Source organism: Mytilus edulis, chromosome 5, assembly GCF_963676685.1.
Source record: "Mytilus edulis chromosome 5, xbMytEdul2.2, whole genome shotgun sequence".
NCBI classification, from domain to species: Eukaryota; Metazoa; Mollusca; class Bivalvia; order Mytilida; family Mytilidae; genus Mytilus; species Mytilus edulis.
Window position 1 is genome coordinate 24,425,715 of NC_092348.1, and position 72,089 is coordinate 24,497,803.

A 72,089-nucleotide genomic window follows, 5' to 3' on the forward strand; every position below is an offset into this window, starting at 1 on the left:
AATACTTTTCATTATGAGTTTTGAATTACTAATTACACAAATTGATAGATTAACGATTCGATGTATTTATACTTGTACAGATAATATAGCCTTTTGTGGTGCCTAACTGCACATAACTGAAGTTTGAAATCTGCTGAAAGGACTACATGCAGTGTAGCATTTTTCACTTACTACTTAACCAATCATTGTTATACAATGCTTATTGCTTTTTCCGTTTTAGGTGAAGACGAAGAAACCGACGAAATAACTGTATCAAAGGGTCTTTGCGGTGTTACTATTCCTCGACCAATTGTATCTTCAGGACGTGACGTCGCAATAAAGTTTAAAAGTCGGTATATGAGTATTGGGACTGGATTCCAGGCAGTAGTAACACCTATGCAAGGTTTGTCTAAAACCGGTAGCGTAGCCATACACCGGGGAGGCCCTATATGAATATAACGAATGGCCTCAATTTTAGTAATGAATGATTTTGAGCAAATATGGAAGTTCTGGTTGGCATATAAAGATACATACAATATCTAGACTACTGCAAATGTTTGCAGTAACAAGACATCTTAAAAGTTCTTGATATATAAATTGACTGGGTTAGAATAGGTGAACGTTTCTCTACAATCATTACATCGTACTTATTATAGACATTTAAACTCGGGGGTCGCAAACCTAAATCAAACAATACGAACAACTAGCAGAGGACTAAACCTTTTGTGTTGATTTTAATATTAAATTCTTAAACATACTTTTTTTGAGTGAGCGTAACATCATTGTGATTTCATTACCAACATACGTTTTTCTGTTAGTCTCACCTTTACTGGAATACCTATACGTAATCCAACAGAGTTACTTAGCCTGGGAAACATCATTTACTTATTAATTGTTATTGGCTTTGAATTAACTATAAGCAACTGCAAGTACTCTTAGAACGGTACTTTTTGTTTTCAATCTTTTTGTACATTCTTTTTTACCTTTGTATTGCTCTGATGTGTCTATAAAGGCAACAGTAGTATACTTCTGTTTAATAATCATAAATCGATTATTAATAAGCAAAGATAAATCCGAGTCACAAAACAAACCCGAGGTTTATCCTTATTCAACTGATTTTTACAGTCTGTTCTTATGTTGTGCTAGTACACCACTGTCCGAGGTTAGGGAAGGGTTGAGTGCTCACAAACATATTGAACCCACCGCCATATTCTTTATGTGACCATTCCGAATCTTGGGCATAATTATTTCAGGGGTTGTTGCTGTCAGTCATAAATGTTGTTCGTGTAATAATTTGTCATACATTATGCCATTGTTTTTCTCGTTGGAATTGTTTTTTGTATTTTAATAAATTTTTAAAATCTTGTCATATTTGGGGATTTCCTAACTGACTATGCGATATTGGGCCTACCCATGCATTGTTGAAAGCCATACGAATACCTATTACTACTGCTATCTACTCATTTTATTCTCGTGGCTCTGTCATGGACAATCGCATCACTTTTTCCAATTTCTATAAAATACCATTTATCATTTTTTCTTTGAGTATGAACATGTGGTTAATTTTACCTATCTCTAAGAAACGTTTGTATATATATATATATTAATTATCAAAGGAAATTAAGTTGTTTGTGAGAACGCATCTAAAACTAAGCAAAATGAAAGAATGGATTTCATACGGAATTCAAAGAATTTAGCACCAAAAGCGGAGTTCAAAGTAAAAATTTAAATGAATTAAATTCGATCGAAATAAGAATTCCTGGATATAGGAAAACCTCAATCTCAAACCGGAATAGCTTACAGGATACAAAAAACATAATGCATTTAATTCTAGTGAAAACAAATTCAGGAGTTGATTTGAGTCGTGATAAACTGTTTTAGGTCACTTTGATCTTTTTCAGAAGCAAGCTAGTCATATTACAATCCAAGAAATGCATTGTATTGTGTAAAGGTATACAACTTTGTTTCCACGTGATTATGACAACAGCCAAAGATTACCAATAAAGATAGATTTTTTTAACATAAAATTAGCATACAAGCTTGGCGTTAAACGGGAGTAGGAACCTTTTAAGTTGTAATAGACCACAGTAGAAACTACGCCTCTCCGAAATAAAACTACTAACATCTCAAGCACTGTTATAAGGGTCAATGATGGTGTGGTTTAATACAGGTTAGAATGTATAAAAAAACTAAAATAACAAAAATACTGAACTCCGAGGAAAATTCAAAACGGAAAGTTCCTATAATCAAATGGTAAAACCAAAAGCTCAAACACATCAAACGAATGGATAACAAATTTCATATTCATAACTTGGTACAGGCATTTATATAGCAACAGGGGCGGATGCAGGAATTTTCGAAAGGGGGGGGGGGGTGCTAACCCAGGGAACCCAGGGCAAAGGGGGGGTGCAAAACATATGTCCCGATACAAATGCATTGATCGGCAAAAATAAAGGGGGGGGGTGCGCACCCCCGGAGCCCCCCCCCCCCCCCCCCTGGATCCGCCACTGAGCAAATAGTGAACATATTAAACATTTAAAATGTACTATTGTTTGTCTGTTTGTCTTTTTCATTTTTAGCCATGACGTTGTCAGTTTATTTTCGATTTATGAGTTTGACCGTCCCTTTGGTATCTTTCGTCCCTCTTTTAAAACATATGTGTTGCAAATAGTTGTTACTGGCTTTTAAATAAATTTAAGTATTGCGAGAAGATTAGTACTTTTGTCTTTTTTTGTTAGTTTTTTAAGTTTACTTTGTTGTCGATCTGATGAGTCTAGCATTTTTCATCTGATTTATAAAATTTGTTTTAACATTGCACTTAGACATTATGTCACATGTTAGGGGATGAATGCCCTTTCGCAAACAAATTTAACACCGCCATATTATTTATTTGTCTCTCATAATAGTTATCAAAAGTACCAGGATTATAATTAAATACGCCAGACGCTCGTTTCGTCTACATAATACTCATCAGTGACACTCAAATCAAAATAGTTATAAAGCCAAACAAGTATATTCTATTCCTGGGATAATAAAGTCTTATTTTTTTCGAAAAATTCTTAGTTTTGTAACTTGAAATTTATAAAAATGACCATAATTGATATTCATGTCAACACCGAAGTGCTGACTACTGGGCTGGTGATACCCTTGGGAACGAAACGTCCACCAGCAGTGTCATCGACCCAATGGTGTAAATGGTTATCAAAAGTAAAATCAGTAACCTGTTATTTAGTGGTTGTCGTGTGTTGTTGGCTGTCATACATGATATTCGATTATTGTTTCGTCAAAATTAAGGCTGTTGGTTTAAATCGATCGAACTGTTAAAACTTAGTCATATAATTTATAGCAGCATTTATAGGTGATTATTTAGTACATGTATTATACAAATAACTATAGTTGCGTAAATATTGCTGATAAAATTAAATGTCATAGTTTATCAAAATAATGAATTTTTTTTTTTTATCACATTTGAATCTTTTCGTAACGAATGGGCCAAATTAAAATTATTCAAATTGAATTTTAACATATTGTAGTGTCTCTACGTACTTTGAACACTTAATCATAATTAGTCTATTAATATCAACGACAAAAAATGACTGCAACTAAATACTTCTTTTAAAGGTCCAATTCTAAATATGATAATAGCTGATGAAAGAAACGTTAAAAAGCAGTTGGAACCTGTAGTTAATTAATCAATGCAGAAAAATGCCTTTTATTAAAAGGTATTCTACCGCAGCACTGACTACAGTGCGACAGGTACTTCGGAGAAAATATGTGTTGGTGGTTCTATAATTACAATAACCTAGTAAGTAAATGAAACATAAGGTCTATTGTAAAATATATATATATATATGTACCGCGTAGGAAGCTGATTTTAAACTATTCAAATTTCATAAAATAGGTTTGATTTTTTAGATTTTATTTATCAAACGATAGGTATTATTATTTCAAGTGTGTTCTATCCATCCAGGGGACGTAACGAGTTGGAATCGTTCGAATGTCATTTGCACGAATCAAATCCATTCGACAGATGTTATAACTACCCATTCGTTTTATGTGTTTGAGCTTTTGAATTTGCCATTTGAATAGGGACATTTTGAATTATTTTCGGAGTTCGGTATTTTGTTATTTTACTTTTTCCTATAAATTTCCTATAAGTATGCATTATTTTTTGGTAGCTGATGAGATGATCAAATGTGACAAATCATTATTCCAATGCGGAGATGGTTACTGTATTAATAAGACGTTTGTTTGTGACGGGTACTATAACTGTATGAATGAAAGAGACGAATCAGCTAACTTTGCTCATTGTCCAGGTTTGTAAGATATTGAATCACTGTATGTATGTATATATTCAACATTAAATCCTACTCATTTTGGTGACATGCCATGTATTCTATGTCATTTCTATTAAGGAGTCCTGTTTACAAAACTTTCAATTTTTCGAAAAAACTTAGGATTTTCTTATCCCAGGTATAGATTACCTTAGCTGTATTTGGCACAACTTTTTTGAATTTTGGATCCTCTATGCTCTCCAACTTTGTACTTGTTTGGCTTTATAACTATTTTGACATGAGCGTCACTGATGAATCTTATGTAGACGAAACGCGTGTCTGGCGAACCAAATTATAATCTGGTACTTTTTGACAACTATTATCACGGTGTACGTATCATGTAGTGTTTTTATTCGTTTTCCGTCCGTCTGTCTGTCTGTCTGTCTGTCGTCTTTTCATGACATGTTGAACTATGTATTGAACATTAGAACACTCATTCAGGTGATATGGAATGTATACTGTCCCCCTTTCAAAGTGCTAATTCCTCAGTATAATTTAATACAGTCATTTATCTCTGAACAAAATACCTATATATACCTTAATATAACACGTTTGCATTTGTTTTTTTTCGTGACAAGTATCTGTGAAAATGCACATACTAATTTGGTGTGTGCACATATCATATTATACTTTCATTTTTCATAGGTTTAGTCTGAATTGTTTATTTCGTGACTTAACAAACGGTATCAATGTTGAAATCTGGTACTGTAATACATATCTCGAAAGCTTGGTTATGACTAAAGAAATACGTTTTGATTATCTAAAAATTATCCTCGGTTGTTTAGTAAATGTTGTCAGGAGTAATGATATAATGCAAAATGAGGGACATCATTTTTTCAATAAAATACAGACAAAACCTAACTGCACATTACATGCCACTTTTGTATCTTCTGTTTCTATTTTCTCAAAACCCAAACTTCATTTGTATATATTGGCGTCCGTTATAATAAATGCTTGTCAGTGACACACCATTTTAGTTTTAACATAATTATTTATTTATAGTGGATTGGGAAACACGTTATTACAACTTATACTAATTCCTTTCACTTTGTGGGTGCGAGTGTTGCCTTGTAGCGGCAAACGCCTGCTCTTTTTCGAAATCTACTAGGTGTCATTTACGTGCAAAAGATAGTGCTCTTTTATCAACTCGTGTCATGCGTACACAATTCTCATACTGGTATCTATAATGAGTCAATTATGAACGAAAACAAATATGAAAAAGAAAGAAAAAACTGTGCGTTCACCAACAAGTAATAAACTGGACTTAAGCACACAATATTTCAACGTAGGAATGTCGACCCCGACATTAGGTTTTTCTATTGTAAGTAACGACAACTACAATGTTTACGGGTGGTTTAAATTATCAACTGAAATTCATATTACTCAAAGAATTCGATGAGAATTTAAATTCCTACAGCTGAGATTGGATACACATCCACCTTTTTCATGTTTAATAATTTATTTATAATTCTACAAACATCTTAACTAATGTCATTTAATTTCAGGTGTTAAAGCAGTATGGACTGATTTCTCTCTGTTCATGAAGATTTCATTTGGGGTTTTACTTGCACTGAGTGTTTTGTCGATTGCTGGTCTGGCTGTATTTTTTACTAATCGAAAAGAACAAAAACGATTCAAACTCAAACTGGATCACAAGAATTAGCTTCAACAGAAATCTTATAAATGTGTGTATGTCCGTTACATGTTTGTTGGTTAAGGAAATCGATAGCTACCTGTGGACATTCAGGCTCCACCCAAATAGTAGTATAAGACATAAAACAAGACTTGCATTTACTATACGAATAAAATGATGAAAGAGGATTATGCTTAATTATATAACATCACGGAAATATCATTTTTAAAGAATTTTCGAAATTCTATTCTTATGTAACTTCACTAATTTTAATCACTTACTCCTTCTGGGAAATAACTCTAGGGAGCGTGCTCCATTATAGTGAAAATTTTAATAGATTCGTTTTATTATCCACAAAGACTGAAAATTGGTATTTGCCGCTTTTTCTAAAACATTTGGCAATTTATATGAGAGCAAAGACTAGTCAGATCGAATTCTGATTAGGATTCCCGGATAAGGTGACATTCATTTTTCTTTGCGGATGGAAACCTTGTGAACTCAAAACGGAATGAACAAGTGATATTTTTGACTCAGCGTGTCCATCTAATACAAAACATGACTAATATTTATACCATATCGTGTTCTCGTCCTAGCAAGTTATATTTTTGACTCAGCGTGTCCATCTTATATAAAACATGACGACTATTTATACCACATCATGTTCTCGTCCTGAATCTATACATGTGATTATAGCCTCCGCCTCCTACTCCTACACCACATACTTGGCTCTCCAAAAGAACGATAATATCTTTATATTTCTGTTCATGTGTGGTGTTTGGTTGCATAACTCAATACTCCTTTTTCAACATCATTATGTTTACTAATAATCGTTTTCTCCTGTTTTCTGTGTCTTTTCAATTAGACGAATCTAATATAATCTCCAATGAAGTAGGAACATTAGTAGTAAGATAAATGCACTAGAGAAATAGATCAATAGTTGATATAAAAACACCTGTTTTACTTTATTGCCAATGTAACAAACCAATTTAATGACTATTATTGAAGTCACGTCATCAGCAAATGCGGAAGTAATTACAGGAGAAAACTAAAGTGCTGATAAATATCTTGTTGACAAAAGTGATTCTGTTACTGTTTGTATAAAAACCATTAAGTTTTTGACTTAAGAAATAACATAGAAATATGTGACATAAGGTGCTTAAGGATCAGCATTTCAGTGCACTAAGGTGTTTCATAACTGACTTATTCAGAACATGCACGTGTTCAATGATCAATGCCTATAAATCATGGGTCAATGTAGTTGCTTAATCTCATTATTACAAGTGCATGTGAGTAAATAAAAATTGATCTTGTAGCTTATATATGACATTTGGAACGAAAATAAACATAGGTTTCAGCAGTTACATATATAAGAGATACACTATCCTCATTGATTTGGTTGAACTTAACTTGATTCATCAATTTAGAATTGACCTTTTTGCACTTCGTATTACTGCGTCTTCAATCTTTTCAACGGACGTGAGAATAACAAATATTGATATTGTACTAGTAGATGATTGCATAAATATGAATAGTTATCAAAGGTACCAGGATTATAATTTTGTACGCCAGACGCGCGTTTCGTCTACATAAGACTCATCAGTGACGCTCATATCAAAATATTTATAAAGCCAAACAAGTACAAAGTTGAAGAGCATTGAGGATCCAAAATTCCAAAACGTTGTGCCAAATACGGCTAAGGTAATCTAATATATCTTTAAACAAAATCATGAATATTTAAAACATGTAGAGCATGATCTGCTTACCCTTTCGGAATACATGAAATAACCGCCAGTTTTTGGTGGGGTTCGTGTTGCTAAGTCTTTAGTTTTCTATGTTGTTTCTTATGTACTATTATTTGTCTATTTGTCTTTTTCATTTTTAGCCATGGCTTTTATTATGAGTTTGACTGTTCCTCAGGTATCTTTCGTCACTCTTTTAAGTGTTGGTTTAAAAGTAGAAATTTAATAAATGACACTTTCCACATTAAACATGTAACAAATAATATGTGTGTCTAGCAGACATTTAATGGGTTGTTTTATTCTTAATCATTACTTTTAAAATGTATTCGATTTGCAAAGTCAATTACAATTGCACATAAATTCAAATGTAATAGATCACCGTTTTCTACATAAGAAAATGCATGTACCTAGTCAGAAATATAACAGTAACTGAGTTGTTATCCATTCGCTTGATGTGGTTCAGTTTTTGACATGCCATTTGATTAGAGACTTTCCTTTAAGAGTTTTCCTCAGATCAATATTTTTTTATTTTACTTTTTACATGGGATTACTTTTCTTAACTGAATTTATCAAATTATAAATCAACTTGTTTACACTCCGTATTACTTCATCAATGATTTTATCGTAAGCCTAGGGAATAACAAATTTGTATATCATAAGGCTAATGCGTAAATATTGATGAATATTTTTCTAAGTAGGTTTTTAATTGCACGAGGTTCCCAATAATTTTTACGTGTGGTAATGAAACAATCATCAACGATATCTGAATTTTAATCTAACCGCAAGACGCGCATTTCGTCTACACTAGACTCATCAGTGACGTTGGAATAAAAAAAAGTTAAAAGAGAAAATTAAAGACGAAAATGAGGAACCTTAATGTACAAAAATTCTGATCGTTTTTGTCAAAAACAGCGGAGCTATGTAAATTTTCTCTAAAGTAGAAAAATTCTTTATAGTATCGAACACTGTAAGTTTTGTACGTTACAGTCAATATTTACATACGACAGTACCAATTATTATTCATTTCAAAACCGAAATGTTGACTACTGGTCTAGTGATACATGTTTCCGCGAGAAGGAAATGTCCATCAGCTGTGGCATTGTGATTTGTGATTGTTAAAAACTCATCATAGATACCAAGATTAAACTTGTGTACGCCAGACGAATAATAAATGTTAAAAGGGCCATATAAGTACGAAGTTTTTACGAACAAAAAATCAGAACGGTATTGTCAAATACATCTAGGTAATCTTTTCCTTGGATAGAAAATTCTTAATACATCGAATAATTTGTACATACAATTATATCAATGCTTATAATGTTAATAAATGAAGGTGGTTTTTAACGACCATGACTACCCTTGATCATGATGATGGTCTTGCACGGCCGTTTATTCATCGTAACACAGAAATGCTGACTACTTGCTGGTGATGCCATCTAGGAGGAAACCTCCATGAGCGATTATTGTACATATATTGAGGAATTTAGTCCCAATCAGCAATGACTAAACGAGCTTGTGAGAGCAGGAGAGATAGAATGCCAGGGATAATCCCAAACATTAACGTAAAAATACTTTACAATATATAACCACATATTTCAGCATTATTGACGATACTTCCTCGAATTGCAAAGACAAAATTTTAATATAACATTGATCTTATATACTTGCATGCGAATATCGGTTAAGGCATACTGTACCCTCTCTTATGCTCACCAACTTTAAAGGTGAAAGTATAGAATGCAATATTAGTAAAGATTCAATATTGTTACTTTCATCAGAAAAGCTCTTCCTAAAAAACAAATTGTGGTGTAAATTCTGATAAGATTGAAATAAACTTGATACCAATAGAAGGAAAATTGTGACAGGGTATTAGTTTAGAGACGGTTCTCCTTTTCTGATATATTACAAAAACACAAGTATTGTTTTTGTCTGGAAATGTGCTATACAACTCAACCGATTGAATTACAAAGAGTTATGATACAAGTTAGGAGAAAAGAAACACATCTGAACAAAAACATATATACTTTAAATCATTCTGATTTTATCTACACATGTTTTGTTAATATCCTTGAAAAAACAAATCCGTTATTGTTTTAGTTTCTATACATATATATTTTACCTGCACTATTAATTTGTTGAGTTTTTTTCCTTGACCTACTTTGCCTTTGCATCTTTACTTGATATGTTGGGTTTCAATTTTCTTGATTTCTTGCTTATCTTAGATAAAGCCATAAAACTGGGTTAACACATATTTTTTTCTTATAATGTCCTGAACCAAGCCAGGAATATGTCAGTTGTTATCAATTGTACGCAATCCGTTTCTATGTTTGGTGGCGTTTGTTTTTATAGCAGTTACGTGTTTTTGTTTTCCGTTGTTTTTCCTCTTATAGTTTATGTGGTTCCCTTCGTGTTGATTAAAAACCTGTTTTTGATTTAGTAAAATAGATTGCTTACTATTGAACAGCGGTATACTGCTATTGCCTCTATTTATTTTAAAAATAGTGACTAAAATATTTTGCTGATTATTTGCTGTGTCCAGTAGCAACATGGTCTTGCATATTCACCAACAAATTGGCAGAGACAGGTCCAACAAAGCGCTGAACGACTAGGTGGTAGAATTACGGACAAGTTGCTAGTGGTCAATAGAGCTTGTAAGAGAGGGACACAAAATTTTCATAGCAAAGGTTACCCCATTAAATTGTGGTTGAAAGGATTCTTTAAAAACATCTGAGATTGTTGTTCTCATACTACATGTGGCATCGGACTCCACGTCCGATTCTGACAAAACATGCTAGTATATTTATATTTCCAGCTTGGTTCAACGGACGACACTTTTGTAGCATTTGTTTAAATTTCTCTGCTGGAATCACAGCCTCAGGAAAAGAGATAGTTAACCTACATCGATATATTTGTATAATACATATGGTAGAAAACTGTTTTTGGTATTTGTCTAAATACGTTTGACAATATCTCAACGGTTTGGCAGTTTGAAGACCGTTGTGCAAATATGTGACATAAAATTTGAAAAAAGAGATACTGTCGAGCTTACGAGCATTTGTAGGATACTGATTGATAGATTTATACCACTTATTTTAACATATCAAAACAATATACCTTTACATACATTTTCATTTGCATAATCATTTTTTACAATGTCAACCAAAATGCAAACAAAAGCAATTAAACTATAACAACAAAAAACATTGTTTATTTTAATTAAACATTCATTCGACAACAATGTTGAAGGAATCATTCGTATATTACATAAACTTAAAAACAAACAAACAAAAGCAAACACACACAGGTGTTTATGTTATCTAACTTTGAATCATATCTTTCAAATAATTCATTGTCCATTCATCAACACCAGCACATGTAAGAACGTCCCACAGAAGTCTAAAATGATCATAATTATAAAAATTTAGTCCATTATGATGTAAATCAATAGCTGTGTCTCCAGCCAGATCATACAAACAATTACCAATGTTGGCCAGCTGCTTATACAGACATTTAATGATATACATGGAACATTTTACGTTTCGATCAGGGTCATCATAGTTACTGTAAAAACAGTATGTTTCTGTAATACAGGCTGTGATCACTTTAACACCTGGAACATTCATCATAGCGCCACCAAAAAATTGTCCTGCGTTGGAAATAAACTTTAGGAAAGCTTTCACGTCGAATTCCCTTGCTATAGCATACGTCTAAAACAAACATATCATATACTAGGAAATCTATTTTTGTTTTTTTATTTAGAACCCTGTACGATAGTTTTCAATGTCGCTGAATGAAATAAATGAATGAAATTGATCAAATTCGCAGGAAAACGTCAGGTTTAGTAATGTAAAACTGTTTATAAACCGACCTGATACTGTTGTTGAGTATGAACTTTTTATAGCTATATATTTATCTTGTGTTGATCTTAATCTTGTAAATATTACCGAAATTTGGCAATCGTCTTACTTCTTCTTAAATACTTTGAAATAAGGTATGACTCCCAATGAGAAAACTATCTTACAAAGTCAAATTATCGTGGATTTAAGCAATTAATCAAATATATAACTATTTAAGCGAATTATTTATGTTATATTTGAGTGTTGGTCAGACTACCAGACGAATATATTTGTGTAATGGTTTAATGTTAATCGTTTAATTAAAATGGTTATAATCTTCATATATGGAAGAAAAAAGATAATCTAGCAATCAATCAATCAATCAATTAAATAATTATAAGACAGGTGCACTTTACTTTTTCAGCCATATGCAATGGAGTAATTTTGAAGGGTTGTAGGGTATGACGTCCATTTAAAAAAAAAACCGAAAGAAGACCTGAATATCAGTTAAAGAATAAAGACGTTCTTTTTATATGAAAGAAATTACACTTATTGTTGAAGATGTCTTGCTATTAAAAGGGGAGTGAAACTTAGTGCCCTTTAACCATCTGCGTTCTGATTTCTAATGACAAGGAGGTATATTTATATACATTTTTATTTCGATGAGCGGAATTATTACTGGGATGGAGAGTTGTCCCATTGGCACTCATAGTACATCTTCCTATGTCGATATATTCAGTTTAAACATTCAGTTTTCACCGACTAGCTCAATATAGATATTATATTTACTTTCGTTATTTAATATTCCTTAACTGTTACTAGTTGTATTTGTAAATCAAAGATTATAAATTTCTTTCAAAATATGTTTCATTTAATTGTAAATATTTACCTTCCGTTCTCCTACACAAACTCCTCCCGACACAAACATTGTTAGTATTAACAGAAGAAAAATAAGATGTTTCATGGCGAGTGATGGCATCATAAATGTGTTGGTATGAACAACCAACTGTTCAAATATCGTGAAAAACCAGTCTATTTTATACTTTCGTTTTGAATTGACTTTTAGTTTTACTTTCGTTTTGAATTGACTTTTAGATTTACTTTCGATATCATTTGATCTGTTTATTCTATTCTGGATATTGCATAATATTGTATACAAATTATGTCATCTTGTTTGTTTTTCCAAAACATTTCATCAAGTTGTATTGAACATTATAGATTAATTTCCTGTGCCTGAGGGAAATATGTGGATTTGTTCACCCAATAATATTCATATTTCCCGAGGGTTTTGCCCGAGGGAAATATGATTTTTCGAGGGTGAGAAAATCTTCATATTTCTCGATGCCAAGGGAAATGCATGTTTTATTCCACTGCCTATACCTTTTTTTTTACTTCTAAACAAAAGATATTGGTTTACATAATTGTTTTCCTGTCCGTTTGTTTTTCATAACTAAACACAACATACAGAATGATAATAAGAACCGATTAAAAGTTAACTATTCATTTATTTCTGATTTTAGATCTGAAATAGCTTTTAAAAACGAAATTACTATGATCTTAAAACAAAGTCATCAAAAAGTTTTAAAATATTAACGTCACTCAAAGCAATCCCGACATTCAGAGGAGGCAATCCCGACGTTCAGACGGGAATATGATACTCAGAAAGAAATATGAAGTTTTGTTCGACGTCACGTGGTATAGTTTAAACCAATAAGATGTTGCTTTCGCTATTAAAATCAACATGCAGTGGAATATAATCAATTATTTATCAGTATTGTTTTGTTGTTGTTAATCGTACATACATAGAAGTCAGACAAATTCTTTTTATTTTATGTTTTTTTAGTTTACGGATTGTTTAAGGCATACGATACAGTTACGGGGAGGCAATGACGTTGATAACGAAAATTGTCATTTTCACGGGGTCAAACGGTGACTTATCGGGAAAAGATGCAGTTTCGACTGATTTTTATCATTCAAATTAATTTTACATGAAAACGAGTTCATGGGCACCTCCTGTTTAAAATGACATTTGGTTTGATTACTTGTGAAGATTATGTGTACCAATGTCATGAAAAAGTCAATAGTGCATTTTTTTTTAATTTTGATTAATATAGAGAAAAAATACGGTTTTTTATCCTACAATCACGAACATTTGATAAATAAGAGTTATTTTTAAAAATAAAATGAACATTTATATAAAAACAGAAATTACAAAAAAAATTAGAAAAACAGCCTGTGTTACCAGTAAATAAACACGTGCATATTGTTTACATTGAAATCTGTGGTAACCTTTCATTCGAGGTAGGGGTAGTTAAGAAAATTAGTGTTAGTTTAAACTCTGAGAAGTTCAGGGCATATAAACGTTGAAAATATGCTGCACAGCCCTATATTTTGACCTTTGAAAAAATTGTGGTGCATATGAACTTTCAATTCTAGGATAAGATTTTTTTCAAAACCTCATAGTAAAAGTGGTACAGTTTTAGCCGTAAAAGGAGTTCCTATGGGAAATTGCATTGTCAATATTTACAGAAATGCAACCTATATAGGGTGAAAAAGGGGATCATTCAGAATTTAACCAAATTTGCTTTATTTCACAGATTTTAAAGAAATTAACTCAAATAAGAAGTTTTATAAATATTCAATGAAGATTGATAGAATCCTTGGCCTTAAATATGATGACTCAGCATAAATTCACAGTTTACAGTATGCATAGTTTACTTAAAGTCCTGGATACAAAATTAAATCATAATATTTGCATATTTGTAAGTTAAATTGTTAAGAAGTGCTTATATTTACTCTTCGCAGTCATTGAAACTCATAGATCCTTCCTGAATATTATTTATGGGGTATTTGTGTCCTTTCGATAACCCAAAAGTAAGCCGCAACACCTAAATCTGCTTTTTTGTCACCACGGCATAATAAATACAAGCTAGAAAAACAAAAATATCTCAAGAAAACTTACAATAGTGTGTTCTATCCTGAATATATGTACTAAATATTCCAAATTGCTAGAAACAGCAGAATGAGTTAAGAAACTTGAGGCCCCAGGGGCAAAAAACATAGAAAATTGCCTACCCCCTGGGTCATAAAACAAATAATCTAACTTGTAAATGCTATGATTTTATTATTTTAAAGTTCTTGATATAGAAAACAATAACTATGCTTGGAAGTTATGCAAAAATCAGATGTTAGCAGTCATCTCAACAACATTTTAAGTGAATTTATATCTCAGACTGGTATCTGCATACATACAACTATTGCAAATATGGCTTTGTTTGAACACTTCTAGTATATATAGTAGCTAAATTGTGTCAGATATATGGTTACAGATGATACTGTTGTGACAAGAATTCTAAATTGACCATTTGAGGCAGAAAATGTGTTCTTTAGTTGACAAATAGGCATACAGTAAGATGTGGACTGGAGATAGAGGCTGGATTGGATACTTTATATAATCTTGAATGTTGTAAGGCTTGACTGCTAAACATTACATTAATGATATTCTGATATGCTTTCAATATGTTATCAAAACAGTTTTTAACAGGTTCTAGGCATTTTTTATCAGAAAATATGCAAATAGGGTAAGCTGGCAATAATTAAAGTCTTGTTTTCAAATTCTTTAAAAAATTGAAACAGGGGAGGGGGTATAAAATGTATAGTAAAGAAAAACTTAGAGTATACACAGTGATTTCTTTAAGACTTTAATTCTGATAAATGAGTATTAATGTGAGAAAAACTGATTTTAGAGAGTTTTCTATTTGAATAAATGTCTGTATAGGTTGCACTTTGTAAATACAGCTAGTTCTCAAAACACGCCTCTTTTGGGGAGTAATTGAATATTCATAGAAAATAAATTTTGTTTACATACTGGTTCCCAGTTATGCTCTCTGTGTTCCATATCGCAGAGACAGAATTTGGGAATGTTACCAGTAAGTAAACACGTGCATATTGTTTACATTGAAATCTGTGGTAACCTTTCATTCGAGGTAGGGGTAGTTAAGAAAATTAGTGTAAGTTTTAAACTCTGAGAAGTTCAGGGCATATAAACGTTGAAAATATGCCGCACAGCCCTATATTTTGACCTTTGAAAAAAATTGTGGTGCATATGAACTTTCAATTCTAGGATAAGATTTTTTTCAAAACCTCATAGTAAAAGTGGTACAGTTTTAGCCGTAAAAGGAGTTCCTATGGGAAATTGCATTGTCAATATTTACAGAAATGCAACCTCTAACCAATGTAGAAAAGTAAACGCATAACAATACGCACATTAAAATTCAGTTCAAGAGAAGTCCGAGTCTGATGTCAGAAGATGTAACCAAAGAAAATAAACAAAATGACAATAATACATAAATAACAACAGACTACTAGCAGTTAACTGACATGCCAGCTCCAGACTTCAATTAAATTGACTGAAAGATTATGATTTCATCATATGAACATCAGGCACAATCCTTTCCGTTAGGGGTTTAGTATCATACCATCATAACATATATGAGAAGAACATTACCCGTATCATGCCAACAACTGTTTTTAGAATAAATGTGTTTAATTCCGATGCAAAGACCTTATCAGTGACTCAATATTAACGCCAAAATATGCAATCTTTAATGACTTGACAACAGTATCGTAATTATATCCCTTCTTAATAAGTGTATTCAAAGGTTTTGTAAGTTTCTGTATCGTATGCCCTTGATAAGTTGTCTACATTAATTAGCGGAGTGACAAAAACTGACCGTTCTTACTTTACGACTTTAATGGACCGGCATAATTGCAGGCTAGGACGGATTTGTTTGCAAAGCCAATACCATAATTCTTATTTTGTTGATCGGTCGTAGCAATATACTACGGTGCAGTTTTTTTTTAATAAGATATTGCAATCCGATAAAATATTTTACTTCTGTTTTTGTTTTTTAAAACTTTGATTTGGCACCTTAGAATGTTTAGGAAGATTTTAAGTGCTAATGCATATTGTAAACTATATTTCACAGTATCAAGTCCAATTTTCGTCGTTTTCACTCAGACTTTCGAATGTTTATCCGGTGTAATTTCCAAGGAGTGGTTAAAACAATTGAAAATTTACGTTACATCGATATATTCCAAATGTTTCGAGATAACAGGTACTTAAACCACTCTGGCTCGGCTTTTTCTAATACATTCGCGTCTTTGTGTTTCATCTTTTTGTAAGGTATAGTGACTTTACTGATTTATTTTTTCACCGAAACGAAGTTGATCTACTTTTCGTTAACGGATGACTTCAGGGGGAAAATATTATAACATTTCACTGGCTTTTTGCTGACTTTTGTGAACCAAAGGCAGGTGAAAGAGTTCAGTATTTTTTTTATTTTACTTTTTGACCCAAACAACCGAATAAAAAACACGAAATACGAAAAAAATATATTTTAAAGGAAGCATATATTTGGCAAAAATACAACATAAGTTTAGGTATATTTGATCATATTTGGTTTTTGATATTATGTACTAGTATTGAGAAGCTTAACATTATGTCAGTTTAATGATAGAGACAGTCAAGGAAGTAAACCGACATAAAAAAAAATCTGAAAACTTATAATTTACTTTAATTGTATCAAGTGCGTTTTCGCAGATATTCAAATTCCAAGAAACCTAAAAAAAAAAAAAAAACAATTTGTGTTCTTTTTTTATCAGGTTTTAATAAACGTTTTAAAACACCAGTACACTACTGTTGCCTATTTTTGGTTGAACTATCACTATGACGTCATTAACCTACAAATTTAACGTAAATAACTTTAAGTGACCATTTTAAGCATAGTTTTTGGCAACATAAAACATAAACCTTAACCTAGCCAGGAACGATCTATGAGTTTGACTGTCCTTCTGGTATCTTTCAACCCTCTTTTAAACTTCATCTAAATGTTTTGTAAATTTAAATTGTAGCAAAATGTCTTCAAGATTATAATTTGACTCATGTGTTTATAAGAATAACAAGATCCCAGCATTTTGGCAGTAACTACACTTGCCATTGAATTATAGAAGTTGGAAGCCGTTTAGCAAATAGGCAAGACCAAAAGAGGAAAATACTCTATCTAATAGACTCAGATGTTATAACTATCTGTATGGTTTTTTTTCAGAATTATAAGGTCAAGAGTAGTATACCGCTGTTCAACATTCATACGCCGATTGAGAGAAAAAAAAATCCGGATTACAAGCTAAAACTGAACACATCAACTATAAATAGAAACAATAAAATAACTACACACAGAAGATCAACAAAAACAAACAAAAATGCAACATTCATAGAAACGAACTATTTGATAACAACTGGAATATTCCTGACTTTGTACAGGACATTTTTAGAAAAAAATGGCGAGTTGAACCTAGTTTGTGGCTAGCCAAACCTCCGTGCTTTGTGGCAATGTTAAATATACCGCTAACATGACATCATTACACGACGGGAACAGAGAACATATAAATTTTGATACTTTGTGGTTTTCAATTAAAAGTGGCAAAACAATTAACATTTCATAATTCTCTTTTTTTAGCAAGATATTTACTATTCATCGATATTCTGTTATGTTCTTCGTCCCAATCTTAAATGTAATCTTTTAATTTTTTGGGGCCCTTAATAGCTTGCTGTTGGGTGTGAGCCAATGCTCCGTGTTGAAGACTGTACCTTGACCAATAATGAATTACTTTGTGACTTGGATGGAAAATTGTCCTATTGGCACTCATACCACATCTTCCTATATCGTTTTACAATTATAACTTTAAAGTCTGAAGATGTCCTCCTACTGCTTTAACCATATGTTATGATAAGGGGAAAGGGAGAACAGTAGTATTAAAAAAAAATCAAAAACAAACAAAACAAAGAACAACAATAACACACTGAACATTAATTATTACAGTGAAACATTGACAAGATTAAGTCGGCAACATTATCCGGGATATCATTTACACATTACATAAGAAATGAAAAAACAAAGTAGCACTAACATATTATGTGGTATCTAGTATTTCATCTTATCTTTCAAATAATTCATTGCCCATTCATTCAAACCAGCACATACAAGAACGTCCCCAAGAATTGTAACATAATCATAATTATAAAAATTAAGTCTATTCATAAAAATATTGATAGCTATGTCTACAGCCAAATCATACAAACACGTTCTTATACCAGCCAGCTGCTTAATACCACATTTAATGATATACATGGAACATTTTATGTTTCGATCAGGTTCATCATAGTCACTGTAAAAACACCATGCTTCTGGAATACATGCTATTGCTATTTTTACACCGGGTATATTCATCACAAAGCTAACGAAAATTTTTAATACCGCAATGATGAACCTGAAGAAGGCTTTCACGTCAAATTCATCTGCACTGGTAAATGTGTAGAACAAACATATATACTATAAAATTTGCATGGTTTATATTTACACCTCAAAAAAATATTCGAATTAGCTCTCGCCGCGATATAGCCTTTTTGTGCTAATGCGGCGTAAAGCAACCAACAATCAATCAAAACATACATTTACACTTTTAGACGACCCAAGATTTAATTGCTACCTATAAGTAAATTATTCATCCTAGTCCTAGGTGTGTGACAGTTTACCCATATAGAAAAAATCGATGCGTATGCTCACGCCTTTGCTATAGACTAAAGGTAACATTTTAAGTAGGGTCCTTTGAATTATAGTATGTTATCGTTGTAGTTGCTAGGTTGAGACAATTTAAAAATAAAATTTCCGCTAACTTAGTGTTTAAAGGGATAATCAACTAAGGGCATGTTGAACTTATTTAATGATTATGCTGAGAATGCGAGACATATACATCTCCTCAATTCATTTTACGTAATATAAATAAATACACAAATAAAAAGAAACATAAACACATGTAAGAAAAAAATAAAAAAATATCATATATGCACTTTATTCTAAATAAGCTGTAAGGGCATGCGGTACAGTGAAAATCCAATGATGAAATTTTCCTCAAATTATACTACAGATTGAACTTATGACGGTCCTCATGTCAACACATAGTCTTTGTGCAAAATTATTCCGTTGATTAAAAGGGTTAAAAGGTGCAAAAGTATATCAGACGAGGAAATTGTTGAAAATATTGCATAACGATATAAATATATGTATATGTATCTAAGAAGGCTAGATCAATTCCTTTTTATTTCTTTTAAGTTTACAGTTTGTTTTCATTTAAGTCTCTATACATGAATAAAGCCCACCTAAAAATAAATGTATTAATAATTAAAAGTCATCATTTACTAGTTGACATACACTATTCATGGTGACCTCAGATGAAGGTTTACAGTCCCTCAGGCAATGGTGACCTCAGATGAAGGTTTACTGTCCCTCAGGCAATAGTGACCTCAGATAAAGGTTTACAGTCCCTCAGGCAATGGTGACCTCAGATGAAGGTTTACAGTCCCTCAGGCAATGGTGACCTCAGATGAAGGTTTACTGTCCCTCAGGCAATGGTGACCTCAGATGAAGGTTTACAGTCCTTCAGGCATTGGTGACCTCAGATGAAGGTTTACAGTCCCTCAGGCAATGGTGACCTCAGATGAAGATTTACAGTGCCTCAGGCAATGGTGACCTCAGATGAAAATTTACAGTCCCTCAGGCAATGGTGACCTCAGATGAAGGTTTACAGTCCCTCAGGCAATGGTGACCTCAGATGAATGTTTAATGTCCCTCAGGTAATGGTTACCTCAGATGAATGTTTAATGTCCCTCAGGCAATGGTGACCTCAGATGAAGGTTTACAGTCCGTCAGGCAATGGTGACCTCAGATGAATGTTTAATGTCCCTCAGGCAATGGTGACCTCAGATGAAGGTTTACAGTCCGTCAGGCAATGGTGACCTCAGATAAATGTTTAATTTCCCTCAGTCAATGGTGACCTCAGATGAATGTTTAATGTCCCTCAGGCAATGGTGACCTCAGATGAAGGTTTACAGTCCGTCAGGCAATGGCGACCTCAGATGAATTTTTAATGTCCCTCAGGCAATGGTGACCTCAGATGAATGTTTAATGTCCCTGAGGCAATGGTGACCTCAAATGAAGGTTAACAGTCCCTCAGGCAATGGTGACCTCAGATGAAGGTTTACAGTCCTTCAGGCAATGGTGACCTCAGATGAAGATTTATAGTCCCTGAGGCAATGGTGACCTCAGATGTAGATTTACAGTCCCTCAGGCAATGGTGACCTCAGATAAAGGGTTACAGTCCCTCAGGCAATGGTGACCTCAGATGAAGGTTTATAGTCCCTCAGGCAATGGTGACCTCAGATGAAGGTTTACTGTCCCTCAGGCAATGGTGACCTCAGATAAAGGTTTAAAGTCCCTCAGGCAATGGTGACCTCAGATGAAGGTTAACAGTCCCTCAGGCAATGGTGACCTCAGATGAAGATTTACAGTGCCTCAGGCAATGGTGACCTCAGATGAAAATTTACAGTCCCTCAGGCAATGGTGACCTCAGATGAATGTTTCATGTCCCTTTTCGTCATATTTAACTCTTTAACTGTTTATTTCTAATACATCATAGGCTCCAAATTAAAGCGTGTTTTTGTACTTCGGACGAACATAAATCGTAGTGTGTTTTAATTTAATAAATCATCATTAAAGGCAAATCCTAATTGCATTTTTGTGTTGAAATTAAATAGCTATAAAGATAAAGTGGACATACTATGTGACATAGGTTATTTGTTTAATATATCTTTTTGTATGTACAAGATTTATTTGTAGACAAATGATGTTTATATGTTAATTTTTTTCTTCCACAAATATACTGGGCATAAGAAATGTTTTTTTTTATGTTAAAAATTATGCATGTAAACTTTTCATACAATAATATTGTTCTAATGATAGAACAAATACTGATTTAAAAGTACAAATGGAATATAAATCAGCTTATTTAAACTTTTTCCCATCATCTTGAAGACTCGTATTGTCCCGTAGATAACATTGAAAGACGACTTCACTTCCTTTACATTTCATATTTAAGTGTAATAGAATTCTCACTATGTGATTGTCGTAATATTCATCATTCCAAATCCAAAGTGAGTGTTTAATTTCCTGCATACATATCTGACCTCGATTTGTCAGTAGATATTTTTAAAGTACAGATCTCAAATCAGTACACACCCACCAGATTTTATATAAAGACATCATAGATAGTCCGCTACAAGGTATTCAAATACTGTTTTAGAACTACCCGCACTAAAAAAAATGTAATGTGCCAATAGATATACTTTTGTAATTACCATTGTGAATTTTAAGTAGGAAGATTGATACCTTGTTTCTTAGAATCTGTTTTGGTGTGTTAAAACATCTTTTTTGGAAGATTGTATAACATTCAAGATTCATTCATGTTTTAACTTGAATGCACGTCATATTTTCCAAAGCAAAAATGAAAAGCATAAAAATACTGCACTCCGAGGAAAATTCAAGACGGAAAGTCCCTCATCAAAAGGCCAAATCAAAAGATAAAACAAATCAAACGAATGGACAACAACTATCATATTTCTGAGTTAGTACAGGAATTTTCAAATGTATAAAATGGTGAATTGAACCTGGTTTCATTTTCCAAAGCAAATTATTGGAATGAACCTGTGTGTGTTAGTAGGGTGTATGGATACATGAATTTCTAATGTTCAAAAGTATTAATTATTGCTTAAAACATTTTTTTGCTGTTCTTCCTGCAAGCATTTGCAGTTGTCAGCTTTAATTGAAATGTTATAGATTTTGTTTACGTTTTTAATGATGTTAACATGTCTCATTGATGTAACACAGACTTTTCTTTTTAAATTGCAATGTTTCAAATAGGATGATTCGACAAATTATATCAATCGAAACAAGAAAATTCCATTGATTTTGTTTTTGTTAAATCAAAACATATTAACTAAATGTGTGTTGCTAAATAAGTTAGTAACTACTGTCTTACATCCTGTCGATGCGTACTGTTCACGTCTAGTGTTGCATTGCACAAGGCCATATGATTCTGAACCTAGTCAAAGATATTCTACATCATATTTGATTTGGATTGTTTTAGCGCATTTCGTGAGTCGTATTTAAACGCCCAAATCAAAAGTCTGACACCGATCTTGAGTTTTTCTTAGTCTATTTCTGTACACTGAATCTGCTAAATGTGTTCTGTTTGTCTGAGAGAATATAATTTAGTGTTTTATACTAGACGCTTATATAATCATATTCTCGTTGTTTCTGTTCCACTTTACCGATGAAAACTAAGAAGAATTATGTTCATTAATTGTAACTAGACAGTATCACATTGCTTCCTTTATCTGACGGTTTTATGGGAATTAACCAGTAAATATGCTCTTGTTTTGTTCTCATCCAAGAATAAGTTCAGTCTTTATACACGTAAATCGTTAATCATGTCTGCAAACTACGGATGGGTTGAACCAGGTACTAATCTCTGCTTCAAATCAGCTACGTGTATGTATAAAGTGGTGTTTTATAGTGGTATAGTGCATAGAGATTCTAAATTTACGGCAATATGTCTACGTTCCTATTTTGAAAAGGGAAATTTCAGTTCTAGAATTGTTTTTAAAGCAACGGTATTGTAGTAATGTTCGAATATCAAACTTTCAAAATTTAATGATTTTACAAACAGATACAGAATTGCACGAACGCACGTGTCTGTCGCATTGTATATACATGTCTTTATTTCAGCAATTCAAATTGAAAAAAATAAAAGCATTCATTAGAATGAAAGAGATATAGGGTATACGTCATAATCACATATGAAGTGTTTCCTCTAGAGGGACACTAGCTACGAGATGTATATAAAAATTAAATCGGATTTGTTCATTCATTAATGAAATTGAAATAGTGAAATAAGAACTAACTTTTGTCAGCCAATTTGGTTCAGAATTCAAAATAAGCAAAGAAACATCGCTAATGAGTTATTTACTTGGTATGAAATTCTATTGAACCTCTAAGCTTGAGATTGATTACACATGAACAAGACGTATTTAGCTAGTTAAAGGAAATGAATGTTAACATTAAAATGAAACAAAGGTACACAATTTGGGTGACTGATTCGATGCTCATCCTTATTAACTCGAACATTAATCAGAAGCCGTATACATTAAAGTACACACGAAATGCTGATACGTAATTTCAAGTTTATGCATCGTAAACTGTTTTATTTCATATATCTTTTATTTGGAAATACGTTTAAGTTTGTTATATGTCGAAAATGAGAATTTGAGTCAATCGGTGAACATGAATTTGACAGCTACATTGTACAGCCCCTTTAAGTAACTATGATTAAAGCCAAGGGGGCACTACAATATTAACTATCAGTAGTCAATAGTTAGTTACCAATGGAATAACATTGTCATCTCACAAACCTATATTCTAGTAGGCCAATATTTGGGGTATTATTAAGCAGAGTAGGTAAACCCTTTTCTCGTACGCCTTTTATGAATGTGATACATTTTCAGCAGATGAAACATGTATTCAATCATTTTTATAAAATTTTGAGAAATGTTTCAGCAATTATGTTTAAATTAGCTCTTGTAATGCGATCTCAGTAGGATCTGACCATTCTTTTGGATCATACAGCTCTTCAAGTATTCAAATAAATCGACTGGTTCCTGATTGCACATATCCCAATATGACTACTAGCTAATACCTGGAACAAAGTACCGGGAACCAGGATATCAAATATTTGCCTCTCCTTGGTTATTAAACTGTTGGATTAGGATGTCCTGATCAAAACAACACAAACACACCGGCTGTAACTATTTATTTTAGTTTATTACCTTAAATACATTTGATTTAATTTGTAAATTAAAAAAAGGTATTCATTTTTATATAAAAAAAAAAATTGTTTCTTTTCCTTAGCGGGTGTTTCGGATCAATGTCTCATTAAATTATAACCGATATCTCTTTATTCGTTTGCTATTATGTTAATATAAAATAAAGATATGTGGCATGATTGCCTGTTAGAGAACTATTCACCAGAGTTCAGTTTATTTTCAATTTATGAGTTTGACTGTCCCTCTGGTATCTTTCGTCCCTCTTTTATTGTGTTCAACAATTAGAAAAAGGCCCCAACATGATTTTGTTTAAAGAAATGAAGATTTTTTAAGATATTTTAAGTTGACAAACATTTTCTATAGCAACAAGAAAAATCTAAAAATCTTGATAATTTCTCCTTACCTCATGACCATAGAGTTAAAAGAAAATAGATACATTTTGCATACTACGGTATTACTTCCTTAATCCCACAGACTTAAGGGATACGGCATATATCTGAAATAATTGGTTGTCTCTGTCCAATAGCCTAAGCAGTCTTTCTACACGTACAACAAATCATTACTCCTGTCTGTAAGAATAAAACGAAGGTGTCTAAGTACATATGTTTTGAATGAAGAATATCTAAAAAATAAAAAAGGGCACACATACAGACATTGAAATTTTTATTTAGGGCCTTTATCGCTTGCTATGCGGTATAGGTTTTGATAATTACTGGAGGCATAACTGTGATCTAGATTGCTGACATATACAACATTTGGTCTTCGGTGGAGAGTTGTCTCTTAGCATTCATACCACAACTTCTTATTTTTATATTAAGGGCTATTTGATGATGACATGTGGTAGTTGTGAATCGATTGGTGTTGATTGTCTAGTAGAAACTGTACCAGGCTTTTCATTGCAATTTCCTTTATAAGGAAAAAACGCCTTTTAAAAAAAAATATTGGTGTATAAACTGTACCAAGTCACGTACAAGCATATCATTTGTTTGTTCAAAGTGAATTTGTCGAGTTTATACACCAATAAATTCCTTTAAAAAGGCGTTTCCTATAATAACCGATAGCGGTACGGTACGCTATAACATGTGAAGATGTTACACTGTCGTTAGTTAAAATATCGAAAGTTCAGATATTAGCAAACAGTAACAGGGAAAACAGAGACTATAACTTTATTTACTCTTAACGTCCGAGACTATGAGTGTAGATAGAATATCTATAATATGTTCTCACGAATACAGTCTTAAAACATCGAATAACTTGTGTTTTTTTCCCTGACCGATGGCACAAAATTTTTCAAACGCTCACCAAACGCCTTCGGGCACCGAATCGACCGTGCGAGGGCTGTATAGCCAGTTAAGGTCGTTAAATACTTCCATTTGTTGTTGTTTTTTTTTCAGTCATTTTAAACTTTTAGTACTATAATATCTTTTATTTTTTTCGCTGTATTATGTTTTAGTTTGTTAAAAGTTGTGATAGAACAGGAAAAATGCAAATGTACCTATCTATGATGCATTAATCGTGATTTCTCTTTAAGTTCAACAATATTGTTTCGATATTGTGAATCAATATTATAAATAAAAAATGCCAAATTGTAAAGCAATTAAAAGAAAAACTTTTTAGCGACATTCCTGGAAAAATTAATTAACTCATTTTTTTTCTCTCATTTGTTTCTCTTATTTCTGAATATAATTATTACTAATTAATGCTTGCTATCTAACAAACAATAGAAGGTAAACACTTTGCAAATATTAGTGATTTGTTTCTTTTAGTTAATATTAAAAACTGACGCACATTACCACTGGTATATGTGTGTAACTGATATATACCAAAACTAAAGTTAATGTGCAAATACAAACACTTCCGGAACCCTTCCTCTTTAGTTTGTTCCACCAGTTGGAATATTGTTAAAACACTTGTCAACATCCTATGATCAATTATTTGTATTGTAATTACCAATTATTGAAAACAATACCTGGATTTAAAAAAATCTATTTACATAGGAGGAAGCTATTCAATGATCCGATGTATAACTAGCACGATGCAGAAATGAATTAGTATAATCAAGTGCTCTGAAAACAAAAGGCATGATTATACATTTTAATTTAAATAAAATAGTGACGTGGTATTCTGAAAGTAGCACCAAACATTCTTCTTGTAGATAAAGGTGAAATTCGTAAGTAGAACTTTTTATTGTTTGATCAGGGAAAAACTTTATTGACAAAATATAAATAAACTGAAATATATTTAGATATTTAGATTTAGTAAACTGCGTTTTGAGTGCTTCGTAAAGCCTCAGTCTCACCTTAACGGATAGCTCGAACGGATGCCGAACGGATAACTTTTTTTTTTAAATCCGTTCATGTACTTTAGACGTCCGTTCTTATCCGTTAGACGTCCGTCCATATCCGTTTCATGTCCGTTTATGATACGTTTCATCCGTCCACGTCCATTTTGTTCGGTGAAACATTTTGATCATGTTCAGTTTAGTATTGTTCTATGGTTAAAAGAAAGGTATTCTGTTTTTCGTTTTTGCTCATGTGCCATGTGTATATGCCTTGTTGTATTATTTTGGTTACATATGACGTAGCTCTGGACTTGAAACATCCCGCCATTGAGCTAGTGTACTATGTTAAATTTTTGGATTCTTGTCTTACATTTTTGCTCATGTGCAATGTATTTATTCTTTGTTACATAATTCATTGTTTTATAGTGATTAAGATTGTAAATCAATATTGATTGTTGTTCCCCTATTTTTGACATTTTTATCTATTACGTCTGTTTGATTTGTACATACATCGGTGTCAAAATAATGCAATTGTATGCGACTGCCGTACAGGTGAGAGATTTAGCTAGCTGTCAAACCAGGTTTTATCAACCATTTTCTATTTAAGGAAATGCCTGTACCAAGTCAGGAAAAAGACAGTTGTTATCCATTCTTTTGATGTGTTTGAGGTTTTGATTACGGACTTTCCGTTTGAATTTTCCTCTAAGTATGCTATTTTTGTTATTTTACTTTTTATTTGTTTTTAAATTTACAATCGGTTAGGAATTATGGAAACAGTAGTTTACCTCAATGTTCAAATCTCCAAAAATGGACTGAGATAAAGGTACTAACCAAGAACTAGATTCAAAATTAAAGTTGTTTATGGTAGTTAGTCTGTACATCTGAGTTTTAAGTCTAAAGACAGTATCGATGGTGTAAAATGTACGATTGACAGTTAAAAATAGTAGCACTAATTGTAGAAAACTGTCAAGCGTTTGTATTTCATATAGACATATGATGTGTCAATCGATGAACTAGGTTAAAACATGAATATGTCGAAAACCTGTTAGATACAAAATATAGAGATGTAGTATGAGTGACAATGTAACAACTATCTATTAAAGACCAATGGACAATTAAAATAATTACGGTTTTCTACAATGAGTAAAACCCGAATCATATAATGATTGGTTTTAAGGTCTCGAGATTGCAAAATACCAAATTATTCAAATAAAATGGCAACTATATGATTCATGATACAACAACAATAGATACAAAGTAATGGCAGACAGCAATTCCTGGATAGCGTGTTGCTGGTTTTTGACAGACAAAAATTCATCAATACTATCTTTTAAATACACAAAAGTAAATTTTGAAATAACAAAAATACTGAACTAAAAGGAAAATTCAAAACGGAAAAAATCCCTTATCAAAAAGCAAAGTCAAAAGCTCAAACACATCAAAGGAATGGAAACTACTGTCATACTGTAGAACTTGTTGGATTATACCTGCTTTTATAACTGCTTAATTAAACCTCTCAATTGTATGTTAATAAATTCAAATATCATTTTATTTACAACAATGTGGAAGCAAAACAAAAACAAACATGACTGGTAAACATGCCAAAAATGGGATACAACAGTTAATTTATAACATTGTGTTATAAGCTTTATCACTATAAAACAAACAATTATGTCAATAACATGTCTGGCACATGTAAAGACAAAGCATACAAGCAGAAATAAAAGACGAGAATTAAAAAAGCCCATAGCTCATTAACACAATCGCGGTATGTAAAAAATGCATACAAAAAAATAACTATTTAAAGAAACATTGTATTTAATGCGTTTATTTTGGTGATGAGTGTGTTTGTTTGGATTACTTTTTTATTGACATATACTCTACTTCCAATAGTATGTCAATAATTGGTTGTTTTTGAGATTGTAACACGTAGAGATGACTGCTGTACCCATATTTTGACTATTTTACCTATTACTAGTATGTCTGTTTTATTCACGCATCGTTGTAAATAATGGAATTTGATGTGACTGTCATACAACTGAGAGGTTTAGCGTTATAAAACCAGGTTCAATCCACAATTTTCAACATTTGAAAATGCCTGCACCAAGTCAGGAATATGACAGTTGTTTTCCATTCCTTTAAAAAATTTTAAATTGTTTGTACGCACATTGAACGACAAATTTATGTGACATATAAAATTTTCTGACGTCAGACACTCAAATCAATAAATGTGTTCGTAGATAGTAGATGTTTTTGTGTTCTGTTAAATTGTTCCTTTTAAAATTGTTAAACGATGATGACTGATGTACCCATATTTTGACTATTATATTTATTGTGTCTGTTTATTCAAAGCATCAATGTAAAAATATCGGAAATTGATGAGACTGTCATTAAAGTGAGAGGGTTAGCGCTATAGAACCAGGTTTAATCCACCATTTTCTACATTTGAAAATGCCTGTACCAAGTCAGGAATATGACAGTTCTTGTCCATTCGTTTTTGATGCGTTTTGTTATTTGATTTTGCCATGTGATTATGGACTTTCCCAATTGATCTTCCTCTAAGTTCAGTATTTTTGTGATTTTACTTTTTAATGTGTTTTGTCATTTGATTTTGTCATTTGATTATGGACTTTCCGATTGAATTTTACTTTTTACATCTCTACTAAAATACATTTTTTTAAATTTTCTACATAGTTTTATCAATTAAATACATGTGTTTGGGTAGTCTTCTATGATGTTGATGACCGTTGTTAGAACTGTCCTACGCTAGCTTTTTTTACATCATAAGACTTGTATGTGAGACGTCATAAGACACGTCATAAGACCATTCACGTAGGACTAATCCTACGACACTTTTATTGACATGACCCTGATTCATAACCAGATTATGGTTATTTTTCAAATTCTATTTCATTATGTAAAATTGTTCATTGACATTTATAGGTTTAAAGTTAAATGTTTGGATTGATCTACAGAAGAAATTGGAGAGCATTCGTTAATTTTAATGAAGTGTTATTTGCTTCGTCAATTGGTCTTTGCTTTATTGACAAGCATACCACATCTCCTTATTTTATATCATTACAAATAGTTGTGTGATAAGAAGTATTAGATGTAACTGATCGACGACTTATTTTATGTGTTCAAGCAAAATCGGCTACAGAAATAAGGAGATAACTATATTGTATTTTAATCTCCGACGGCATCAATTGGTGATTTGATGGTCGCAAATTAAGTTAACTGGCGACTCTTTAGCGGAGACAGTAAACGGGTATTTGCGACCATTACATCACTTATTGATGCCGTCGGAGCTTAAAATACAAGATTGTTATCTCCATTCTAATGAAACTCACAGAAAACAACGTTAAAATATGTATTTAAAATCTGTTATATATCGTCTGAGCTTGTCAATTGTCAATTGTTGCCAGGAAAATTAGTGACGTTATCCAATCAAAATGAACGTAACAAACGTTGTTGCATTAGAATTAATCATTAACTATTATTCTTTGTAAACGGAAGCAATTGGTTAATTCTTTTCGATTATGTTTTGCCTTATTATTTATCTGTTTATGCAGTAGCTATTTAGCGAACTGATTATTTATGCAAAATATTGAAATAATGTATTCATTGCTACTTTCAGGTAACGATGGACATATTTGAAAGAAATTGTACGCCATGGATACGAAATTTAATCGAAGTGGACAATGTTACAACAAATGAAATAAACCACGCCTTCAGTGAAAGAAATTTACCGGGAATTTTATTTGTCTCAACCTTAAGCCTTCTTGGCATTAGTGGAAATTTTCTTGTGATTTGGATTTTCGGTCTAAAATTCAATCAGTCTACTTATCGAATTTATGTGCTATGTCTCGCTGTGCTTGATTTTATTAATTGTTTCATGACAATGCCTTTCGTACTCACTTATCTACTGTATATGGAAAATTATCCCTCGGAATTTTTATGTAAGATTGGTCATTTTATTGGATTTTTCATCGGAATTGCCTCCCCTTTTACATTAATTCTAATAGCCGCAGACCGATACAGGAATGTTTGTCGACCGCTCAGTTTACAATGGTCTGCAAGACGAGCAAAACTAATGTGCTTATTTATAAACATCGTAGCTCTATTTATTTCGTGGTACGTGCCATTAGTTTATGGTACAACCGAAATGAAATCGGCCAATAGGAGCATTGTACTGGTGCAATGTTTTAAGGAAAACGGAACACTTTCACAGACGATTACTTGGTGGCAGTATATCATTCTGACAGGACTGTTGACACTGGTTTCTGCGTTTCTCATTGTTATTTACTTAGTAATAATGATAAATGTACGTAGAAAATCCAAACTCTTTACCAAATATAAACCTGAAGTCGGTATACAAGACGATAATATAACATTCACGAACAGAATCATTCATACTAAGAAAACAACCATCACTTTCTTTATCATCTCCTCAGTTTATGTTTTAAGTTCCTTGGTCCATCATATATTAGCACTATGTCTTCATGTTGTACAGAATGTAGAATGTAAAATGTCATACACCCAAAGTGTTCTCTTCTGGTCCTTCTTTTGGACAGTTTTTTTAAATAATGTTGCAAATCCTGTTATATATGGCTTGTCTGACACCCGCTTTAAACATTGTATAAAATCAATGTTTTCAAATTGAACTAGCACTGAAGAGTCTTATGAAGACGAAAAGCGCGTCTGATGTATTTTAAAAATTATAAGCCTGATACCTTTGATCACTATTTTATAAAGAACACCCATTTTTGACGGGGTTCGTGTCTCTTAGTCTTCAGTGTTCGATGAGTGATTTTGTATACTGTTGTTTTTTTTTCGGTATTTTAAGCCATATCATTATCAGTTAGATTTTACTTTTTACTTTGAATATCCCTGTGGCATTGTTTGCCTTTCTTTCACAATGTGTAAACTATCGAGTTATTGTAAGTTTTCCCGAAAACTTAGTAAGGCTGTGTTTCGATCATGTACCCCGTTCTGCTGTTTGTTATTTTGCGCGTACCTTTTTCACCCTACCAAATATCTTATACCAGACAACACTGTGTGTGTCAGCCATTCGGGTTTATCATCCGCCTCGCCCGCTCATTCGTAATAATCATTTTTAAATTACTTTACAATTTTTAAATCTGTATTAGAGTAATATGCTCAATTGATTAACCGGCATCAATAACGTTTTTTTTTATGATTATACCTTTGGAGAAAAAAAATACAACAGTTATAATGAACATTTTCTCTGCAGCTAACAGCCATTTAGTTAATACTGTCTACCCCCAACACACCCCACATTTTATCTTTTGGAAATGTGTTTGATGGAACTAATGTTTTAGTCTTATGTCAATGTTAAAATAGTTCGTAGTCTAAAGCTTTTCAAGCCTTAAAATGAAAAAAAAAACACATCAGCTTTCCATTTTGAAATACCAGGCTTTATACACAACAAAACATAGAATATATATTTATTAAGATATAATAAACTAAGATACATACTACATGATATACATACAATAAAATAAACATCATTTGGCGTTTAGCCGTCTCGGTTGTTGTCACAGTGATTGATTAATTCCCAAGCTTGAGAATCATATCAATCGGAAGATCTGAGTTCATGCTTGAACTTCTGATACGCTAGGACACTAACTTTAAGTTCATGCTTGAACTTACTGATGGACCTGTTCTTGTTTATGACTACAAGCATGTAGATCAAAAACGTCAGTGATAGAAGTCCATGCATGGACTGACATCAGGACTGACTTAGAACAGGGATCTGTTGTTAGTTAGTGTCCGGAAACTTTTAGCACGTGTCTGGTCTATTTAAAATTTAACCAAATTACTGCTATAAGTCCCATTAACTGTGACAAGCAACTTATACATCAATAACTCTGCATCAAATTTGGGGAAATTGAGTTAATAATAACGAAAATATGCGATCTAAAAGATATTATATACCGAGACAGCAGTTTAATAGTACATTATAGATTTCTAAATATAATGAAACAATGGTGGTGGTGGGGAAGGTGGTGGTTAGTCTATATAGAATCGACCACACTACTCCATTGCAAATTAATAATGGCATCGGTCACGTGCTATATGACTTCACTCTTCATGCATGAGGCACCATAAGGTGCACGCGTGAAAAATAGTTTTGTGTGTATAAAACCAATTTATTAAGGTGAACCTATATAAATAACCATTTATACACAACAAAACATAGAATATATATTTATTAAGATATAATAAACTAAGATACATACTACATGATATACATACAATAAAATAAACATCATTTGGCGTTTAGCCGTCTCGGTTGTTGTCACAGTGATTGATTAATTCCCAAGCTTGAGAATCATATCAATCGGAAGATCTGAGTTCATGCTTGAACTTCTGATACGCTAGGACACTAACTTTAAGTTCATGCTTGAACTTACTGATGGACCTGTTCTTGTTTATGACTACAAGCATGTAGATCAAAAACGTCAGTGATAGAAGTCCATGCATGGACTGACATCAGGACTGACTTAGAACAGGGATCTGTTGTTAGTTAGTGTCCGGAAACTTTTAGCACGTGTCTGGTCTATTTAAAATTTAACCAAATTACTGCTATAAGTCCCATTAACTGTGACAAGCAACTTATACATCAATAACTCTGCATCAAATTTGGGGAAATTGAGTTAATAATAACGAAAATATGCCAAAATACAGTTGATGACTGGTTTTTAAAGGAGACAACTGAACCCCAAATGAAGATGATTACTGTAAATTCAAATTTACTGAGTGCGTATGGCAGTGATGAACTCTCGCATTAATAGATGATACTTTGTATTCTACAGATTTTCTAAAATCGCAATGATAAATGCACGCATCAATTCTGAATTTACAGTATCTTTGAACAAAGATTTGTTACTATATTAATATATCTGAATATGTGAATGATATACAAATGAACTTAATATCAGATGCGAATAGATGAATAGCAATTAAAACGTCCATCACTAATCGTTTATCAGTATGTAACTCCAGCGTGCTGGAAAACATGGAAATTTTATAGTGATAAGCACAAGTGTTCTGATTAACTACTGTCTATCTCAGCGGGTCGTGAGAAGAAATATTACGACTTGATGAAATTAAATGTTCTGCTTGACCTTAACATAACTTTCATAAACATGTCAATGAACTCTGATCATAATGTTCTCAGCATCTGCTATACTATAATGTTCTTTATCTCTCAAGAGCTTTATCTACATAGTTAATTAGTAAGTTCAAATATCAACACAAATCGGGAACTGTCATACTGCTATAACTGGTTTAAATGTTTAACCCTTGTCTCATTCATTGAAAATGGTACGTCACTGATAGCAATTATAAACAAATGTATATGCTTAGCTTAGCAATTAATATACACATAATAAATGAAGACAATGAAACGTCAATATATTTACATAATATGGGGATTATTATGCCCCAACACTATTGAAACACACTTTAAACCACTATCAGATTAAACAATGGGGATTATTATGCCCCTGAAACACTGAATAAAAACGCAATTGATGTCGTTGTGTTGACCTCATAAACACGATGAACTGATATGTGGTAATGAAACAGTCTATATATACTCTAAGGCACTTACAATATTAAATCAAGATAAAAACGTATGCGATTGAAATATTCCTATGTACAATAAACACTAAATCTTCATTCGAGTAATGCTTGTTGAGCTTGCTGTATCGTTGATAAAGATGTTCTGATATAGCGAGTATAACACTGTGAACTCCACCGTCCGAGTGTCTGAATAAGGTGATCTTCAATTTTTGAACCTGCTGTGGTACTTGCTCCAATTCGAAAGCTGTGACCATTATATAAGTCTGAGTTGTATCCAAGTACGGCAAGTATGTTTTTTAGAGAAGAAATGAAGTAGTTTCGTGTTAAAGCTTTCCTATTTTCCATCACAAAGAAAGCGTCTTGTGATTTACTATCTTTGAATTTCCTAGAACGATAGTCCATGTAACGTTCCAGAGATAAGACTGGACAAACAGAAACTCCCGACGCAAATAAATGAATGTCAACACCTTCACGGAATGGGTCTGTTTTCGAAGCTTTCAAATGAAAGGTAACTTTATCCTTAAGGAATCGGATATCTTCGATACTCACATTGCATTCTGAATCAAACGAATGTAATACTGTAAATTCCCCACATCGGAGAAATCCAAAATATGCCGTGACACACGCTGCTTCCAGAAGAATGTCTACATACGGAGTATAATACCCTTTCCTCAACAACTGACAAATGTCCTTGAGTATCGTGAAGGTAATTGGCAGTCTAGGTTTTGTTGATTTTTTCTCATTTTTCTTTATTCCTCTATATAACGCATCGAGTCGATAAAGTTTATCAGAACTGCCGCTAAATATTGAAGTCTTCCCATTCTCTAAGTATTTATATCGTATTCCACATATATACATTTTAATAGTAGAACATTTCAAGTGCAAGTTTTTAAAACAATGCGTAGCGAAATGAATAAGAGATTCTTCAGTTAACGGAGGCATGTCTGAATTAAGCCAAATCACTCCAGTCATTCGTAAAAAGGTTGCATAGGCAGAATACCCACACTCATACTGCGTACGTGTTCTAGGAGCTATTGAAGTTTTGAGTAAACAACTTACACTATTAGTCAATTCCACATTACGAGTGAGAAGTGCGGACAAATCATGGCTTGTGCATCTGCTTCCGGCGCTTCTTTCCGGAACGTCTGAAAATCAAATCGAGAAAGTGAATCTGCAATCACATTTTTAACACCAGGGATATGCTTACTTGAAAATGTAAAATTGTTAATTGCAGCTAACCAAGTGAGTTTACGCATTAGTTTCATAATATCTTGCACTTTGGAGCGTCCCTTGTTTATAATATTAACAGTAGATTCATTATCACAATGAAAAACTATTCGTTTTCTCGTCCAAAGTTTGCCCCAAAGTACTGCCGCCACTACAATTGGATACAATTCTCGGAAAGCCATAGACATATCAGAATCAAGTATATTTTGTAACTCTGGTGGCCAAGAACTACAAAACCAATGTCCCTTGAAGTAACCTCCAAAGCCAAGTGTTGAAGCAGCATCTGTAAACAATTCGAAATCCGCTGAATTGGTAGTGAAAGTATCATAGAAAAAGGAGACGCAGTTCCACTGCTTAAGAAAAATATACCACATCTTTAAATCATCTCGACATTCGGCTGACAGTGTAACATAGTAATTGAGATTGTTAACTTTAGTCGATAGGTTAATGAGATAAGTTACAAAAGTCCGTCCAGGTATAATAACTCTTGCGGCAAAATTGAAATGTCCCAAGAGTTGTAAAAGTTCTCGTTTTTTAATAGAACGTCGACGTAGAAATGTTCCAATGAAATAAATAATGCGTTCAACTTTATCTTGTGGAAGTCTAGCTTCCATCTTATCTGTATCTAATATAATTCCGAGATACTCTAGTGTGGTATGTGGACCTACAGTCTTTTTCTTAGATAATGGTATATTCAATCTATTAAAAATTAAAGTGATAAGTGCCATAGTTCTATCTCCTGAAGTGTCTGATGCTTGAACAGTTAAAAAATCATCAAGCAGATGAAGTATAACTGGAATATTGTAATTGTTCTTGGCTATCCAACAAATTGCCACTGACAAGTTGTCAAATATTTTAGGTGATGATCGTGAGCCAAAACAAAGACGCACATAATAGTAATATAAATTTCTCCATTTAATACAGTATAAATGATGCTGATCCCTTTTGATCCCTAATTGCTTGAATGCATCGGCAATGTCCGCCTTATTTAGTATTGATAATCGTCCGAATTCTTTAATTGCGTTGATTGCATCATCTATTTTAACGTATGACAGCGAGCATTGCTCTTTATCGATTAAATCGTTAATACTAAAATGATCTTGACTTTCATGTGGAGACGACAAATCAACTATTAACCTCTTTTTTCCTGAATATTTGCCTTCCACTATACCTATTGGGCTCACACGATACCTATCAAAAGGGAGCTTTTTGAATGGCCCAACTAGATAACCTTTATCGACCTCTTGTTTAATTATAATATCAACGCTGTCTGGATTTCGGAAAGCTGATTGTAGATTTTTACATTCAACTGTTTGTAATTCTGTTTTCGACACCATGGTATCAAAACCGTTTGTTATACCGTCTAATAAATATTTTACAAAATTTCTATCCGGATGTTTTGCTAATTCTTTTTCAAGGTTATTTACATTGATGCAAGAAAGTTGATAATCATCATTCATATCGAGTCACCTAGATGTTTTAACGTTCGGCTTATCAGCAGTTTTGTTTTGATTACTAGCACTGGTATCCTTGTTGTTACCACATGTCTTGAAACCGTGACCTCTACTTTTACACTTGATACACGCATGTGTAAACTTGCATTCTTTCCATTTGCATGTTCCATAATTGAAATTATTACAAAGGTCAAGACCCTCTGCTTGAATGATATTTCTCCCATGCCTATCTTTTGATTTATCTACAACACGACCGTTCGTCGTGGCTTGTGGGGCGCAAGGAGGAGTTTCTTGATAAACTTGTTTTTGGCAGAATTTCGTTGTGTGGTCGTAATCTCCACATAGTTCACATTCTCTACTTTGTAACCCATTCATAACTAGATGTAATAGACGGTCGTCTACCTTTCCCCAGTTAATTGCAATATTATGTTCAATAATAGCAGTGGCGGCCTTAGCCGAAAACAATTTGTGGTATTTGTAAAATCTTTGTCCGTAGTTATAGGCTATATCATTTATATCGGCCTCGTACTGATCTAATTCATCTCGCCGTTGAGGATATACTTTACAGATAATATTCCTAAATTTCCTGAAGGCCTTATTGAACTCATCAAGGGTCAATGTTTTCTCTAGACGAGGATCCTTAGGAGCAGATAACTCTACAGTTAGCCCTTCAGAAACGACAGTGCGTGTTTGGGGAACCTCATTTTTTGGATACAATAAAAGAGAAAGGTTTATATCCTTACCTTCTAGAATTTGCTTTCTTAAAGAAGTAGACACGTAGTCCATTTTTGGTAGGTCCTCTGCAAAAACAATCCCTTTAGAAGTGTCAACTTGTCTTTGGAAGGTTTGTTCCGCATTTACAGAAGAGATTGGGGTCATGTGTCCGTATGTGGCTTGATATGCCGAGGCAAAGTCATAGTTTGACTTTAGATTCTGCAGACTACTGTTTGATGAAGCATCTTTATTGGCTAGAAGTCCTACAACCATAGATGACATAGCCGACATAGCTTCATTTGCCGACTTTAGTGCGGAAGTAGAATCCTTTAGCATGTCTGCTGTTTGTGACATTGTATTGTTTTCATTTACTGGTTGATCAGTGTCCACGTTAGGTTGATTTTCGGCAGCAACTGTCACTTCATCTGTATTACTTAATTCCGTAGAACCATTTTGACCACTTTCTGTTGAACTTGCTAAGTCCTTTTGATTGACAAAATACAGTTGTCGAATCATGTCTAATCTCCAAGTAGATTTCACTGTAATCCCCATACTTTTTAAATGGGTAACATACTGTTCTTTGGACCAATGCATTGGATCATTTGGATCATGTCGCGCTGGTCGCTTTCGACTACTCATTGTTGAAAGATATTGATAGTCCAGTAAATATGAATTTTGTGTATAAAGTTAATCATGAATGAAAATGAAATGATATAGAGTTTAGTCTATATAGAATCGACCACACTACTCCATTGCAAATTAATAATGGCATCGGTCACGTGCTATATGACTTCACTCTTCATGCATGAGGCACCATAAGGTGCACGCGTGAAAAATAGTTTTGTGTGTATAAAACCAATTTATTAAGGTGAACCTATATAAATAACCATAAATCACACGTGCCGTTTATACAGTTTTTAAAATGTAAAACAAAAAAATTCAAGATAATAAGTTTGATCAACCATTTCTAAAAAAGTAGGCCTTGGTATGTTGGAAATTCGCGCTGAAGGTAAATAACCTGATTAATTGTACGAAAAGAATTTATAATTTACTAAGTACTTTTGTACTGGCATGAAAATATGGATAACTTTATTCTACTATATATATTCTTTGTAAATATATTTCACATATTTCAAATAATAAATCTGTCTTTCTTTAATTTAAAGAAAGCTGAAACTGTGTAATAATTTAACATTTTTTATATCTACATGAATCTTTAGTTCATTTAATTAATTTTATATTTTAGTGTGAAGGGACACCAAACTATTTTTTATTTTACTTTGCATTGTTCTTAGTTGGAGCTCTTCTTGAAAATTAGTTGCACTTAAACTGTAGGCAATCCTCTCTTAAAGAAATAAAGCATTAAAGTTAATAACAAGATTAATTATACGAATGGAATTTATAATTCACTAAATACTTCTGTACTGACATTAAAAACAGATATTATTGTGTTGACATTTGCTGCAATAACTTAAGCCTTACTTGTAGCATATTATTATTTCGAATTAGGGAATGCACCCCTTTTATACATACCTCTGATTTGTTGTCCAGATTTGTTTATGGTCACTTTAGGATTTTTGTATCCCGGATAATTTGCCTAAACAGCATTCAAATCACCAGTATACTTGAATAATAGATGTTCTTGGTTAAATCTCAATAAAACAACTGCTGAACGACACAGAAACTCTATAACATTATGATTTTGACTTGTAGTCTCAAACAATAGAATTGAGAATTTTAATCTTTCGCAGATTTTCGCAGAAAGAAAATGGTAGATATGTAGCTGGATACAGTAATACGTCTAGTTCACAGTAAGATAATCTGTTTGTTGAAGCAGTTAGGTGGTGGTAATGTGTGAACACGCCGCGTGTTTAAGCATTGCTACCACCCCGGCAGGGAGATTGTCTAAAATATTTTGAAACGTGAATAATAAACGACCTTAATGATGAACTGAGAGGTTCGCCATGGGATTAAGCAAATATCCACTGGATAAATAAATCAATAGTAGTATACCGCTGTTCAAAAGTCATGACTCGATTTAACTGAAACAAACTCGAGTCACAAACCAAAACTGAGAGAAAAACATCAACTACAGTGCTATACATTGGTTAGCTAGGCGATACGCTATCCAGTGGTTGTGCAATATAAAATTAACCACTGGATGGCTTTCAACATATTTGTTTTTTACTGTCCAGTGAATAACTTTATCTGACGTTTTTAGCAATTCGCTCTGTTAATTTTTTTTACGAGGTCTTTTATAGCTGCATGACTATGCGGTATAATAAGTTGTGCTCAAAGCCGTACTGTTACATTTATTTCTAACTTCTCCACATATGATATCTGGTGGAATAATTGTATGTGTTGTGCAATGTCATGCTCATGAAAATGATCATTATATTCAATATTACGAACAATAAGTGAAAGCAAAAACAAAAGCTTATATTATAGCATGGACTCCTGTTGCAGCTGTATATCTTATTTTATATTTGTACATATAAAAATATTTGTACATATAAAAAAGAAGATGTGGTATGATGCCAATGAGACAACTTTCCGCAAGAGACGAAAATGACACAGAAATTAACAACTATAGGTCACCGGACGGCCTTCAACAATGAACAAAGCCCATACAGCATAGTCAGTTGTAAAAGGCCCCGAAATTACAATGTAAAACATGTAGGTTTATAAATTTTTGTTCAATAATAGACTATGTTTTTGTATAGCATTTATGAAGGATACTTACTGTTTTAAGACATATTTTGTTGTTCAAAAAATGATAAATTACTATATTTTGTTATGTTTTTATCGTCGCTGTAGTAGACACATGCTTAACAGATAGTTAATTAAAGAATGATTTGATAAGAAATGAATGTATTATAATTCAAAAGATTTGTGATAACCATTTTGATACATGGCAGATGTTATTAAAAAATCTGTGACATCTCAAAATTTCCCCGTCTTCTCTCAGTTATTGGAATAACTACAGCTACAAAAAGACGTGCACTACAAATAGATGTCGGAAAAGCACTTATTTCAATACTGACGGTATAAATATAACAAAATCACAAAATTAAAACAAAACACGTCTGAGAAATTCAATGCCAGCACGTTTGAAAGACAGCACGAGAAGAGTCTGTCGATATGAACCACCAACAGTATAGTAAAACATGCCCTGGTTCAATCTGGGAACAGCATACGGGTCATTATCAAAAAAACATACAAAACTATGTTATTGAGTATTTTTAAGTCACCGACATGAAAATGTACCAAAATAATATTTGAATATGTTAGATATAAACGTTTTGTGATACACTTTATTCAGTTTACAGCATGAAATATTATAAAAACATCCTTAATATTTTCTTAAACCCTTGAATATAGCAATAATTTACTGTTATTTTTCACTAGAAATTCTTTCCGACCTGAAATAGGACTATAACTCATATCATTTGTATTAGTATTTATCACTATATATTGCATTTTGATACATTCAAACATTTTTTTATGATTTGGGAGGTGTATATGTAACAGCCACTACGTCCCGTCAGTTACTTTGTTCCGGCGGAACTTTTCATCTAGTTATTTCGTTCCGATCGACCTTTCCAACTAGTTGTTTTATTCCGAGTGCAGTCGAAAAGTTCCAGAAAAAAGTAGCTTGTTGAAATATCCCGGAACAATGTAGCTAGTTGAATATTTCTGGCTGAACAGAACAACTAGTTAATTCGGTCAGAATGTTACCTTAATAACGGCATAAGTTTTAATTTATTGTTATTATCGACTCCTAGGAGTCGATATTAAGAATTGAACGATGGACAGTTAGTGCGTGAATTTGTCTTGCTACCTGATTGGAAGATATTACGAGACGTGAATAATCAAAGTTTATTGATTGGTTAGGACAATCCAAACCTAGTAAATGAACTTTAATCCCGTAGAGTATCGGATTTGTCCTTTCTATTTTAGCAATTAGATTTTGCCTGGTCATTAATCATGCATATTCATGATATTGGTACACAGGTAACTTTTATCTATAAATAGTCGAATCTTCTGGAGTTTCGTAAACAACAACGTTAAATGATATATACTACTTCATAACGTGTGACCTCACGTGTGTGGTAAAATTTGGTGATTGATGCACGTGGCTATTCTAGTAAATGAATTAATCTACAACGCGAGAGCACTTTCCATTTTCCTCAGCTAAGAGTCGACTAGCCCTTTTTGAAAGGCTAATGCTTGTACATTAATCTTAAATTGATATTTTTAAAAGTACCCAGGTGAGGAGGAACTTTTGGGCTAATTTGTTAGTTCCGGTTTTGACTAATTGGCCAAAGAGGAACTTTCTGACTAGATGATTATTTCCTTTTGACTTTTGTAATCAGTATCTTGGTTCCCCTTTGAAAGGTTCAAATATAAAATGTTGCGCTTTTACTTTGCATCAATTCTCCAAATGGAACTTTGTGACTGGTTAATAAGTTCCGTTTGAACTTTTGGGCTAGTTTGTTAGTTCCGGTTTTGACTAATTTTGCAAAAAGGAACTTTCTAACTAGTTGATATGTCCGTTGGAATCTTTGAACTAGTCACTTTGTTCCTGTGGAACTTTTAAACCAAGGGAAGAACAAAGTAACTAGTTAATAAGTTCCTCCGGAACTTTTCGGAACTTTCCCACGTCGGAACAAAAGAGCATTTACATATGTTGGTTTTATAATAAAAATATTCACCAAAAGGAAAAGTATCATTTTTTAAATCAATGGTGTAACCAAAAGACAAATTGGTGGGGTAAGAGTTATCTGCCTCTGTCAAGATTTCAGCATTTACAATAGTTTATCGCGTGGCAATGTTACCTGTAAGCATGTTATGCAAAAGAAAACAAACATTTACGTTGAAAATTTAGTGAAAAAATCTTAAAAATAAGTAAAAGCTATATCGTAATTGGAAATAGTGTCCATGGTGTACCCTTTATAAAAATCCTTTTCCGAAGATTTCCTTCGATTCATGAAAAGATATTGATTGCAGAAACATGCATCAGGAACAACATATAAAATAGGGGAATGGAGCACTTATTTCGTAACTAAATCTTAAAATACACCTGTACATCATTGGTGTTACTGTCAATGGTGAGAACACTTTGATAAAATAACACCATTGACCAGTTCATAACACCATTGAATATATTATGACAATCAGCATTTTTTGTGTTTCTTTCATGTTTAACAAGCGAAACATCATAACATTTATGAAAAACAATACTTACTTATTTTAACAATATCATGTATTACATATACAAGATTTTTACAAACTTGTGTATTGTGGTAACACCAATGACACTATTTAGTAACACTATTGACATTTTTAATTATTGATGTTATATTATAAATTTTTAGATTTTTTAGCCTAAGAACGATTTTTTTTTTTTTATTTTGCTCTGTGTTCTTGGTTTTGTGTTCTGTACTTAATAAATCTAAATTTAAAATTTATGGTCAATGGTGCTACTTTTGTGTCATTGGAGTTACTAAAGGGTCAGTGGTGTTGCTATATAAAAATGCAATATTTTTTTATTAACAAATGAAAGTGTTTTCAGGTTTTATGCGGTGGATAGGCATTATTCTAAGCATTCAGTTTTCAACATTTTACATATATTCAGTTTAAGGATATTTCCTCATATAAAAACGGCAATAATTAGGACTGCTAACTTCTAAACAACAATTTATTCTGAAATTTATGTTTAAATAGAATGAATTGCTACATGAATAATGTCAATAAGTAGTAATTTGAACCTTAACAACAACAGTTGTTTGATCTTTAACAATAATATTTAGTACCTAAATGCATGTTTTAAATTGGTACCACTACTGACACGATTCTATCAAAGGATGACCTAAAATTGTTAAAATTGAAGGAACTCTTAGTTTTCCCCATTTCATAGTTCTGAATATAGTTGCTACTATACTATAGAATAGAGGGATACATTTAAATGATTTAAACAATGACATCATTTTTCCAACTATAAAAATTATACCCTCATCGAAATTTGCATGTTTTTTTATAATGACCCATACGTCAATATATAATAATGTTCCTGTTTCAATGCACGAAATCATTCGTTTTTTTTTTTTTTACTTCAAACCATACATTAGATAATTGGTTATTACTTTAAACCATATTTTATTCAAATAAATTGAACTGGATTGGGCAACAGGCATAGCCTATGTAAGCCCTCTCCACAAAATAAGATACAATATATTACATTCAAACAAAGCAACACATACACAAACATAATGACAAAACAGAATTAATTTTTCAAAAAATATCTCTTAGCTGACTGGAATGATGCTTCAAATAGTTAACTCAGATCAAAAGTATGACTATTTTAAGAATGCTTCAAATGTAAGCTCAGAAAAATAAGAAAAAATAAATTATAGATTAAAAAAGTTTTTATATTTTAGGTAATAAACTCCAACATTGATTTAGAGGTCTCAAATTAAATTAAATGGTCTCCAGTCAGCTATTTAAAATAATAAACCTGATAACTCATTTTTAAACAACATGTTTGATATCATGTACTTATTTTTACTAAATTATTGCACCTAAAGAATAACGACAGCGAGTAATAACCATATTGATACATTAAAGAATCATAACAATATAAAAATAATTTAGAATGTTAATGACAATAAGAAGGAAAAATAGATTTAAGAAATTAAAAATATACAAATTGAATATATGAATGATATAGAAATAAAGGGGTTTTAAGGACCCTCTTATGCTTACATGCTACAAATACAAATAACAAATGTGCTATACAAAGGTTGATTAAAAATATAAAAATTTCACATAAGAAAACACATATCAAAATTATGCAAGAACGTTGTTTGTTTGAGATGTTACCCTATCATATTAAGTATGTCACATCAAAATGATTGTTATATTATCAGGATATTGAAGATTTAACATGTCAGTCTCTGGACATTCTTTGTACAGCTTGATACGCAAAATCAGAAACTATTTCGCTCTAAGTTATATTTTTTGAACAATGTAACAAGTTGCCATTATAATCATTCAAGTACGAGAAATTTGACGTCATTTCAGAGTGGTCGAATGTTGTCGCAAAGGGATCGGGTATTGGTCGAGTTGGTCTGGGGTAAAATAAATATAGAAGTCGCAGTGATCTGGAAGCGATCGGACATTGGTCGAGTTAATCTGGAAATGATCAGACATTAGTCGAGCAAAGGTCGAAATGATCGAGTACTGATCGGAAATTTTGTTGTATTCCGACCAATCTCGATCTCTACACGATCCTTTCCCGATCAATTCGACCGTTATTCGACGAATTCTCGATCTCTTTTCGAGTGACTTGCTTCTCGGTCCTTACTCGATTGTTTTTGGTATTCTGTAGTCTGTAGTATATAGTTAAATCAATCCACATCTGCGTTGTATATACAGAACTTAAGAAAGTACTGTTGCACAAAATGTTGGTTATCGTTCAATCTCAAATTACTCATGAAAGATGCTGTTTTGCTGTAATTTTTTGTTTGATGGATATCATTTTGGTTTAAACGTTGCATATCCATATTATTGGCTAAATAATGTTGGTCTGCCTGAATTGGACTTGACCGATTCTCAGAGCTGAATCTTTCAAACTTATTTAGAGACGTTTTTAGTTGTTGTTTTTTTAACTTTCGAGGTAAAGTGTTGAATAAAAAAAAATAGCTTTAATGTTCATCGTTATCAAAATAGTTACAGGCTTCAATCAGCTGCAGGTTTTTCAAATGGTAAAAGAAATACTGATTTCTGATTACTAGTAATAAGTCTTGTCACGCATTATCGTTCACTATCAACATTATGCGTTGCCCGATCTTTCACGACCAGGTTTGATGGATATTCAACAAATTCAAGGTTTTCATATACAAATTAATGCCTTTAAGAGAAGAACATACCTTCATTTTACTGTACTATCAGATACACCAAAGAATAAATTTCAAACATATCACGATAAACTGAAATATGACCATTATAGGTACAAAAAGCGTGTTATTTGTAATTAATTTCATAGACATGCATTGCGCCCTTGTGTTTTTTATAAAGTACTGCATATTTTCTCTATCTTATTTCACAGTTATGTTGAGGGATGAGTTAAACCATTTTGACAGACATATTTTTTTGTTCGGATTTGTTCCGCGTTTTGAAAATTAGGCGATTTTTTCAAAGATTCTGACCTAGAATTTTCATTAAATGTATTTCACGATCCGTTACCAGAGCTTTCACGATCGTCTCTCAATACTTGACAGCCGTTAGATATTCTTTCACGACCATTTCTCTCGTTAAACCGAATGACACCCGTGATACTAAGACGAAATACAAAAGATGGACGAAAGATACCAGAGGGACAGTCAAACTCACAAATCGAAAATAAACTGACAACGCAATGGCTAAAAATGAAAAAGACAAATAGACAAACAATAGTACACATGAAAGCAGATCCTGCTCCACATGTGGCACCCGTCGTGTTTCTCATGTTATATCGAATCCGGTAAATAGTCTAATTCGGTAGGTCACATTTATGAAAGGTAAGGGGATTGTAGTTACGACGAAAGGAAATTATCCGATATCATCTGTGAAACGGTTATTCCATAACGGTCAACCAACTCGTGATGACGTCCGTGAAATTTACGAAGTGATGATTTCAACTTCAGCATTTGGAACTCTTTGTTGAATAGCTTCCTTGTGAGCAGCAACCCTCTATCAAGATAATCATGATAGGAAAAACAAGCACGGGAATATCGTATCAATTGGGAGATATTTACCCCGTATGCAGGTGCTGCTGGAGTGTTGCTATATTTAGTAATGGAAAGTTCACAATTGGAAAGCCGAAATCATCTCTTTTGGCGTAAAGTTTTGTTTTCAACCGACCCTCCTTGTCAAGATATGAGGCCGACTTAACTGTACCTGTTGTATCTTTTATCTCTAGTTCGATGGGATAGATGCGTTCAACATAGTCACCAAATTTTGAATTATTTAGTGAGAGAACATCATCTCTATAGCGGAAAAGAAAGTTAAAGAATATTGCTAACTACTTGTCTTCCTTCCTCAGAAGTTCCTGTATGAATTCAGCCTCATAATAATTAAGAAATTAAACAAGTCGGGAAGAAGAGGGACACAATTGGTTCCCATTTAAATGCCGACAGTCTGTTGAAGAACACGTCCTCCGAACGTAACAAATATGTTGTCAATCAAGCAACTTTCAAACTGGTTTTTTAAGTTTGTAGTGTTTGACACCTGTGCATATCCAATGTCATTGAAAAGGAATTTGCGCTACCAAGCATACTTTTATACCATATGCTGATGGATTTGCTCATTTTTGAAGACTGCAGTGACCTGTTATTGTTTATATCTCTAAATCGTCGTACTTTACAATTGACAATCATACCATAGCTCCTTATTTTGCAGGAGTCTTTGGAGAACTTATTTCCTTTCTTTCTCAGTTGTCTAGGACTATCAAGGGATGCCAAGGACTATCTAGGGTATATATAAATACTAATGTTATCTTGACATGATATAAATAATTAAAAGATTTTATCAAACAACAGGTATTTAAGTAATTACCTTTTGTGTGAAAATACGGAAGTGTAGTACGATGATGATCAATAACGTTTAACATTGATTGTGTTTAGCATTTATAAATAGTTAACCGTCTTGCATTGACTTCAGCCGATTGAAATTAGCATTCTACATAGCAACAACCTATAGGACAATGACATGAGATATACAAAATTTGTTTTCTTCAACATTGGTTTGGAAACATGTATATATTTTGTAACAGATGTCAGATTATTGACAATATTCAATATCATTTCCACTGCAGAAGGTTTATACAATAAGTCGTGACCTTGAAAAGATTGATTCCACAAGTGAAGCTGGGGCTACGTACGTCATTATACGTAGCTTGAATTACGCTGATAGATTTGGTAACCGAAGTTTACGACAATATAAATGATTTCAACTGATTCCATGTAGAACGATTTAACAATATTTAATGACCTTGAAAAGATTCCTTGATACCACAGGTGAAGCTTGGGCTACGTCATAGCTTGAATTACGCTGATAAATTTGATGACTCAACTTTACGACAATATAAATGATTTCAAATGTGAATCCATGGAAACTTTGTTTTTCTACGTAGTGTTCAAACAGAACCTGAATATGGCGTTATATTTTTCCATTTAATATGTAATCTATATGGAGCTTGCTTATTCTTATTCTGTTTCCCTGAAATATGGTTGGTGATTACAGGAATCTATTGAATCGTAGAGCCGAGGTCATACATCTCAATGATTGGGAATACGGAAAACCAGCATGCTTTGGTGACAGTAAAAGAACATCTGTTTCGATGAATATGTTCCCTTGTCGTAACGACAATCTCAATCTTATTTCAGTATTAGTTGTATCAATGAATGACAACTATCACCGAAATTCCGCTTGTAATAAACAACATTAAAGGCGCTACCAGTGGAACTGGGGCTTTTTACTTTCTTTTTACTTTCAGGTTGCTTTCGTTAATTTTGTTCATTCTGGTCTTTTCATGAAATTTTCATGGTCTACACGTCTTTATTCGTTTTTGAGATGTGGTGTCTTTCACATTCTTTTATCCTTTATTACCAGGTTGCTTTCTTCCTATGCCTTTTATCTGTGTTATACATTTTAGTATAGAGCAATGTTGATATGGATATTCAATTGGCGTATAGTGCAAGGATGATAAAACGTCTATTTAAAAAAAAAAAGCTTTTCAGGAACTGCTTGCCAATCATTAATTAGATTCTCAATTTACTGTTACGTTTTTGTGTTATTACAATATAATGTTCCATGGCATGGGTGACCAATGAGCTTCTTATACCTTTGAGCACGATAAACAGTTTCCCCAAAGGTTTGTATATGGTAAATCCCCATGATTCTTTTTGGTACTCAAAACGCCCATGAATAGACTCTCACGTCCCAAGTCAGGAGCATGTAAATCATTGGGTGTCGTTTGTTGTGGTACATTTTATATACCATATTTGTGTTTCGTTCAATATTTTATACTTAACTAAAATTGCTAACTTTCTCATTTGAATTTGTTTTACTTTTGTCTATTCGGGGTCTTTTATTATAGCTGATTATATGTGGTATGGGTTTTACTTATTGTTGAGGCTGTACGATGACCCGTATTGCTTTTAATTTCTGTGTCATTTTGTCTTTTGTTGAGAGTTTTCTCATTGAATCATACCACAACTGTTATTTTTATATCCCATTAAACACACATAATCAATTACTAGTGTACTTCAATAAAAGCGATACATTTTAGACATCTTTCGATTTTAGTTCAAGTTTAAAGAAAACACTAATGAACTATATTTCTCTTTTTAAAAATTCTGTGACATCATACGATTATTGTATCTTGGCCTTATTACATATTTTAACGCATTATCGCAGGTTCAATGTTAAAGTACTTCAACTCGAAACTGTTTATAGATTAAAGTTCTCGGAATTCCCACCCTTCTGATATCTTGTTCCGCGAAAGGTTTACAAAAAACTCTGTTTAAATAGACAATATAAACAAATAACATTGATGGATAACATTTCTAATTGTATATGAGCAATGACACTTAAAATGTATTTATTACAGTGCATGGCCCTGAAAACACCTTACGTGTATTTTAATTAATAAAACATTTCATTATTTAAAATATATGTATTGTCAATAAAGGTGCTTAATTACATATCAAATACAGAATAGTTCATGGACAGGAATCGACTTCCTACGTATACATTGCCATTTATTTACAGAATTTTTTTGAAAAACGAATGTTTTTCATTATGGTCAAACCTATCCCCCTCCAATTTTTGTCATCAAAATATTAATTAAAGATAAAAATGCATCAATTGACAGTGGACACGGACTAAATCTATAAAACCAGGTTCAATCCACTACCTTATACATTTGAAAATGCCTGTACCAAGTCAGGAATATGACAGTTGTTCATTCGTTTGATGTGTTTTGTCATTTGATTTTGACATTTGATTAGGGACTTTCCGTTGGGAATTTTCCTCCGAGTTCAGTTTTTTTGTGATTTTACTTTTTCCTATACATTACATAATAAGATTAAAGAAAGACTGGTTTTCTTTTCACTTTCAGAAGTTTCTTCAATCCCCCCTTTTTTATTCAACATTTCAGTCCAATAATAGGCCACTGCTTTGTTATTTGTAAGTGTCATTCTAAAATCCTATATCAGAACGACATGCACATCAAATAGAAATTTATATAGACTACATGAAACTGTATCTATAAAATGATCACTATTTCTTCGAATTCGTTATGACATTCTAAAAGTCTAAACAAATAAAAAAACATTTACATGCTAAAAAATACAAATTCTGGGATATACCTGTAAAGAACTTTAAACGCCCACGTCGTATTTTCCTTCTCTTTTTTAAGAAATAATAAATAAATGGGAATTACACCAATATGATTAGATAACACGGATAAAAAAAAATCGATTTGACACATATTGATCAACATGATCAAATACAGAAGACGATATTTCCTCAATACACTTTTTATTTATTTTTAATATCACTTCCTTAAAACATAAATAATAATCGCATGTATTGCCTAATCCACTCAACAGCAACACGACGAACTCAATTATAGGTCTAGTAATGGATTTTATCAAAATCGATTTCAAACCAGGAAGTAAATTACATTGGCTAACAATAAATACAAGGTAGTCGGTTACAGATCAGTGCACTCTTCCGTATTGACATGCAATTCAACTCTCCTTTCGCTTTAGTCAAACTACGCTATATTCTTTGAATAATGAACAGAGTTTCTACTATGTTACGGATTTATTCAGTTAAGAAAAGTTAATATATTTTTTTCAATGTTTGACATACATTGGACAGTTGTAAAGTTACTATTTCAGTGGACTAATAGTATGGTAGTACCAATAAATGCTCTGTTTGCCGTTTCACTTTCTGTTAATGTGTGTACTATATTATACTGTGCTTGTGAACGTTTACAAAAATGCTTAAAAGACCGATGTTGCTGTGGGCCGAATCACTGCATCGTTCATATATGTCAAATATATCAGGATAAAACACAAGATCTTTCTAAAGCGTAAGTTTCAATTTAACTTATATTAATAGACTAGGATATTGTTCCGAGTTTTTCTTTTTTTCTTTCTTATGAAGATTTGGTTTATATGCTACATTTTGTACTCTGTTTATTGACCTCACCTGTTTCATCATTTGACATGTATTGTTTTTGTAAACAAAACAAATAAAACTGGTTTTTTTTCTAACGAGTGCACAATTTAATTTACTTTTTGTATTAATATGTATGACAAATAATTCGTAGGATGGATACCCATACTTGCACCACAGATCAATATCAAAATTATTAGTTGATCCAGAGGGGGGTGGACGATCAATGCATTTGAATGGGAGAATATAGTTGGAACCCCTCCCCCCTTTACTCTTGGTTGGGAACCCCCCTTTTAGAATGGCTGGATCCGCCCCCTGATCAAAATGATTTGATAGATAAAAAAAAAAAAGATAAAAAAAAGTAAACAATACTTGAAGTCTTCCACTCCACTTAGTGGTCCGACTGCTTCCCTCACCCTCCCCATTGTCATCTTTTTAAAACATGTTTATCTTTTCTGAACACCAGGAGACCAAACTAAAAGATTGTGTTTTGAACTTCTATCAACTTCTTTAAAAAGGCTATTCCTGTCAATCGGGAATTTCCCTATTATGGAAATGGATAATGATCATTTCATTAAAACAGGTGGTGAGGGTGGGAAACGAGGATGTTTAATATTTTTCCCATAGAAAATGTCTTTTAATTTTCCATTGCATGCAAGGTATACTTGTCTTATTTTATCTATTCTTGGTGTCCTTTATAAAGCGTTGTGGAGCATTGCTTGATCTGTATATATCCTTCTTTATTTGTTTTCTTTTAAGGGGGTCGTAATAACGTCGTTTCGGCTCTTTTCCTAAAAGACCACTGTCTAGGCTATTCTTGGGTTTAATTATTTTGAAGGACTCTTTTGATATTCCTTTTTTTTCCTTTTCATGTGCAACTTCCTTACTGATTCATTTGCGTTTCCCTTTTATACAGATTCAATTTTGTTTTTATAAAACAGATTTCTGTCGAGCCCACCTAAGTTCTGCTTTCACACGAACGAATATTCCTTAAGGGGTCGTATAAATGTATGTACTTGTCAGACCATCACCTGATTTACTTCAGTACAAAGTAATTCCTTTGACACCATTCATTAGATTTATTTACTTTTCTACATTAAATTAATACTTTTTGATAAATTAAGTTTATGTCATCTCAGGTGAATATAGTGATTATTTTCACAAGTTACGGAAATAGTTTATAATGAATAGACTTACAAAATGTAGCTCACGATTTAATGGTCAGTGCAATGATTTGGATTATACTATACAAATCATTGGTCAGTGGTCAACATTTCGTCCTATAATAATACTTATTAATAAGTTTAAGCCTAATAAGATAGAATAATAAATCTATATTGAAACCCGTCTTTATATTTGTACAAATGCTCTAAAAATACGTCCAGTTTTGAAATTGATTACTTTAAAAGTATAGTTATAGTACTATATATATCCAACTAACTCTATTTCATTTTTCAAAATGTGATCTCAGTGACTTGAACTTTTGTTTGTTTATACTATTTCTGTCACTAATTTTAACAGACAACAGAAATTTACTGGCAGATATTCCAAATAAAACATTGTTTTAAAGCAGGATTTGATTATATAAGCTGAGTTTCTTTAAGTCAAGTTTAAATCTCGAAGGCAGTTGTGTAGAATAATTTGCTTATTTATTTCCTATCCACGCATGTGAAAGTTTCAATTTTTAAACGAAAAAAGAATGACTAATTTCATTTTTTTGGTAAAAACATTATAAAACGTTTTGTCAAAATCAGTTTAAATTGATGGTATTTAACATTGAAAGACACTTTGAGAATATTACGCCCTTTATTATTCTTGGTCATATTTTGTAAACAGACATATAATGAATTATACACACCAATGAAAACGCTACCCAACAACACACGTTTCAACTAAAATTTGGTCACCGTACGTTTTTCAACGATTTTCAGTGATCAGTTTTACTTTATATTTGTAAATTTGAAACCATATTTTTTTTTAAAATAATTTAGATGTGTACATTTCATATAAAACAAAATTTGTGTTCATGATGTTAGTTATAATTATAACGTATAATATTAGTAGTCTGTATAGATTTGTTTATAATATGTTACGTCGCCAATTATAGAAATTATAGAAATTATAATGAACAGATTGTTTCACAGATGATAGAGGATATGTTTCTTATGTCGCAACTACAATCACACTCCTCTTCCCGAATGTGACCTACCGAATTTGATTTTCTTACATGAGAAACAAAATGGGTGCCATCTGTGTTTAGTACCCTTCCGTAACACAATCAATCATTCCACTTGTAGTAGGGTTTGTGTTGATCTGAAAGGTCAGCTAGTAGGCTGGGTAAAGATATAATCATAATATTTGAATTGAACCTTTTTGCATGCAGTCTCGATAGATTGCTTTTTCTTAACAAGTTTTAACTGATATTTATCCGACCTGGTAAATGAAACCAACGGTCTGATTTAAGGCGACTGCATTAAACGAAAAACAGCACCTTTTTATTAGATTACTTTTCCTCAACCAGTCATGATACTCCATATCGTATCAAAGTATCCCTTTTTATAAGTATACTACCTAAAACCAGTTTTACTCCATCTAGTTTCGAAGTATCTCTTTTTATTCAAAACAAAATCAATATACATGTATTGCACAAGATGTTGCCATATACAAATCGGAAATATGCTGACCTTATAAAAAGCCTATATATTTACATCTGTTAAGTTAAGAAGTTATAGCAAAAATACGTCGCTCTACTTACTGTTGATATATAACTTGTCTATTGATCTTCCGTTAAAAAGATAAAGGTAAATTACGTACTTTTTTCTGGGTTTGAATTTAAATATGAATAAGAAGATGTGGTATGAGCGCCATTTAAGTATGTTCTCTCCACATGAAGATAAGATATGTTTTGTGAAGTTTGGAAATTCGTCCGAAATTGTTTAAATTATTTTCTACCCTAAAGAGATTTAAAATTAACTATAAGGCGTAAACCCTTGCCCACCATCAAATACCGTACGATGACTATTTTATATGTATAGTTTTTCTGAACATTTGTTGTAAGGTCGTGATTGCTTTCTCTATTTCAATGTTCTAATAAAATTTAGATTTATTAATAGAAAATATTATCAAATTAATTAAACAAGTATTTTAACAATGGGATTTACAACTATAAGAGTTTAATACTAGTAATAAGTTGCATTGGCTTTGCTGAGAATATTGACAAATCTTAGTATTTATACAGTTTCTTTCAAAAATATATTAAAAAATTTGCTTAAGCAATGGATTTCACTTTTATAAGAATAATGTTATAAATGTCATTGTATGAATTGATAAAATCTATGACGTGTGTATAACAGAATGAAAATTGATGTGTTTTTCTCTCTTTTCTCCAATAAACGATTTCATGACAATATGCTGTAATTTGATCAAAAAGTATTAACCTTTGAGAACGCGGAAGTGTGTTTCCAATAAATCAATATGATAAAAGTTCATTTCTCACAGAATAAATACTTCAGCAATTGAATGATAAAATAATGTCGATTAATTGATATGGTTAAAAATAACACAGTACAGTCGATATATAACTAAACTTATCAATGATGGAAACCACAAATTAACTTCACAAACTGTTTCTAGTCTCTCAATCAGTTTTTTAATTCTATCCAAAGATTTTATTGTTTAAGCATTCAAACATTGGATAAAGTCTCAGCCTATATAAATCCTTTTCCATACAAGATTGATAGAATAATACTTGGCTTGTACCTGTAACAATAATTAATACATCATATATAGTCTTACAGTGAGTCAGAGAAGGGGAACTTTAACCCTGTCTCATCTTACGATACCTAGATATTTATTAAACAGTCAGATATATCATGTTAAGGAGGGGTATTTGCGAAAAATACCAGTCGAGAGAATGTTAAATTTCACGAGCTGTAAGATGTATGGTATACCGCCATCTTGGATTGTACAAGCACATTCAAAAATCGGTCTAGTTATTTGGCCAAATCTGCAAACTTGGAAACAGATTTGCAATTTAATGGTTAGACTGTTTATTAATATATAGAAAAATTGTTAATCTATTATATTATTCAAAATATTTTAACAAATATCAAACTTTATGGTTTTTAAAACTATTTTTTCAAATGAGCCATATAAGGGGAGAAAACTCTTTCAGTACAAAATTTATACTGGGCTAATTGGGAAATTTTTAATTTTTACTTGTGGCAAGAAATAAAGTTCGGTGACACCCTCTTTTCTTTTTACTTTCTTAAAACATATTATGAAACCTTTCTTCTCACAATTTATTTCAAAATTCTATCTCATAGAATTTTTTTATGCACTCTTATGTGCTTTTTCATGAACAAACTAACCAAATTAAGGCAAGTTTTAACCACTCATAGCTTGAAAAATAGCACGGTGACCCACACTTTTTATTATATTTTTAAAAAAGCATAGTAAATTCTTCATTTTAGCAAAATATAAGAAAATTCTGTCTCAAAAAACATTTACTTATGATCTACCTTTATTACACCGAATGTAAACGTTCAAAAACGCATTGATGATCGTAACGTTACAAGCATCCAGTCGGATAAAGTATTTTTTGGCAAATACCACGACAGTAAGTATAGTTTTGTGGACCCTCAGACGGTAGTGTATAGAATGCTCTTAGGTTTTGGTCAGCCTTACTGATGGTACTTTCGGTAATAACTATATATAGTGTCTTACATTTCCATTAATAATTGTCAGCAGTATTAGTGACACCTTCGTTAATATAAACTACCAACCAGTAAAGACAAAAAAAAACAGTGATTCTTTAGCTCGAGTGTTGTATACTGAAATTTTGTATTTACTTTGAAAGCAATTTAAGCATTTATATAGTGCAAATTATTGGTTCATTAGTGCCGAAAAGGGGACTTATAGCAGAAAAAGAAAGCAAGACGTACTGCCAAATCCGGTTTAAATTTAAGTATAAAAAACGTATAAAGGTGGTAGATATTGACACTCTTTATACGTTATTCAACACCTTGCCGTGATAGTATCGCAGGTGTCGTGTTGCAAAGCGTTTACATCGATCTTATGCCTTTTCCGGTTGCTGTAATTTTTGTTTGTTGTTTTGTCTACATTTTTAACGAACACGTGATTTTTAATGGCAGCATGACGATGTCTCGACAGTCTCCTGTGTTAAAGTATTATAACCAATTACTTTAAGTTTTGAATTCTGAAAATGCAATAAATTCCAATTTAATAGTTTTTTTGTCGAATGCTTTTCAAATGTTCCAATATAATTCAACAAGGAAAAAGGAAGAAAAATAACTTGTTAATTTACGATGTAAAAAAATGATGCTGATCGATCTACGACTGGCTACATGTGATGATGATGTTATTAGAACAAGCCGAACTGTTTATGATAGCTATAAGGCCAGGAAGTAAATCGTTATTATGTAATATAATCATCATCCCACTGGAAAAAAAAAACAGTGCAGAAAGTTTAAGCTTTGAAATGGTTCTTTCTCTTCCTGATTGAAACTCTTAGTCATAATTTGTGTTCGATTCAGCATAAAATAACAACATCGAAACAAGCGACTTGAAAGCTTTTGTACAAGATGAAATTATCAAATACGTGATGGTCTGGATGGTGTAAATAATTGGCAAAAAGTGCAGAATAAAAGGGGAAGAAATTAAAGAATACAGAAAAATGGGTTATTAGAGTGATTAATGTGAAATATATATAGATAAAGAATAAGATAAAATGCGTAAAAATTTAAGAATAAAGAAATGAAGGACCCCCTCCAAGACTCTCATACATGAATAAGAAGGGCGAACGTTATAAACAGAAACGAAAACGCAATTCTCTGTTTCCCCTTAATACAACAGTTACTGTTTATTTTTTCAAATGTGCAAAATTATATAAAAAAAACCCGCCTTATACCTTAAAGTTAACAGCCAATACACATACAAAATGATGATATATAGGAAAATGTTTAAAATCAACCAGACATAGAAAATCCATTTGCACGAGGTCCATATATCTATTTTTATCTATGTTTATGTTTATATCGTGTTATGTGACCGTCGGTAGATTTCGGGGTTATCTCGGTAGTAAATTAGATGGTGTCTAGACTAAAATACACACAAAACGAAGCTTTATAATATCGAGCCCATGCTCTGTAAATTTTTTTTTGTTTAGACTTTTATTAATTTTGATAAATGTTTTACATTGTTATAAATCTAATACGAGAAGACATTTAGTCAAATCGGTGAATATGAATTTTACAGCAAGTGCCCTTTTATATAATTCAGATATTTAAAAGAATGAATTGCAACTATTTTGCAAAGTTTCTCGGGTTGTTGTCAACGTATACAATGTGTCTTTTCTGCCTTGGCAGTTTTCTATTTGATAAACGGTTGAAGTTTATTTGAGGAATGGCTTATCCGATTTATATTTTGACAAATTAAATCAACGGTTAAATACTCGTACACTTGTACTCGTGCATTTCGAGTATTCTACAAAATGTACAAACATGTATCAAAACCGTCTTAAACATAATACAGATACATAGGAGAACGTTCAAAGTTCTAGCTATTCTATTTTGACTAAATCTTTATTTCGTCATTTTTGGGACCCTTTATTGCTTGCTGTTTGGTGTGAGCAAAGACTCCGTGTTGAAAGACGCAGTTTGACCTATAATGATAGTTTACAAATGTACTATTACAAAGTGTGACTTGGATGGAGAGCTGTCTCATTGGTACTCATACTATACCTATACTATTTTAACGTATGCAAAAAGAAAAATATATTTTTTGTTATATATTTCTGATTTCTAAACAAGAAAAAAGAAAAAAAAACAAATGAATGAATGCTTTTAAGTATATGATATGTAATCAAATGAAGTCTGGTTTAAAAGACTAAAAAAATATTACAAACTCAATTCATTTGATTGAATTTGTAATATTTTTTCAGTCGTTTAGTTGAAGAAAAAAAACAACAGTTGAAAACTAGTACCCAAGTACTCCCAAGTACTCGTGAATTTCAAGTAATTTATAATATGCTTTTAACAGCATTACAATTGGACTAGGAAGTACCTGTTAACCACGTGTAGAAATGTATACTTAAACAGCTAACTTATGTAGCGTCTTTCATTGGAGGTTATACAACGAGGAAGTCACCTATCAGATTATTCAAACCGTTACCATTGTATAAACATTTAATAAAGACACGATCAAAATATTTAAAACACTACTTCTTAGTGCATACACTTAATATATTTATAACTCGATAACGACCAAAAACCAAATACTTCAAGAAAAAAAAAACACCCGAGATTAATGAGGTACTTTCATTAGATAATTATGCGTCGAACCATTGCGGTGTACCAATCTGCACTAAGATTTTTCAATTGCCTTTAAAGAGTTTCCCCATTTATTCCGTCTGGCTGTAGAACGTGATAAGATACAAAATGCAACTAGTTGTTTGTTTCCCATTATAGAATGGTCATAAATCAGCTGTTTAACTTTTACTAAAATGGTCACTTAATTTCTGTTTGCTGGTGAACGTTTCGTCCCCGAGGGTATCACCAGCCCTGTAGTCAACACCGAAATGAAAATCAATTATATGGTCATTTTTATAAATTTCCTGTTACAAAACTTTGATTTTTTCTGACAACTAAGGATTTTCTTTTCCCAGGAAAAAATAACCTTAATATCCGTATTTGGCACATTTCGGAATTTTGGGTTCGCAATGCGCTTCACCTTTTACTTGTTTGGCTTTATAACTATTTTGATCTGAGCGTCACTGATGAGTCTTATGTAGACGAAACGCGCGTCGTGCGTATTAAATTGTAATCCTGGTACCTTTGATAACTATTCACACATTACAGCAGATAAAACAGCTTTATATTGGTGGCTTTATGTCTATTATTTCTTTGCTTTGTACCGATCTATTGAGTAAAACCATGTGCAACAGTTTGTTCTCATATTGTGCTGTAACACCACTGTCCTGTGATAGGGGAAAGTGAGCGCTCATGTTTATATGCATGTTCCAATGTCCCAAGTCAGGAGCCTGTAATTTAGTGGTTGGTTCATTCTGTTATTTATGTGTTCTCGTACATTGTATTGTTGATGGTCATACTGTCACCTATAATGATATTCATGATTTGAACTTTGATGGATCATAGTCTAATTGAGACATTGACTATCATACCACATCTCTAATTTTTATATTCAGATCAACATTTGACGTACCAAACCAAAACCAACATTGCCATGAATTCAAATTCCATTTATACAGTCATTATATCAATTTAAAACTTTTATAGTTTTAGTCGAAAATAGAGAGAATATAAAGTTAAGAAAAAATTATGGTGCATTTGTTTTAGACAATTATAGCATACATGACCTACTGGTCTAGTTTTAAAAACAATGAAGATATAGATATCATCTGATCTCTTGACCTTCACACATTTGCAAGTACTAGGTCTACTAACTTGACTTATCATATCCATGGTTGACACTACGAACCAGGAAATGTCTGAATTATATACTAAACTTTGCTGACTAATAATTTGTACTCGACTATATCTGGAAAAGTCTGACATAGCACACGACTTTGGTTTCCTGAAATAATAATCTAATTAGGATAGCCCCTGATATATGAGTATTTAAAACATGACATAATTTTATATTTATAATAGATGTAATTTTTGCGTTTGTGTCCAGTACCTGTTATTGTGAAACAGTATTTTGTTTCTTTTTAAATTTATTTTGTACTTTCTTGACTGTACCTTTTGTTGGCGCTTTAGACATGCGTATAGATCCTTTTCTTATGTAGAAGGCCTTTGTCATGTGTCGACCAATATATTATTTGGCTTTATTGCGCAGTTCTTGCACTTGCTGTTTCATTGAATGACATTTGTATTCATATTATATGCTTATTTCCAAAACATCTCTTAGTTCTAAGTGCAGTTAAATCGTAGATAAAACACACCATAAAGCTTAACCATTAAGCATCATATTAAAGCCGTGTTTCACTTTTAAAACTGTAGTTGACCACAAGTTAACCTTAATCGAAAAAGTCTCATTGTGCTCTATAGTTTTTATGAACACAAACAGAAAAGACTTGGTGCACTTTTTCTAAAGTCTTCAAGACTGGTGAGGAAAGTTTACATTCGAGTCGAGTACAATTCAGTACAGTTTAGTAAAAGACAGAACAATCGATCAAGCCTAATATGCAGGTCAATAATATACAATTAGCAAGGCAAAGATTTTTAGGTCCTGAGTCTTAGAAATTTGCAAATAAGTAATTAACGGGGACTATGGCCATGCATGTTTAGATTTAAATTGATATTTCTCAACTGCAGTTTCTAAAGTGAAATACAGGTTTAACTTGATCCTGAACGGTTAAGCTTTATAGTATGGTTTATGTTCGATTTAACTACCAGTTTCCCTAATGACAAAAACAATAAACAACAAGACACAACATAGTTATACTACCTCTGACCGACGTTCGTTACAACGAACTTGACACGTATACATGAAATGCATCTTCATACCGGTGATTTTTTTTTAGATCATACTTTGTAACTTTTCCTTTTTTTATTTCAGATTTACAGAACAAGTAACAGTATTAATATCTTCTAGTCTAGCAATCATTGTTATATGTTCTACAAACATTATACGAGTTCCTTTCAGTGGAAATATAGAACAGTCAGAGTCGGTGTTCATTCAAATAGTTTTGGCAATAAATATTGGACGCTACGTATATTTGATTTTACAAGATGCATATCTGTTTCCGCATATTGATAAAGCACGTTTCCGAACGGACACTGTCCATCACGTTGTCACTATTGTCTGCTACAGTGTAATATTGGTGTATAGACAAAACATGCTTCTAGGGATACTTGGAATATTGACTGAATTAAATACATTTCTTGTAGAAGTTACAAAAATTATGAAAACATTAGGACGACATAAAACGAGTATTTACAAAAAAATGTCAGTCGCCAGTTGTGCCACAACCATTGTCTTTCGCGGAGTAATTCCAGTAATATTTTTAATAATGGGGATGTTTCATGAAACACCATTTGTTATGCATTATACAGCTTTGACAGTATTTTTCCTTAGTATTATTTTCTTTTCTGTAATAAATGTGTGGTTAATTCTTTCAACCGTCCAGCGAGTCATAAAAATATATAGCTATAGTGAAACTTTGGAAGTAGGGTATGCACCGGAACACATCCAGTTAGAAAGCTTCCGCAAAAATAATTTAGGATACGAAAGACCATTAGGCAATATCAACATTAATTATGACACCGAGAAATTGAATATCAATAAAAGTATTGACCAAAATTTAATCTCAAAAATAAAAAACGTGTACTTAACACAACGAAGTGATCACAGGGATATTGAGATGAACAATGTCATTGAGATTGATAGTACTCAATCAATAGATTCTTCTAGTCCTGAGCCTAGTCAGTCTACTTCTAATAGAGACAGATCAATACCAAGGAACTCGTGTTTAAACTTACTTCCGGCAACAGAACCGCAGATCGATTTGTCTGTACGGTTTGCACCTAATGTACTGCCTGGAGACAACCTTAACAATTTATCTAGGTCAAATAATGAAAATGAAGAATTCGATTTGCCAATATAAAATAATCTTAATAGTTTGTTATTTTTGTTATGCCATATGTTTGCCATTGGAATTAGATTTGTTAGATATTTCCCAAAAAGAAAAAATAACGTATCACTCGTGTAATAATTTATGTTTGTATAATACTTCCCAAGTAACATGTACCTTTGAAGAATTTTTACATTAATCCTTTTTATTAGAGGCACAGATGACACCAAAAGGGTATTCAAACGCACAAGCCTAAGTCGACGACATTTCAAACTGACAAAACCATGGAAATAATCGAAAAACGAACTATATCGACATTCAACAAAAGTACTAAAAACTAAAAAAAAAAATATGATCACATGGTCATATTATTTTATTTTCACTTTATAAACAATATGCATGAGTCTCTACACGAACAGGTGCTTGAACTATTACGTAATAATATTTCGATATTAGACACGAAATTGAAATTGTTAATCATTCTGGTTTTTTGAAGAGCAATTACTTTGAAAAACCACTTAATAAAAAATATGATGTATACATTAGTTTAAAGTACTTTTGTAATTGTCACACACATTATAAACTGATCAGTGCATTCAACAGAAAAAGACAAACTCCATATTTAATTGGTATTTTCATGCTACTAGCTGCTAGAAGACCCTTGTTAATTTATGTATCATCGTCATTTTGCTTAGTTTCTTTTGTTACCTACTCTGACATCAGACTTGACTTCTTTAAAACTTATTTTTACTATGCATATTGCTGTGTTTGTTTAATCTATATTATCTAGAGGTATAGGGGAGGGTTTAGGTCTCACCGCCTCAGTTTTGCACCTGCCCCAAGTCTATGTTAATCTTGTATGTGTTTTTAATTTTAGTTCATTTATATGTTTAGGCGTTTAGTATGTCGTCCATTTTACTTGAACTAAATCACAATGTTTGTTTCAAGGCCAGCTTAATTCCGCCTTAGGGTGCTGGAGACCCATTGGTGGCCTTCGGCTATTGTTTTACTCTTTGGTCGGATTGTTGTCTCTCTGACACACTTTCCATTTCCATTCTCGATTTTGTTTTTATTTTGTCTCTTTTTTATATTGTTAGTTACGTAAGAGCTTCACTGTTATATATCCTGTGGTCTTCGATGGAATATAAAATTGAGAATGGAAATGGGGAATGTGTCAAAGAGACAACAACCCGACCAAATAAAAAACAACAGCAGAGGGTCACCAACAGGTCTTCAATGTAGCGAGAAATTCCCGCACCCGGAGGCGTCCTTCAGCTGGCCCCTAAACAAATATATATTAGTCCAGTGATAATGAACGCCATACTAATTTCCAAATTGTACACAAGAAACTAAAATTAAAATAATACAAGACTAACAAAGGCCAGAGGCTCCTGACTTGGGACAGGCGCAAAATGCGGCGGGGTTAAACATGTTTGTGAGATCTCAACCCTCCCCCTATACCTCTAACCAATGTAGAAAAGTAAACGCATAACAATACGCACATTAAAATTCAGTTCAAGAGAAGTCCGAGTCTGATGTCAGAAGATGTAACCAAAGAAAATAAACAAAATGACAATAATACATAAATAACAACAGACTACTAGCAGTTAACTGACATGCCAGCTCCGGACTTCAATTAAACTGACTGAAAGATTATGATTTCATCATATGAACATCAGGCACAATCCGTCCCGTTAGGGGTTTAGTATCATACCATCATAACATATATGAGAAGAACATAACCCGTGTCATGCCAACAACTGTTTTTATGTTTGTTTTTTGTTCTTGATCTGCGGTTTGCATGTTGTGTCGATTGTTGTATTATTTGTTTGTGTGTTTTTATGTTATGAATGTTCTAACGTATGTTTCTATTGTATATCTGTCCCGTATAGTGTTTTAGCGAAAATTTAACATTTTCATAAAGCGGGAGGTTTGGCATGCATTAAACCAGGTTCAACCCACCATTTTTCTTAAAATGTCCTACATACCAAGTCCGGAATATGGCAATTGTTATAAAAAAAGTTTGTTTTCTATGTGTGTTGGCGTTTGTTTTTGTACACTTCGGTATTCCTGTTGTTCCTTTGTTTTCCTCTTATAATTAATGTGTTTCCCTCGGTTTCGGTTTGTAACCCGGATTTGTTTTTTCTCAATCGATTTACGACTTTTGAACATCCGTATACTACTGTTGCCTACATTTTCTACCCTGCATTGATATACTATATTGACAATATATTACTTCAATGCTTAAGACATATATAATTACGTATTATACTTGGATATCACTGGAAACTCTTAAAGTCATGCTGTAGAAACATAAAGGTTCTACAAACTGACACATCTTGCTGTTTTGGACAAGTATACATTTTTTATTAATGTGCTTCCAATCATCAATTGACAATTTGTTTCAACCAATTACCAATTATTCTGCATTTTGTTCTAAAGTAAAACACTTTATTAATACATAGATATATGAAGATGTGGTATGAGTGCCAATGAGACAACTCTCCATCCAAGTAACTATTTATAAAAGTAAACCATTATAGGTTAAAGTACGGCCTTCAACACGGAGCCTTGGCTCACACCTAACAGCAAGATATAAAGGGCCCCAGAAATGACTAGTGTAAAACCATTCAAACGGGAAAACCGGTCTAATCTATATTAAAACGAGAAATGAGAAACACGTATGAACTACATAAACAGAGTGAAACGACAGTTACTAATGTACATCAGATTCTGACTAAGAACAGGTGCAAACACATGCATTCTTTATTCACATTTTGCGTTTCATAATATTATATATTTTGGAAAATTCATGTCAATATTGAAAGTTCTGATATAAATTTATTTGTAACACATTAGGTATATGAATCAGCTTATAAAAAGAGCTGATACATTAATATTGTAGTTCACTTTTCATTGACCTTCTGTACTTTATAATCATCAAGTAGTTGTAACTACAACAAAACATACTTATTTTCTGATCTATCTATCCCTCTCTCTCTCTCTTTTTTGAAAACATTTGTTAAAGTACCGTTTCTCTGGGAAAAACCTTGTTTCATAATATATCTAGACCAAACATTATATACTGAAAACCAACAGAAGTACATGTTTTACATTGCGTTATTAAGACGTGCAAATCGTAAATCGTGAATAAAAACATCCACAAATCAATAGTATAACCACAGAACACGTGACGTCAGATATACTAACAGTGCCCAATACATAACATTTAAATATATTTACCTACGAAAGATACCTTAAAACTATATATGCCATGATATTAGATTTATTTGATAATCGTATATCATTTAAATGGTGTTGATGTAACTTTAAGTTTATTCAAATATTTGCCTAGTATATGATAAATTGAAATATGTAGGTTAAACTATTCAAAATTACATTACATTTAATCGATGGTAGCGTTTTGACCAATATAAATTCAAAAGCAGCATAGAAAAAAGTAAAATAACAATAATACCGAACTCCTACGAAAAGTCCCTTATCAAAAAATAATGTCAAATTCAAAAGCTCAAACAAGCCAAACGAATGGATACCAACTGTCATATTCCTGACTTGGTATAGACATTTTCTAATGTAGAAAATGGTGGATTAAACTTATTATTATACATCTTGGTGTAAAATTCCATGCAATCCTGTTTGTACCCAGATAACAAATTTATTTCATATGAAGCGTCTCTTTACCTTTCATACTGTGGAATAAGACTGACAAAAATCTAATGAAAAACTTTCACTACATATTTTTTACACCAATGCTGTTGTGCATTGTCAAAGATTACATTTGTTTGTATTGCTTTATTTTTGGGGATTTCTGATTAACGGAATTTTGGCAAACAATGTATTTTGTTTCCATGAAAACCCCATCATACTAAACGACGATCGCAACACGCTCACTGCAATAAAAAATAAATTCAGATTGTGGTAAGGTCGTGGTATGAGCGGCTTGAAAATGTAAATTTTCGTTGAATTCACGATGTTACTACGTTCTCATAACGCTTATTCATTGATCCCGCTACGATTAAACCACGTTCTCATCATGTATATTCTGCGACCTCACTACGATTATCACGATCTTACTACACTAGTAATGTCCTTACTTCCATCATTTCACGATCTATTCGATTGCAAAATGATCTTACCACGCATTTACCACGATCATACTGCGTTTATACCACGTTCATACCGCGATCCTACTACGATCTCAGCAATAAAGTCAACATCGTGTTCCATATAAATACTGTTCCATTTCTTATATTTCTTATTAATAAGTAGATTTCTCAGAAACAAAACCGTCATGCCACCAAAATCTTAGGTGTGGTGGTATGGGTAGATGTAGAGACATAGGATCCTCTGATACGAACATCTCTGGTGGCATTCTCAGAAATATTAAAGAAGGAAGGTTTATCCTCGATACGTAACTTGTTCATCAACTGATCATACTGACAAAACTGTAGTCTCCTTTCGGTTTATAACCAAGGACGAAACGAACAGGACCTACGCCGTCTAAAGTTTCGTCTGATTCTTCTTCGCTCTCTCACTTAAAATATCATGGCCTTGTCGTTACGATTTTGTATCTGTGATTGTAGAAACATTACATGTCCATGGTTCTACTGAAATTGATGTTTTAAACAAAACCTGGAGAGATTTTATATACTTCATGTGACAATGACAACGAGTAAAACTCGGAATGGTCGAAGGATGAACGTAGTCAGGTTGTACTATTGTCTTGAACAGCGTGGTATAAACGTGGAATAGTAGAAGTTGAAGCGTGGTTGGGTTGCAGTGATAACTTGATGGTCATGGTGAGGTTGTAGTAAAATTAAATCACAAAAATACTTAACTCTGAGGAAAAGCTCAAACGAATGGATAACAGCTGTCATATTCCTGACTTGGTACAGGCATTTACTTATGTAGTTAATGGTGGAGTAACGTCGCTGTGAGATCGTAGCGCAGTATCTTCTACTGATGTGCGATTTCGATACGCTCTCGCTACGATGGTACAATGACCTTTGAGATCTTACGACGACCTACCTGCGCTCTCACTGCGCTTTTCTTACGACCTGATTATGCGCCGACTGCACAACGATTGTTTCGAACATGCGCAATGTTGGTCAACGCACATTACGATTATAAAGACTTTACCACGACCTTACTTCGATCTATACGATCGCACTACGATTGTCAAAATTTGCATTGTTGTCAGAGATCGTAGTATGATTATGGCTTGTGTTACGGGGGTATTATCCAATTATACAAGAAGAATAAGATAGAACAGTTCTAGTAAAGAACTTCCATTACACATTTTTATACTTGGTTTAATTTTTTGGGAGATTTGGAAACAATACTTGTTTTCTTTTTAATTTAGAAATTACAATTTTATAGTTGCCGAACATATTTTGTTTTAAATTTTGGTAAAACAAAAATGTTAAATTTAAAAAAAAATATTTTTTTTTATCATCCTGCATGTTATAAATGTTTTTGTAATTTAAATAACTTGTTTTTTTTAGTTTTTTTTATCTTTTGCAAAATTATTTTATCCCCGGATGGACGGGTGCAAATGTAAACTTTTTTTGCGCGCAAATGTAATGCACCAGTGATTAACTTGGATGGGGTGTTATAAAGGGCGCAGGTTGTAAAAGAAAGGCGAAAGATACCAAAGGGACATTCAAACTTATAAATCGAAAATAAACTGACAACGCCATGTCTTAAAAGGATAAAAAGACTAACAAAAAAAAATCAATTGTCCACAAACCACAACATAGAAAAAAAAGACAGAGCGACATTTACGGGGCGCCGAACGGGGCGCCGAACGGGACTTTTGTGGTTTTGAAATTGAAATTCAATTGTGTGTCACAAAAGTCAATTATGTGTTATTAAGGTCAATTTTGTCTCACCTAATTGAATTTTGCCTAACAAAAATGACTTAAGTGTTTAGGTTTTAATATCAGGTAACAAATGTCAATTGTGTATGCAAATAAGTTTATATTTGCATACCTATTTGACCAAATTAAATGTCATGACAAAAATGAATTTTGTCTTCAAAATGAATTTTGTCTACAAAAATGAATTTTGTCTACACAATGAATTTTGTCAGTACAGAAATTGAAGTTCTCAAAAACAAGTCTGTATCACATAGTTTTGTAAGACGAACACGATCTTGTTTTGACAGAATTGAAATTTGTGTACACAAAATAGATTTTGATTACAAAAAGTTGAAGTCTAATTCGGCTCCCCGTCACCAGAACCCAACCAAAAACCGAGGCCTCCTCAGGTGATCCGGAAGGATAAGCAGTTCAAGCAGTAACAATTTAACTTGACTGTTTAATTAGTATAAGATAGATAACGTAAAGATTATGCACACGTGAGGGGGACTGGCAACTCTCTTTTTTTTTTATCTCCTTATTTATTATCAAGAAAGAATTCAAGAAGCCGTTTGCATAAAATAAAAGAAGAAAAACAAAACAAAACTGACCACATGAGCTCCCTGAACAAGCTTTTCTTTTTTTATGCGCTTAGAAGACACGCCATTCATTAGATAAATTCTTTTATGTCAGTATGATATTAGAAATCAATAAAGAAAGACTTATACGGAAGCAATGAAGCCCTTTTCATATGATAATAACAACATTGGTTTTAAAACTATTTTAGAAACGCGTTAGGTTTTTCTACCAGTCATCTAGGAAATAACACTTAATTTGTCATTTGACGAACATAATATTATTGTTGCCAGCTAGCAACAACAACGACAGCCTGTAGTATAAAACTGATTGACATAACAAAGAATTACTTCAATCTATATAGCTTTCTCTCTCAGAATTGTATAATTAAATAGCTTCATAGAAGTCTTCCTGGTTCAAAACAAGTGTAGGGTAATGTGATGAAAAAACGTCATTCTGGAGAATGTATTTAATTATGCCAGTCTATATATCCGATGAATATACAGTTGGTATTGAACCATACTTATTGAGCTATGTATTTTGAATTGTAAAATGGTTATTTATGGATTAATTATATCTGTTTCCATGGTCATTTAAAGTTTAATGCATCAATTCATGCAGTTTTTTTCTGTTTATGCTCTTGCAAATTAAGTATAGATGCAATAAAGGAATAAAGACAAAGTCACTTTATTGACTTTTTTCAGAAATAATCAGATTTTTTATCGGATTGTTTTCATTTCGACCCATTCCACGTTTTAACTATCTCCTATAATTAACAATGATGTGGCGCATGGTGACATTTCTTTAAGATATATTCTATTTACAGTCACAAAAATACTGAACTCTGGGAAAAATTAAAAACGGAAAGTCCCTAATCAAATGGGAAAATCAAATGATAAAACACATTAAACAAATTTATATAAACTGAAAGTTGACCCTTAAAATAAATTCAAGATGATTTTTGTTGTATAAGATGAATATTTAAGAAGTGAAAATGTAATTGTTTAATATTTTCAAATTCCTTTTTCGATTGGAACAATGCTAATTAATACGAGTTTTATAAATTTGGTACATTAAACTCATTGTCAAGTATTTAAATAAAAATACAGGCTAATGAGTATCAATTCAACAGATAGATAATCCTGATCAAAGTATGTGTTATATTAAAATTTTGTAAAATTGTGAATTGCCAAAGACAAAATTTTAATATAACATATGTATGCATTTCTTTTTAATGACATTTCTAAGCTTTTATTACACATAAATTGTCCCGGTCACGGCGAGGGGTGTTAGACCACGATATGAATAGACCAAATTTATTGTCTGAGGTTGACTCCGGATACTACAACGTTATCCATCAATACTAATCGGGTAATCATGATAAATCCAAAGTAGGTGAAAGTACGATAAACATCAACGTAAATAAAAAAAACTAAAAAACAACAACAACCAACAAATCGAAGTGTAACAATTTAGAAGCTTTTTTAGTCGCCAGTTACGCCCTCAACCAATAGTTGATATCTATTGAAAAACGCAGTTTAGTTTATATATAACGTACTATCCCAAGTTCCAACTGTCGACCAACGAAAGTCTAAAGCTTTAAGTTATTAAGTAGAATAGAAGAACAAAATCAAGAAACAAAATTGCCCATAAGAGCCGAGAAGCAAGCGGAATACACACACCTTTTTTCAGATCAATATTCTTCAATCTATCTGTACGTAATATTGACGGCCTTGTGGTGTTATGGTGAAAATAATATACCTTTAGTATAGCTTAAACAAATGTCTTCATTCTATAATGTCAATATGATATTAGGATGAATGCTGAGAAAGCTTAAAAAATGTCCTTTTTTATTTTAAGTCAGTACGGAATAGAAGCCGGGAAAGCAACAACATTGTAAGGTATACAAAGAAACAGTGATACCCTTTTCCTGTGAGAATAACACAATTGATTTAAAAAATATTTAAGAACACGTTAGATTTTCCAACATTACATGTAAATAGGGAAGTAACACTACCATATCTGTTTTATTATTTGACCAACATAACATTTTTTATGTCAGCTGGCGACAACAACGACAGACTGTAAAATATAACGGATTGATATAACAAATTGTTCCTCCAATCGAAATATCTGAAAAATATGTTGTAGAATTGTATGATTATAATTGAATTGTTCCAAATGGCAATGAAGTCTTCCTGGTTCAATAAAAATGTATGTTAATGTAATGCAAATTGTCATCTATTCGATGTTATAATACCATTTACATCAATATATCGTTAAATGAATTACGATACCCTGTATGTGTTTATCATGGTTGTCAATAACCTATTATGATCAAATCGGCAAAAGAACCCCGCTCCTTAATTATTGAAAACTATCATACTGCATTAATAATTAATATGTTGGTGTAAATAAGATATCCCCATTCGGACTCGCGCAATCAAGTTGTATCTAATAGTTAAATGGAAGAGTAAATTCATATACTAGCAAAAAGATAAGATTTTGGCAATCAAACCAGAAAATGACTTGATAGTACAGCGATTCATAATGTCAAAAGCAGTGATAAAGTATTAATTTGATGACAAAAATAGACGCTAATCATATTCATTTCAAATCAAATTACAAAACAATCTTGTAGAAAGAGTTAATGCATATGAATAATTTGACAAAATGTCAAGTTTCTTGTTTTATCAAAACTAATTGCTGTTTAAAAAGAAGAGAAAAAACAATATGTATTTATTGCTTCCTGTACGAAAATCAGCTGTAGTCGTCTCATATCTTCGACGGGGGTCGTATACGGTGCAGGAAATGCTTATCCTTCCTGAGCACCTGATTTCACTCCCGATTTTTAGTGCGTGTTGTTTCTCATTTATTATTTATAACTGTTGATGTTCATGTCTTTGATTTTATGAGTCTTTGTTTACTCCTTGGTTTTGATTGTTATTATCTTCGGGAAAACGCCATGATCAGAATACATCTAAAACACGTAAAATAGGACAAGTCAACAAAAACGGCCGCTTGTATCCAAAGCACAGAACCTTCAGTTCATGCATTCGGGTGATACGCTATGTAGAAAAATGGTCGGTTAAAACAAGATATATAGTTCATTTGTAAGCATGCGTGATGACGATATTCAATATGTTCCCTACGTTATATGCAAGAACATTATATTGTTTAGAAATATGTCTTTTAAATTTTATGAGAGAGGGTTAAACTTAAGAAATAATTCGAATTTTATCCTGAGCGTTAGCGAGGGATAAAATTAATTATTACATTGGTTGCAATGAATTACATTGGTTTCCCAGTTAGATAAAAACCGATAATTTCACATGTGAAATAAAAGTGGTTATTTCACTCTCTGACGTCATACAACAATAGGCGTTGTCAAGACGTCGATAACGTCGGATCAAAACAAATTGTCAATGCGTAGGAAAAAGATATAGTTCCTTACATTTTCTACATTAATTTCATAAAAAAGCCATTTACCAATGTAATAAAAAGAATAACTAATCGCCGTATTTGAATATAAAAAATAAGACAACTTGTGACCGAACGCCGCTATGGATTAAACTCGTGCTGCGCACTCGTTTAATCCATGCGTCGTTCGGTCACGCGTTGTCTTATTTTTGATATTCAAATACGGCGATTAGTTATACTATAACGAATATCACGGCCCAGGCCATGTGTAAATTTACAACAAATCTATGGCTTCCATGAATTATTTCGATTCTAATAGGACAAATACGATCATTAAAAAACTGAAGCGATGATGGGTATACCGTGTGTGTGGCTGTTCTATTTTACCCACTGTTCGATAAATGTAAAACAAATTTAATAAACCTGCATGAATGATTTCTCAAACTAACCGCTAGAAAAAAAATGCGATTCCTTTTGTTACTTCTCAGTAAACCCAACATTTGCAATTCTAAATTTACATTTTTTATCGTAAGCTACCGTCAAATTCACTGTTGACATGTTGTAACCAAGGAGCCGCCATGTTGACTTGCTGAAATCCGTAAATGTGCGAATAATGCAATAGAACAGACAACAAGCAAAACTTACCTCAATAATTTATTTTAATGCAATTGTATCCGAGTTTAGAAGGTAAACGCAATAGAAAAACCTCCAGCTTTGACGTTTTCATACGTATGACGTCATGTTTTGAAATGACGTTAATGCGCCAAAATCATTACTGGAATTTCG

The 72,089-nt window shown here is 32.5% G+C and overlaps 4 protein-coding genes and 1 long non-coding RNA gene across 5 annotated transcripts in view; 3 read left to right on the forward strand and 2 right to left on the reverse strand.

The window, feature by feature from the left end:
* The window catches only part of LOC139523246 (membrane frizzled-related protein-like), a 9,442-nt gene extending 3,308 nt beyond the window's left edge, over positions 1-6,134 (forward strand). The window contains exons 3-5 of the mRNA XM_071317096.1: positions 221-382; positions 4,158-4,295; positions 5,819-6,134. Coding sequence (XP_071173197.1) covers positions 221-382; positions 4,158-4,295; positions 5,819-5,976 — 458 coding nt within the window. The 3' untranslated portion in view covers positions 5,977-6,134. The remainder of the gene's footprint in view (positions 1-220; positions 383-4,157; positions 4,296-5,818) is intronic.
* Positions 6,135-10,875: 4,741 nt separating this feature from the next.
* Positions 10,876-12,552, reverse strand: LOC139523247 (uncharacterized). Its single transcript, XR_011664583.1, has 2 exons — positions 12,411-12,552; positions 10,876-11,392 (listed from the first exon to the last, which is right to left on the reverse strand). It is a non-coding gene; the product is annotated as an uncharacterized lncRNA (long non-coding RNA).
* Positions 12,553-26,338: 13,786 nt separating this feature from the next.
* On the forward strand, positions 26,339-32,010 carry LOC139523249 (tachykinin-like peptides receptor 99D). The gene is made up of 2 exons (XM_071317098.1): positions 26,339-26,466; positions 30,215-32,010. Exon 2 carries the CDS (start codon positions 30,221-30,223, stop codon positions 31,238-31,240), a length of 1,020 nt encoding a protein of 339 aa, XP_071173199.1. The 5' UTR covers positions 26,339-26,466; positions 30,215-30,220; the 3' UTR covers positions 31,241-32,010.
* Positions 32,011-32,030: 20 nt separating this feature from the next.
* Positions 32,031-38,476, reverse strand: LOC139523248 (uncharacterized). The gene is made up of 2 exons (XM_071317097.1): positions 37,613-38,476; positions 32,031-35,333 (listed from the first exon to the last, which is right to left on the reverse strand). Exons 1-2 carry the CDS (start codon positions 38,220-38,222, stop codon positions 34,282-34,284), a joined length of 1,662 nt encoding a protein of 553 aa, XP_071173198.1. The 5' UTR covers positions 38,223-38,476; the 3' UTR covers positions 32,031-34,281.
* An 11,713-nt stretch (positions 38,477-50,189) lies between these two features.
* LOC139523276 (uncharacterized) lies at positions 50,190-61,477 on the forward strand. Its single transcript, XM_071317136.1, has 2 exons — positions 50,190-50,727; positions 60,414-61,477. Exons 1-2 carry the CDS (start codon positions 50,492-50,494, stop codon positions 61,459-61,461), a joined length of 1,284 nt encoding a protein of 427 aa, XP_071173237.1. The 5' UTR covers positions 50,190-50,491; the 3' UTR covers positions 61,462-61,477.
* The last annotated feature ends 10,612 nt before the right edge of the window (positions 61,478-72,089 follow it).

What these genes read in the sequence shown, in the direction of transcription:
- LOC139523248 (XM_071317097.1), bottom strand. Translation starts at nt 38,222, where the DNA reads ATGAGTAGTCGAAAGCGACCAGCGCGACATGATCCAAATGATCCAATG. An exon ending in AAGAAAGCAAATTCTAGAAG is followed by an intron (nt 35,334 to 37,612) that starts GTAAGGATATAA and finishes TTTGATTTTCAG; the next exon opens with ACGTTCCGGAAAGAAGCGCC.
- LOC139523249 (XM_071317098.1), top strand. Translation starts at nt 30,221, where the DNA reads ATGGACATATTTGAAAGAAATTGTACGCCATGGATACGAAATTTAATC.
- LOC139523276 (XM_071317136.1), top strand. Translation starts at nt 50,492, where the DNA reads ATGTTTGACATACATTGGACAGTTGTAAAGTTACTATTTCAGTGGACT. An exon ending in ACACAAGATCTTTCTAAAGC is followed by an intron (nt 50,728 to 60,413) that starts GTAAGTTTCAAT and finishes TTTTTATTTCAG; the next exon opens with ATTTACAGAACAAGTAACAG.